Below are 72089 nucleotides of genomic sequence, written 5' to 3'. Positions count from 1 at the left end.
TTGGAACTTTGTTCCCCTTTTCATTTGTCAGACAAGGACACTGCAACAAAGAGGAAAGATGGTCTCCCAAGGTCACACCACCATGGAGTGCCAAGGCTGGCTTCGTACCCTCACTCACATCTCCTGCTCTGTGGTGTAGAAACCTTTCCCTCCCTTTAACCACTATTTACAGATGATGACAGACTGCTTATCATTATTCTTCTCTTAGACTCCTGGGGTCTAAGGCAGTGTGGGATAGATAAGAACAAAGGAGACAGAACAGAGTGCTTCCACTTGCTGTGGCAGCTAGAATCACTTCTCTAACATCCCTTCCATCTTCCCTCCTTTCCCCCACTCTTGCCCACGCTGTGGTCCCTTTCTCTGCCTCGTATTCAAATGCTTGCGCGATTTGTGACTCTTTTGTTCTGATGGGAGTTTTCAATTAGCTTAGCCCCTGGTGGCCCTCTCCAAGGTCCTGCCACTCTTGGTGCCTCATCAAATGGAATCCACGACTTGGGATACGATATGGCCTCAGCTGGATCCTATAAGAATTGCACTTTTAGTCAGCTTTTTTGCTGGGAGGGGGCAGGTGGCGGAGGCTGCTGTGGCCAAACAGACAAGCACAATTCGAGGAGGAAAAGTTTATTTGGGGTTCACAGTTTCAGAGGTCTCAGCCCTAGAAGGCCAAATCCACTGCCCAATGTGAGAGGTCACAGTGAGGCAGCACATCATGGCAGAAGAGTATGGTAGCGGGAAACAGCTCAGGACACGACGAGGAAGGAGAGAGAGAAAGAGAAAGAGAGAGAGAAAGGGAGAGGGAGGGAGCAAACTCCCCTGATGAAAACAAAATATATATCCCAAAGGCATGCCCCTAACGACCCACCTCCTCCGTCTACACCCTACCTGCCTACAGTGACCACCCAGCTAATCCCTATCAGGGGATTCATTCATGGATTGGGTTGAGGCTTTCATAACCCAATAATTTAACCTCTAAACTTTCTTTCATTGTCTCACATGTGAGCTTTTGGAGGACACCTCCTATCTAAACCAGAACACACCTCCATAAGGGAAAACTAAAATCCATATTTTCACATACATTCTGAGAAATTTTAAACTATAGGGAGAAGGTAAGAGGCATATTGGGGTCTTAAATCAGCCTAATTTGTTAGATAAATTATATAATTAACAAAGATCTTCTTAATGGGTCATTAGCAAAGTTACTTTTGAACATGTGACAATTACAATACATGTTTTTCTCATAAAACAGCCAACATGATGACTAGTAATTAACTTAGGAACTGACAGAGCATTATTCCTTCGGTTCCTTTTCCAAGCAGAACTGTGCCACAGCCACAAGAAAAGCCCAAGAGATCTGTTGATTTTCTCAGCGCATATTAATTTTAGGTATTTATTATTTATGCAAACAAAATCTATCTGGCCATCCAATCATAATAATGTCAATATCTCTATTTAAAAAGTACATTTTACTATGTATACCTATGGTATCTATCAGGAGTTTACAAGACACCTATATATTAAAAGGGTTACCATAGAGGAGGAAATTAACATATTCATCATCTCACATAATTACCCATTTTTGTCCCTATAGTAATATCAGCTATAATCCAGTCACTTAGTCATATTTTGAAATTTTCTTCCTCATAATATACGGTGAAATGGTTTCAAATATCTCATAGAGATAGAGATAATATATCTAGTTTTTTTTTTGCATAGAATAGGAAATCTGGATAATATATTCCTTTTAATAAATAAAAAGTAAAATAATGTTTGTTGAATATATAGAAGCTCCAGATATGAGAATATGTGTCTACTTCATTTCTTTCAACATTATGAAGTAGGTTTATCAATCCCGTTTTATAGATGAGAACTCCTAGATTTAGAACTAAGATTATTGGGATGGCATTTATCTGGTTTTCAATCCTATACAATTTATTCTACATTGTAGTGTACACACACACACACACACACACACACACATACACACACATATGCCCACATTTTGCACTAAAATTTTCTGATGTGAAAATTTCAGAGCACGACATTTCAGAGCCTAAAAAAATGATCCACTTAGATTGTGTTTGTTTAGGATCTCACATTCAGAAGTCAACAAACAAAAACGAATCCAATTTTAATGTGTGATCCTTTCCAAATATCTAAATGATTTGTGAGACACAACCCCTTCAAGCTTAATGGTTCTCATTATGTGGACTAGCTGTGGACCTCTCTGAAGAATGCTGAAACGAAATGGTTTTAAAAAAAAGGAGGGATGCATCCCCTTCTTCTCCTCAGGTTGCCTTGAAGCTTCTCCCTCTGTGCATCCTTCCCACCACATGCTGGATATGATTTCTCTTTCCCCTGAATTCGGTTTTTTTTCTGAGCAGTGCTGCTCCAAAATTCACATGCCTACAAGTCACTTGTAAAACATGTTAACATGCAGTAGGTCTGCGGTGGGACCTGAGATCCCGCATTCTATGAATCTCCTATGTAATGCTTACGGTCAATAAGCCATTTACTGAGTCTAGCAAGAACATAAGGGCACTGGCCACTCCTCCTCCTCTTCTTTATTCCTTCCTTCCCTTCTTCCTTTTTGATATTTTTAACTGTAGCTGGACACAATACTTTTATTTTATTTATGCACTTATATGTGGTACTGAGGATTGAACCCAGTTCTTCACATGTACTAGGTGAGTGCTCTACCATTGAGCTGCAACCCCGGGTTCACACTTCTTAACTAATGCTGAAATCGTTTGTGTCTTACTTTCCCAATGGGATAATAGTCATTTTCTCAATAATCTGATTGCAGTTTAAAAATTGGATTCTTAAGAAAATTTCTGACCAATCTAAATGGACATTCAGTGACTGTCTCCTGTACCTTTGTTTTAATTATTGGTACAGGATTTATTCTCTATTTGTCTCCCTATTCATATTTTAAAGTCAGAGGAGGGGCCTTTCACCTAGGACCAGTGTTTTAGTCATTTTGTTTCATCGCTGTGAACAAAACACCCAATAAGAACAACCTAGAGGAGGAAAAGTTTATTAAGCCTCCTGGTTTCAGAGGTCTCCGTTCACAGTCAATTCCACTGATTTGGGCCCAAGTTGAGGCAGCACATCGTGTGGGAAAGCCCAGTGGAGGAAGGTTGCTTAGTTCCTGGTGAGAACAGGAAGCAGAAACAAGGAGAAGGAGAGGAAGGGACCCAGGAAGAATACCTCTTCCAGGGCATGACCAGCAACGCACCTCCTATAGGCATAACCCACCTGCCATTCAAAGTAGGATGGACTGATTGGTCTCACAATTTAATTATTGCACCTGTGGATATTCCTGCAGAAACACAGGAATTTTAGGGGACAACTCACATCTAAACCATAACTTTAAGCATCAAAATATTACATGACACAAAGTAAGAAAATTGTTTTGTTTCTTCCTCCTCCTCCTCCTCCTCCTCCTCCTCCTTCTTCTTCTTTCTCTCTCTCTCTCTCTCTCTCTCTCTCTCTCTCTCTCTCTCTCTCTCTCTCTCTCTCTCTCTCTCTTATTTACAGGTTCTTTTTCCTTATAGTTAATGACAGAAGTTACCATAAGCATGACAGGATAACTGTGATGGCTAGTTTTTCACATTCCTTAAAATTTATCATCTTCTGTATCTTACAGTTTTTGTGAGAAGACAGGCTAAATGGAGGGCCACTAACAAGTTTAATCCTATTTTAAACCAAAGGTCTTTGTGTATAGGTACAAGTTTGTGTAAATATAAAATATGCATGGCATAAAAATGTAAAATGAATAATATGTACCTTTCTCACATGTTTTTCCTACATGTGCTTCTAGCCTATCTTGTCTTCGTTTATTTATTTATTTGAGATTCTTCATTAGAATCAGGTAAAGTACCATCTTTTTTCCTGGGTAGCAAAAACCCAGTATTGATTTTTCTTTATTGACCAATCATACATTGCAGTATAAATATTTATGATGGCTGCACGTAATAAAAAAAAATAAGTTAAATACCACAGAGGAAAATGAAATGTAAATGGGAAAGGACTCCTCATGGGTAATACATCACTTTATAATCTTATGTTCCTCTGAGAAGTACCTAACAGCTTTCTGGGATCAATGCTCAGATTACAAAGCCTCCATCATCACAAGCAGACATTTGCAATTTGGTCTCATGTCCTCCTGGGGCTCACCCGTGTCAGGTTTATTTGGTGATTTAGCAAGTGAAATACAATATATATGCAAAGCCTTTCTAAAGTAGCCAGGTATTTAAATGGAGCTCTTTGAATATCTTATAGCACTTCTGTAGATTCCCCAAATGTCAGAGTAAAAAGCAACCATGAAGATCACTATTTCAAGATGTTTGTTTGTTTGTTTGTTGTTTTTATTGTTAAAAGGAAAGGAAGTACAGAAAAGGAAATTGGTGGCCTGAGGTCACACAGCAGGTTGTTAGTTGATCAAGAAATTCATGTGGGTCCTTGTCTTTCAGTATGGTGGTTTTTCCTAAGCAAGACTCCTTTAATTCTGGAAAGCTAAAGATGATTTTGAAAAGGAAGCTGAGGGGTGCAAAAGGGCTAGAATAGGGATAGGTCTGCTTATAAAAGACATTTTTTCATTAAATACTTATGCAGAAAGGTTAAAAAGTCTAAAGAACGCAGTAAAGAGCAGCACATTCTCTCTGGGGATGGTTACTGATTTGGTTAGGCTACACAGAGACAAACACTATATCTGACATGCATTTCTATTTTATCTGCCTCAGAAGGATGGTGGCTGAAGCTGAAAGCTTTTGAGGTCAAAAAAGTCCTTAGACCTTAGTGAAAGAGACCTTAAGCAAATGTGCATCCTCCCCACCACCTTTTTCCCCATTTCTCAGTCTCCTTAAGGCAAATGCCTTCCATTCTTAGAGGCACAGACCATGTTTGATAATTCAAGATGGTGGAAGATGGGAAATTCTGATGATGATGGTTGACAGAGTTAGAAATCCTAATTGTACAATGTGAGTGTGTTGCATGAATACTATTAGTAAATAAAATTGTGTTGGAAAGCTAAAAATAAATAGTACCTTTGTTTTCTACACTGCTATTTAGGGAAAAGAGGAAGTAATCATAGAATTTAAATCTGTTTTCATTGTCCTTTTTATTTTCTTTCAGGCTCCTCACAATTACTGTAGCAGGAGGTACACAATACCTCCTTTCTCACTCATCAACCTCCCCAAACAGGCTTACTGAACACATTATCCAAACCGTGGAGGGGTATAAAAATGCATCTTGGTGAAAAACACCAGGATCATATATATAGCTCAATTGGATAGAAATTATCTTATTAAAAAATGACATGGTGTCCACAGAAAGAAATGTTTTCTAATGAAATTGTATATATGTGAACACATATATTTATGTTTATGTGTGTATATGTGTGAACACATATATTTATGTTTATGTGTGTATATGCACATGTATGTTTATTTTTTAAAGAAAAGGGCAGAAGAAAGTCACTGTACTCTCTTGCACTGAAAATGCAGATGGTCAAGGTAACTCGAGCATTCACACCAGGTCAGCAATGCTATGTAGTTTGAGATTTGACAGAACTCCCTCAATGGCTCTAAAACCAGAGTCCAGATGATGAGAGGGATGCCTGATGTTTGAATTGCCTTTGCAACTACATTTTTTTAGGGCTTTCAAATTGCTGCTCGCTAACATTTACAGTTCCTTGCAGTCATAATATACCTCCATGGGATTTGGGAGGAGATCAAAGAAGCAGGAAAGAAATTGCTATTCCCAAATTCTTACCAGTAAAAGATCGGTGCATGTTAAATAGCTTTTAATGTCCACAAACCCAGTTCTGTATAGACACAAGGCCATTTTCATTAGTAAAACCCACACTATCCTCATCAAAAATCTGTTCAGCTCCAAAAAGGAAAGAGACTCTGCTGTGAATCTTAATAGTTATAGACTTTAGCCTTCAAAGGAACATTCTTAACTTGGTAAATATCTTTCCCAATGGTTACGGAGTATAAGTGAGCCTTTTGTTTGGCAAACTTGCTCTGAATAACCCGTACCTTTACTTAAATAATTGGAGTAGATGCAAAAAAGTAGAATATCTCAAAGAAAGGATTCTTCATTTTTGAAATCGGTTTTGACAAGGTCATGTACAGCATACAATACCTCTCTTCTAAGATCCACATTGCACATATGTGAAAGTGGAAGACTATAAACAAAAAATGAACAAATTAAAGTGATTATCTATATGGAGAAGCAAGGGGACAGTTAAAGGTTACAAATAAAAACCTAGATTCCTCTGAATGAGCCCCATTTTGTAAATTTGACATTGGAGGCATGTAATTATGTTGCCTCATTCTGAAAAGTCAGTCAAAAAATACAAATGGCAGTATACGAAAATCAAAAGCAAAATGTGACAAACAGCTGTAATTGTGTATGAAGTCAGTGATTTAGTCACACATTGAAGACTTCTTTTTAATTGACTATAAAGCACAATGAAATGGGAATATAAACAAATTACAAAATGGACTGCAAAAACAAACAAAAAGTAAATAAATTGCTCACAACAATCCTAATTATAGTAATAAAACTGGTTAAATTTTGGTTCTGTTTTTCTAGTAAAAGACGCTATTATAGCTGGATAAATCAAATACATATTAAGGAGTCAAAATGTTTAAACAGATTCAACAATTCAAAATAAAAATGTTTAAAACTATAAATTGCCTAAATTTGTATCAGAAGTAGTATGCACTGTTGAAATATTTTCTCTTAATCAGAGACATATTCTGACCAGTACTAATCAATATCAGTGAGTACCCTCCAGATGGTACGGCTCTCAAAATGTTAGCTCTAGTAATAAACAAAGTGGGGGGCAACTTAATGTAATAATTAATTTTTTTTCCAGATATGGGACCAGAAGCCCTTATAACACATGAAATTGCATCTATCAATGAAAAAGCCTATACCAAAAGGAATCATTGTCTCCCACTGGATAAAAATGTGACACTTTAGGCCACAAAAAGACCAAGTACTGAAATGATTAAAATACATCCCATATTTTATAACCCATGAGCTCATAATGACGCCTTAAACAAAAATCCTAAACTCCCATTTTGTGCCTTTATGTGCCAACTTCCTCTCAATGGGAAGCCAGGGTCAGATTCAAACATGGTGTCATCTGTGCACTAAAACTGGACCTCATGTCCTCACATACTTCTGGAAGGAAAATCCTTGCTAATAGAATTATGACACCTATTTATCTAATGTAGGAATTGTAGTACAATGACAACACTTGGGCATTTCTAAAGAATTTACGGCTTCTCAACGCTTAGGCAAGATGTTAATAAGGAATTTTAAAATGGATGGATCAGACTGAAAACACTAGAATCTATTGATTAATCTTACCATCATAAATCTATATAATCAACATTAATTCCTCTCTGATGTCGTGCCTCAGAAACGTCAGAAAAACTATAACATATTCTTGCCAAAAAAATTAAGCTAGATTTTACCAATTTATAAAAAATATAAGAACAGAGGAAAAATATTAAGCAGTGATGCAATCTATAATCTCAAAATAAGGAAAATTCTACTGACAAATTTCCAAATTTCTTCAACAAATAAATTACACACAAGTTTAGGTGCATGTACAAATGAGCACACACAGAAAGAGGGATCAGAATCTGTACATTAAAACAAAGTGAAAGGGCATATCAGTCAGATTGATTGTTTTTAATCATTTTGATCCTGATTTTTAAAAACATTTGATACAATTTTGTTTGATAACAATCAAGGAAATTTAAATTCTGTCTATATGTTTGATAATATAAAGGGATTTTTATCTGAGAGCATATGAGCTTGGTATTCTGGTAATATATTTTTAAAATGTCTTTTAATTTAAATACTTATATTGAAATATATAGAATTGACTATGAGTATGTTTGAATGAACCCAACTACTACTGTAAATATAAAGCTCTAATTTAAAAAGAAAAAAGAAAAAGAAAGAAACATATAGGTTTTGAGTGGCAAAACATCTGGGGTTGGCTTCAAACTAATCCAATGGTGAGTATGTATCTTGCGGAGTGGAATGTAGGCTGAGCAGATGGGTGATTGGGACAAGATTAGCAAGACACTCAAACTATCTAAAATTGAATATTCAGTTTACTAATCTCTCTAGAACTGCATATGTTTGAATAGTACCATGATAATATTCAATATGATTTTTAAAATGCTAACCTGGGATGAACTTACACTAGAGTATTAATACATTTTTAAGACCAAATAACAGAAACCCAACTCAAAATAATTTAAGAGAAAAAGAAAGAAGGAAAAATAAAATGTACTTGTTTATATCACTGAAAATTTCACAGATGGAGCTGGTTTAAAAACTCTGAAGTTTTAAATGTCAGGGTGTTCTGCTTCTTCCTCCTTCTCCCCCCTCAACATTTCCATCTTTCCTGTTTCCGTTCTCCCCTCTCGCCTCCAAGGTCTACTTTCTTCTCTGTTTCCATCTCCTTTCTCCTCTCTATAGCCAAGATTGCTCCATGGGTAGAGTGAGATAAAGCCAGTGACACACAATCCCAGTTTACTCATCCTGGATACAAAGACTCTCTCCCAGTAAAGCTCTTCCTGCTTTCAAGTACAGAGTTAAATTAAGTTGCTGTTCTTCCCACCAATGGCTCCATCACCTCCAAAAAATTTCAAGTTTCTTTCTAGTTCATTTTATTTTCATTTCATCTCTTTTGTCCCAAATATCACTTCAAAATATTTATCATATGTTCTTTTCTATATTAATATCTCTGTAAACTATATACTGTGGTTCTACACACACACACACACACACACACACACATACATACACTGTCTATATTTCATCTGAAATTAATCATTTTGTCTTTAAAGTTTGCTTTAAAAATAACTCTACTGGAGTGTTTTTAGATACAACAAAATACACTGGTCTGAAGAAGAGAGTTAAATGAGTTTGACAAATGTATATTCCCATGTAATGCACACCCTAATCCAAACAGAACGTTTCCATCACCCGGGAAAGTTTCCTTCTATCCTTTACAGTAAGCCGTCCAATTAGATGCAACCACTGTTCTGATTTCTATTACCACAGACTAGTTTGCATGTTCAATGAACTTCATAAACAAGGAACCATACAGTACATGCTCTTTTGTGTCTGGCTTCTTTTACTCAATTGAGTATCTGTGAGATTCTTCCAAGTTTTTGCATGTATCAGTAATTTTGGAATCATTATTGCACTTTTGAGTAATACTCCAAAGCAAAAATAAAGCATGGTGTTCTAAGTAGGTTATGTGTATCTAATCCACTGTCTCTAACCGATTCACAGTGTTCTGAGATGTGCTGCTTCCTTTTCCTCATCTTTTCTTCTTCTCCTTCTCCTCCTTCCTTCCTTCCTGGGTTGGGGATTGAATAGAAAGCCTCTCTCAACAGGCAAATGCTCTGCACCTAAGCTATATCCCCTGATAAATCACTCCTTCTGTATTTTGTTCATCCAGTTGCTGGGTCACAAACATTTGGTTGTTATATATTCCCTGCTAGCACAAAATAATGCTGCAGTAAACATCACTGAGTGCACCCCGTTTGAGGTTCATGTGACAGTTCTCTGGAGCATATAAACTTTTTTTTTTTTTAATTTTCACTAGAACTATTCCTCTCTAGAATGCTCATAGGGGTTTGCATCCTCTTCAGCAGCCCTTGCAGGCACCATGTCCCCCTATTATGGCAACGTGTAACATAGTAATACAATAAGTTAAATAATAGCAACCAGTTTTTAAGATTAGGATCAAGGATCTTCAATAGAAATTTTAATGATGAAACAAGTATTCTGTATCTTCCTCGCATAAAATGTTAATGGCTACACATGATTATTGAACACTTGAAATGTGGCTACCATGATCGAGGGGTTGAATTTTCAATGTATTTAATTATATTTGGATTTAATGTAACTTACATAGTCACATGTGACTATATGGCTACCATACTGGCTGTGCCCATTTAGAGTCCACCATGATGATGAGATTAGGATTCATTTCTGAGGCAAGAGGGTGTCACTGAAAAGAGGTTCAAGAGAATGACATAAAATTTGTGTCTTAGATCATTCCAGCTGGAATAAAACAAGGAAGGATTTGGGTTAAACAGAATTTAGGAAGTATTACTTGAGATGGTGTCTCAGTGACTGCATCAAGTAGGTGGGGGCTTCACAATTCAAGAAGGTGGGAGCTTGGGTAGGAGCAGGAGAGCTTGAGAAAACAAAGAACAAAGAATTTAGTGAAAACACTGGTAGCACTTAGAGACTGACTTGAAATACAGGATCGGGGAAAAAAAAAAAAAATCAACCATAGATTTCAAGTTTCTACATTGGATAACAAGATGCATGGCTGTAGGTAAAGTTTCTAATTAGGAAGGTTCCAGCAAATTCGCATGGAAAACCACTCACCAGCAGGAGCGGTGACGGAAATTTAGTCAAGATCTTTTAAGTCATAGAAAGATTGTGTCTGGGGCCAATTTGTCTTGGGTCTGGAACCCCATCTGTTCCTGCTCCACTTTCACCAAAGCTCACGCCAAAGGTCACCTTGATCTTTCACATACCACCTTTTGCTCAGTCATCTGTTGACAGAGTTTAGTACGAGTGGAATGAAGCAACGCGGGGAAATCTGCAAATATCTGGGAGCTCTGAGGTTGACATAGAAGGAGAAGTCTGGGAACTGGTGCTCATCTATTGTTTAATGTTGCAGGCAATTAGTGAGCAGGAGCAGCTGCTATGGTTAAACTGCTAAAAATGCCAAAGCAAGTGAAGCGAAACATATGGGATAGGTTTTCATCTCCAAAATCCTGCTTTGAGGATAATATTGACATAATTTGCCTATCATATTTTCCCCCTTTGAAATGATTTGCATAACGTTTCCTAGAAACAGGCTCCATATGTGTTTTAGTAATTTGGTGGAAGAGGTGTAAACTCAAGCTCATTGAAGGAGAGCCAGCTACAAGAAGAGCCATGCATCTCCAACTGGAGGCAGGAAACATTTCTTTTCACGGGAAATGTGGATCCTCAAGAGAAAGTCAAACAAGGAGACAGGAGCTGGAAAATGCACAGCGAAGGGTAGAAGGGTTTACCTGCCAAGCACTGTATCTATCAGCACATTGTGTTGTCCTTAGTATATGTTCTAGATATTTATTAGCATATTTATAGATCTGAAAATTGAGATTCAAGAACAGGAGATAACACATCAAGCTCCACAGGCAGAAAGTGTCAGAAGCAGGATGCAAACCAGTTCTACTTGATGAAAACAAAATGGCTCTTCTCAGGCAAAAATTCTACCTCTGGATTTGAACGAATGTGGTAATTCTCAAAGTGTGGTCTCCATCCAGTCAAGTAGACCTTATCTTCCATGAAAATGGATCACCAGAATCACCACTACAGACTTACTGAATCAGAGATTCTGAGAGTGGCCTAGAGGTCTTCATTTAAATATCAATACAAGTGATTCTGATGCATGCCCATGTTTTATAATTGCTGGATAAGTAAGGTTTAAATAATCAGATATGAATCGGAATACACAGGAAAGCTATAGCTAAGAGTGTAGAGGATAAAAAGAAATTAACACGTTTTCTACAAAAATTAATTGCAGAACCTTTTGGGGGGGAGATAGAAGTTACTAAATGTGAGCAACTTGATTTAATGAAAAGAATGCTATATAGCTGATATTGAAACTTTGTTTCCAGACCCAGATCTGAACCTAATGTTCAGGTTGGCTTTGGACAAACCATTTAACTTCTGTGTGTTTCCTTTTAATCATCAATCATAATGATAATGGTGATAGGTGGTAATAGTTGGTGCATTTGCATAACCCCATAGAGTTAACAGAATCTGCAACATATCAGACATACATAGGACTGTAGATCATCCAAAAAGGGAAGTGTTTGCTTAGAAAATTTCAAATACATTTCCTAAATAAACACTCTAGGAAGCTATACATGTAAATAAGCTGCAAATATTAAACATTAGAGATGGTCATGTCCCTGTCTCTCAAACATAATTTGAGATCACCTGAGACCTAAACACAGAGTTAAAAAAAAAAAAAAAACAACTTCAGGTCTCACTCCAGAAAAATAGACTCTGCTCAAGTCCCACTTACTATGGACACACAGACACACCCTTCTGGTTATTCTACCATAATTCTAAAATTGAGAATGGTGACTCTAAATATTGAATGAATTCAAATGAAGAGAGATCACTGTGGCCGACAGTGATTTTCTAGCCATCCATTTGCAGTGGCTCCCTGTCATCTATGGGGAAAATCTAGTTTACTTAGCCTGGAATTCAAAGGCGTTTTTATGTTCTACTTCCTGAGAACATTTCCTGCTTCCTGTTCCATTAATCATGCCCATAAATCCTGGCCAAATTACACTCCCTGCTTTTCTCCAGCTACACTGATAGCTCTTTATTCTTTGTAGTTTTCAAGTGTTATTCCCAATGACTAATTTTGCCTACTGATGGCATAGTCTTCCTCCATAGCATGATGCAAGTGTCAGATCCTTCATGAAACCCTCCCTGAGCCCATCACCTGGTGAGCATCTCTTCTTCCTTTGATGTCATATTGCACTTTGTATTTTGTCTGCTAAGATGCTACTGATTGTATAAATAGAATGTCTGGTCTTGAGTAGCTTTAATCAGGTGGATGGTGTATAATCTTACAAAGTCTGAAGTAAGATGACTACAGAGTGAGATCATTTAATGGCTCCACAATGTCATTGAAGACTCCGATTCTTTCTACCTTCTCCATCTTCCATATTAGCTTTAATTCTCTTGGTAAATCCCAAACAGCCACCACATTCCCAAGGGTCACATGCTGACATAAACATATCCAGTGGATGGTGAGGGCTTTTGTTGATACAGCTTCCTTTTAAGAACAGGTAACCTCTCCAAGAATCTGTCCATCAGACCCCTTGCATATTTCCATTGGTCAAAATCATGTCACGTGCGAGTTGCTACACTATTCATTGGCAAGGGAAACACAACTTCTGTGACTGGCTTACTGAATTCTTGTGCAATGGGAGGGAGGAGCTCCTATATAAAATTGGAGAGTTCTTAGCAAGGACCTGTGGCAGTGACTAGTGAAGAGTGGGCAGCAAAGCTTCTGCCTCCTTTTCTCAAGCAAGGATGACCTTTCAGTTCATAAGATAATTGTCCATCACCATGTCTTCTTTCCGTCTTTGACATCAAGTCCCCCTGGAGACTGGTTTTCATTTTATGATGGACATGAGCTTCGAAGTCTGACACAACTTGGTTGAAATTAAAGCACCAAGCTTATCTTCGTGTGCCTGGGGCTGTCCTGATTTTAGCACACAAAGTCCACGTCCACAGAAACCTCTACATCCTGGGTGAACCAGTGCGGTTTGGTCACCCCAGCTGAAATCTCATCCCTGATATTGACTGACTGCATGACACTACTTCTTGAGTGTCCCCCATGTGCCAGGCACTACTTCAGAAGGCTCTTCTTGTTTTTCTGACCACTTTGATAGGAGTTCTTTCATTTCCCGCAATCGTGCTCATGCTGCCCTGAGGCTGCCCTGTGCGTGACCCTCTCTCTGCACCCCATCACTCGGGGGTGATGTCAGAGGAAGCCTGGCCGCCTGACGAATGGGGCTTGGGAAATCCCCAGGAGTTTTCAGACACTGTTTCTGGCCTAAAAAACAAAACACCCGCAAGACAGCCAAGGGTCCCAATCTGCTCAGGGAACATGCCGTCCTCTCCCGTTTGCAGGGCTATTTCTTGGACAAGCAGCAGCTCTGTTTGCTGGACTTTTGGCCCTGTGCATTCACTGTGAGGCAAGGCACATCTCGCACCAGCGAGCCAGTGAAATGAGGTCATTGTGGCTTTCGATGAATGCTATTTCTGTCTCCTAGGCGATGCTGGCTGGGATACGAAGAACAAGAGCTAGTGTATCTGACACGTTATAGCTCTCAACGTGGAGATAGATCACACAGGAGTGGGAAAGGCCCCCTCCTGTCCTTCTTCCGAATGATGAGTGAATCCTCCATGCACGTGTTATTTCCTGACAGGATTGGCTCCATGTTGGAAATTCCTTCTAATTGCCAGATCTTTTCCATTTGATTGCCAAAGTGATCCTTAAGTGTGATTTAGCTCAACTTCATTGAACATAATCTATGTGCCAATGACATATGTGCCTGTGTGTAGATACATGTGTGTATCTACACACACACACACATATACTCACTCGTACATCTTCTCTTTCTGGGGGACCCTTGGAAACAAATACGGTTATTTTTTCCACTTTAAAGAATAGCAAAATGTGACTCAAGTGGTGAAGGCCCTGGACACAGAAATAATGCGTGCAAAGTCAGGGAGGTTACTAAAGTTGCTTCTCTAAAATATGTCTTACCCTTTTTATGTTACTTCAAAATGGGAAATATAATAACCTAATTTCTGTTTAACACAGAGATGCCACTCTTTGCAGCCACATGCCTGAGCAGAAGACAGTGACAACTCTGCCTAAGTGACCAAGCCCGTGGTGGTTGATGATTGGGCTGAATGCTGTGCTTTGTTTTTGTTCTTGTGTGTCCTCACTCACTAATACTAAGTTTCCAGTACTCACTAGTGTTGTGGATGGATTGACCTCTTGGGTCTTCCATAACTAGTACTCATTAGACCTTTAGTTTTGAACCTCTTAATAAGCCAACTAGATAACCATACATCATCCAGTTACTGCATGAAGAAAGAATAAATGAGATCCACTCTTGGAACCTAAGGAGCTATATGTTATAGCTAAAATAAAAAAATTGGTTTAGTAGGCACTTTTATATCCCCATAGGAAGATGCTTGCAGTTAAGAATATTCAGTAAAAAGCAGGGTTTTTTTTTCTTTCTTGAATCCCAGTTCTAGGGCTAGTGCATAATATCTAACTCAGAAAACTTCTGCATCTATTCAGCCTTTCCAAGCTTTAGTTTTCTTATTAGCAAATTGGAAATGTATATAATACATAAGTAATTTTTACAACTATTTTTTTTGGTGGGGGATAGTGCGGATTGAACTCAAGTGCACTCAACCACTAAGCCACAACCCCAGCCCTATTTTGTATTTTATTTAGAGACAGGATCTCACTGAGTTGCTTAGTGCCTCACAGTTGCTGAGGCTGGCTTTGAACTCACAATCTTCCTGCCTCAGTCTCCTGAGCCTCTGGGATTACAAGCATGCACTTCCACTGTCCCTGGCTATAGTTTTGCAACTATTCTAAGATATAATGTATGAGAAACTCAACAAGATGGCTGGTTCCTAATGGAAGCGCTACGAATCATAACTATGCATTCCTGCTGGGAGTTACTATTTCTATTCTTACATCAGTGACTTAAAATCTTTCACTGTCTATCCCTAGGTATTGGACTATGATAGAAAGAGTTGTTTTCAACTTAGGGATCCTCAAATGTGTCTGCATGTTCACAGTACCATTTCCATGGAACCCTTTCACAAACTCTCTTGTCCAGAAAGATGTGGAGAACCTCAGTTGTGCCATCAATTACTGGGCACTCAGGACCTGCATTCAAGTTTCAAATTTCAAGTATGCCTAGGATTCAGGCTATGTCCTTTGCCATGTATCCTGTTTTCCCTCACTCTTATGTTCTCTTCTGTGCCTCAACTTCGCTGATTTTTTCCAAGACTAAGCAATTTATATCTTTTTAAAAATATTTCTGATTCTAGCCATGCCCAAAGGGTCTCCCTCACCTTCCACTGAAAGGAGCTAATTAAAGTACTTTGAAAGACAAAACGTTTCCCACCCTGGAAAGAAGTTTTGTGCTAGCTGTTAGGTTAATGCACATAGTTCTTCTTTCTACAATTAAGACAGAAAAGTGTGTATAAGCCAGGAGGCAACTAACTCAGCCACAATTAGAGCAGGTTGGGAAGTTAGAGAGGCCTCACTAAGTATATATTATTTGATCTGAACTTTGAAGGATGAGATAATCAGGTACTCAGCTCAAGGTTGCCCTCTCCCCAGTGCTATTTCAGGTCACCATGAGGCAGACCCAATTAGGTGAGTTTCCAGCATGCTCAGAGGAAACATTCGCTACCAGCAAAGAACATTAGAGCTAATAGAAGTTGCAAAAGCGCAGGGCTTCTGAAGGGTGAGGATGGGAGGTGTTCTGGACATTTGCTTCTGGTTGAAAATGGAGCTGCATGTTCATTAAAACAAAAACAAAACAGAGTGCCTCCAGGAAACCCCAGTAACTAAGGCCATGAGGACCAACAAAGCAGAGCCCTAATCCCTCACCAGACGGCCTGTCATGGAAAAGCCTCATTTAGAAATATTGACAAATTGATCTATGCATTTTTTTTAATTCTTAAAAGACTGGTGGTTGTGTTTATGTAATTGGAAGGAGGAGGCAAGAAGTGAAAGGAAAGCCATATTATTCTTTCAGAAAGTGTCCCTGGATAAGCAAAACACGGGCAGCCCCATGGCAGAGAGTGGAGGAGAGTATTGCTCATATAAGCACATATGGGGTGCGCACATAGGTTTATACACGGAGGAACACCAAAGTCAGCTCAAGGAGGATCACTGAGTAAAGCTGACGCTAAGGACGGACCATCGTGCTACTGTAGGTCTGGCACCATGTGGGCATGTCAGCCAAAGCTGTGGACATTGGAGCTTCCTGAGGTCTGGGTCCTCTGGTGCCCACCTGCTCCCTCACACTATAAACTTAAGGAATGTCTTTGACTCTCCATATCCCTCCTCGTCCTTACCCAATTAATCTCCTGGTGTTTTAAATAACCCTCCTAAATATGCCTTCATTCTGTGGAATTCGCCCTCTCTCTTTCTTGCTCTTTCCCTCTCCATCTTGCTGTAATATTTTGCTGGTTCATTCCTCAGATGGGGATCTTGTTACATTGCAGATTCTGGATCAGTGGGTGTGGGATGCAGCCTGGATTTCTGCCTTTCTAGTGGTCTTCAAATGATGTCTATTTTCCTTCTGGACAGAGGACAACACTTAGAACAGTGAGGCACTAGGGGTAGAGACAGGTCTAGAATCCCCTGCAACCCATGTTCTTTAAACCACTCTGAGAGACCTTTTGAGGTATTGAAGAATAAACCTTCAATATGATACACCAAGGGCCCAAATAAGAACCACTGGGTGGAAGCAATATAAAATCTTAGTAACAGAAACACAATTCTGACGTAAAACACTGATGGGCAGTAATACAAGTATCATGTGAAATCATGACAAGGTAAATATGCAAGCAAGAATGGGCAGTTATTTTTTCTAACATTTTGCCATAAACATCTCAACCATGAAGGGAAGTTGTAAAATCTATACTGCAAATACATGTGCCTACTTTCTAGATACGGCATTTACATCATATTATATTTGACAGGTCTTATAGCTATTCATTTATTCATCCCTCTGTTTACCAGGCAATACAGTGTTCTTTTGATCCATTCCAGAGTAAGTTGCAAACATCTGTATACTTCCATCTAAATACTTTAACCTGTCTATCACTGAGTAGATTCCATTATCTGTTTCTTTTCCAGCGGGCTTAAATTTACATGCAATGGGTTCACATGTCCTATGTGTGCCATTTGATAGCACTTGGCAAATATGTCACCCCATCCCCTATCAAGGTATAAAACACGAGTGTCACAACAGTAAATTCATTCAAGTCACTGCCAGTCAACTCCCATCCTTATTCTCCTAGAAACCATAACTGCTCTGAATTGTTTCTATCATTAAAAAAATTTTGCCTCTTCTGGATGACCATGCCAATGGAATTATAGTCTCCACTCATTTGAGTAAAATTTCTTTATGCTGCAGTTTTTAGGTTCACCTGTGTGGTTGGACGTGTTCATAACCTGTACCTTTCTCTTTTCTGCTGTTTTTTAAAACATTGAAATATAATTAATACACTGTCAACTTACCCATGTAAAATGTGCAATCCAGTGATTATTATTATAATTATATGGTTGTGCAACCATTACCATTACCTAATTCCAGAACATTTTCATCATTCCCTAAAGAAATACTGTATCTATTTGTAGTAACTTCCCATTCCTCCCCTCCCCCAGAATCTGGAAACCACTAATCAACTTTACGTCTCTATGGATTTGCCTATATTGAGCATTTCATATGGTATGCTAGAGTTTCAACTTATCACAGTTTATTTTTCTGTTCTCCTGTTGATGTGAAACTGGCTGTTTCCAGTTTTGAGCTGTTTTGAAGAAAGCCATTATGAATATTCATTTAAAAGGTATTTTGTAGACATATTTTCTTTTCTTTCTTTTTCTGATTTTCTTTTCATTTTTGGGGGGGGGGCACTCATTATCTAAAAGTAGGATTGCTGCTTACTAGCTGAGTTATATATTTAGTTTTATAAGAATCTGTCACACATTTTGCCAAACTGGTTGCACTGTTTTATACTCCTATCAAAAGTTAATGTCACGGGCTCTGGGAGAAGATGGCAAAAGGGTACTAAGCAGTGATTTCTGATCTCACAACATAGAAAGGAGACAGAAAAGGAAAAGTGGAAGCGAGAGAACTTTACTACAGTTTATATCTGGATTTGAAGAACCGTGGAGAACACTATCAACACATTTATTGTTTTTCTTCAGGTTGAATAATACGGGGCTTGGCTCTGAAGTGATTTATAGAAAATAGGGCTCTGTGGCTTCTCTCAAAGTGGTGCTGTTGGGGTCAGTAGAGGTCGCACATTGAGTTAAGCTATCAATATCTGGATATTTGCCCATCTGAGGGCGCTTAAAAAAAAGCTCACAGTATCCTGTGCATAAAAGAAGCAGCAATAACTGTAACAACAGGTGACTAGACATACAAACAAATGGAAAAGCAAGGGAATAGCCAACCCAAAGAGCTCGTACGTAATCCTTCCACAACTGACTCCATCAACATTACGGCACGGCAGATGTCAGAGAAAGAATTTTAAAAGTTCATAGTAAAAAAAAAAAAAAAAGATACCCCACAAACTGAAAGAACCAAATAGAAATCCTGGAAAGACTCAATAAGCCAAATTCAATATTCAATGGAAAGTATCACCAATAAGTTAGACCATCCTGAAAATGGACTTTTGGGCCGTGAAGACAAAGTATAAAGCTTTGAAAATAATGTTGACCATAAAGAAAAAAATGTAAAGGACCACAAGCAGAATATCCAAGAAATCTGGGACAACAGCAAGAGACCAACTCTAAGAATGGCTGGGGGAGATGAAGGATCTGAAATACAAACTAAAGTGATGCACGGTCTTTTCAATGAAATAATATTAGAAAAAAATGCATATCTGAGAAATGAGATGGAAATTCAAATATTAAGGTATATAGAACTCCAAATCAACAGGATCAAAGTAGATGGACTCCAAGACGCATTGTAATGAAAATGTGTAACATACAGAATAAAGATAGGACTTACAAAACCACAAGAGATGTCTCACTCCTCAGTCTATACCCAAAGGACTTAAAAACAGCATACTACAGGGACACAGCCACATCAATGTTTATAGCAGCATAATTCACAATAGCTAAACTGTGGAACCAAACTAGATGCCCTTCGGTAGATGAATGGATAAAAAAAATGATGCATATATACACAATGGAATATTACTCAGCAATAAAAGAGAATAAAATCATGGAATTTGCAGGTAAATGGATGGAATTAGAGAAGATAATGCTAAGCGAAGTCAGCCAATCCCAAAAAACCAAATGCTGAATATTTTCTCTGCTATAAAGAGGGTGATTCATAGTGGGGTAGGGAGGGGGAGCAAAGGAGGAATAGACAAACTCTAGATAGGGCAGAGGGGTGGGAGGGGAAGGGAGGGGGCATGGGGTAACTAATGATGGTGGAATGTGATGATCATTACTATCCAAAGTACATGTATGAAGACATGAATTAGTGTGAATATACTATATATACAACCAGAGATATGAAAAATTGTGCTCTATATATGTAATAAGAAATGTAATGCATTCTGCTGTCATATATAAATTAAAAAATTACATGGAAAAGCAGCTGGTCACATTTAGGAGTAAACCAATTGGATTTCAACAGATTTCTCAACCCAAACTCTAAAAGCAAGGATGTCTTGGGATAATATATAGCAAGTTCTGAAGGAAAATGGAAACCAAGTTTATGATAGCCAGAAAAATCAAGCTTCAGAATTGAAGAAGAAATAAAAACATTCCATGGTAAACAGAAGCGAAAATAATTCATAACCAGAAAGTCTGCACTACAAAACATACTCAATGAAATATTTCAATGAAGAGGAAACAGAAAATAAAAATAATAACCAGCATAAGAATGAATTACACAAGAAGAATAGTCAATTAAAGGAGAATTAACAACAATTTAATTATTAAAAATACACCAAAATTGCATAAACAAAAGAGCATTTTCCTATAGTAACACTGCTTGTGAATGGTCTAAAATCTTTAATCAAGAATCAGGTTGGCAGATTAGAGTTTTTTAAAAGACCCCAAAATATGCTGTGTGCAAAAAAATTCACATCACAAAGATCTTTGTATTGAGAAACCCAATAAAATTCCATCAAAAGACTTCTAGAACTGATAAATGAATTCAGTAAAGTAGCAGAATATTAGATCAACATACGTAAATCAATTGCATTCTTTTACTCCAGTAATGAATCTCCTGAAAAAGAAATTACAAAGACTATACCCTTCACAATAATCTCAAGAAACAAAGCAAAATCAACCAGCTAACAAACAAACAACAAACCTTACCTTGGGAATCAATCGAACAAAAGAGGTGAAAGATCTCTACAATGAAAACTGCAGAATACTAAAGGACATTGAAGAAGACCTTAGAAGATGAAAGACCTCCATATTCTTGGATAGGCAGAATTAATATTAACAAGATGCCCATACTGTCAAAAGCGCTATACAGATCCAATGCAATCACCATCAAAATGCCAATAACACTCCTCACAGAACTAGAAAAATTAGTGATAAAAATTCATTTGGAAAAATAAGTGACACAGATTAGCCAACACAATCCTTAGCAAGAAGAGTTTTGCTGGAGGCATCACAATTCCAGACCTCAAATTATACTATAAAAATAAAGTAACAAAAACAGCTTGGTACTGACACCAAAACAAACACGAAGACCAATGGAACAGGGTAAAAGACAGAGACAAACCCACATAAATAAAATTATCTGATTCTAGATAAAGGTGTGAAAAAAGTACCCTGGGAAAAACATAACCTTTTTAAACTTGCTTTTTATTTGTTATTTTTAGTTATACATGACATCAGAATGTATTTTGACATACCATACATACATGGAATATCATTTCCCATTTTTATTCTTGTATACAATGTGGAGTTAAACTGGTTTGCATTAATATATGAACACTGGAAGACATGTCTGATTCATTCCCATCCTCAATCTCTTCTGCCCACTCTCCCCTGTTCAATCAGGCAAACCTCCACTCCTCCCTCTCTCCCACCTCCTATTGTGAGTCCGCCTTCAAGTATCAGAGAGAACATTTGGCCTTTGGTTTTGGGGGATTGGCTTATTTTAATTAGCGTAATAACCTTCAGTTCCACGCATTTATGGACAAAGGACATAATTTCATTCTTCTTTATGGCTGAGTAATGTTCCATTGTGTATATGTACCACATTTTCTGTATCCTTTCAGAAAGATAGCCTTTTTAACAAATGGTGCTGGAGAAACTGAAAATCTACATATAGGTGACTAAAATTTGATGACTATATCTCATCCTGCACAAAAGTCAACCCCAAGTGGATCGCAGACCTAGGAATTAAAAAAGAAACTCTGCAATTGCTAAAAGAAAATGTAAGTGCAACACTTCAGCATGTTGGCACAGTAACTGACTTCCTTAGCAAGACTCCAAAAGCACAAGAAATAAAATAAGAAATCAAAACTAAGAAATTATACCCCATTTGAATCAAATTTATGATATGTCAAGATCATTGTAATGTTTTGAGCAACTAATTAAAAAATTAAAAGAGAAAAAAATCAATAAGTGAGATGTCATAAAATTAAAATTCTTCTTCCCAACAAAGGAAACTATTAAGAGCATGAAGAAACAGCCTATAGAATGGGAGTTGGGGGCTAATATCCAGAACATACAAAGAACTCAAAAAATTTAACACCAAAAAATCCAAATAACCCAATACATTAATGGGCAAAGAACTGAATAGACACTTCTCAAAAGAAGAAATACAAATTATCAACAAGTATATTTTAAAATATTCAACATCTCCAGCAAGGAGGGAAAAGCAAATCAAAACTACATTGAGATTTCATCTCACTCTAGTCAGAATAGCAATTATCAATAATAAAAATAATAATAAGTGTTGGTAAGAAGTTGGGAAAAAGCTACATTCATACATTGTTGGTGAGATGGCAAATTTGTATCAGCACTCTGGAAAGCAGTGTGAAGATGTCTCAAAACACTAAGGATAGAAACACAATACAACCCAGCAATTGCACTTCTTGGTGTATACCAAAAAGATTTAAAATCAGCATGTTACAGTGATGCAGCCATATCAAAATTTATAGTAGCTCAGTTTCAATAGATAAGCCATGGAACCAAGAGATGAATGGGTAAAGAAAATGTATATGTATATACACACACACACACATAAACACACACACACACACACACACACACACACACAATGGAGTACTACTCAGCCATAAAGAAGAATTATGGCATTCGACAGTAAATGGATGAAATTGGAGACAAGTGGAATAAGCCAGTCCCAAATAGTCAAAGGTTGAATGTTTTCTCTGATATGTGGAATCTGTTTTTTAGTCAGCTTTTATGTTTCTACAACCAAATGACCTGACAAGAACAATTTTAAGGAGGAAAAGTTAATTTGGGGGCTCATGGTTTCAGAGGTCTCAGTCCATAGATGTCCAACTCCATTCCTCACTGCATGAGGCAAGGCAGAAGACCATGGGAAAAGAGTGTGGTGGAGGCGGGTGGCTCAGGGCATTGCACCAAGAAGCAGAGAGAGCTCTGCTAATCAAGGTCAAAGCATGCACTCCAAAGGCACAGCCCAAGGGCCCGCCTCCTCCAGCCACACCGTAGCTGCTTATGGTCACCTTCCAGGTAATCCCTATCAGGGATTAACACACCAACCAGATTAAGGATCCCGTAACCCAGTCCTTTCACCCCCAACCTTCCTGTATTGTGTCACATGGGAGCTTTGGGGGGACACCTCACATCTAAGCCCTGATAAAAGCTAATCCAAAATAAGGGGTGTGGGGAGAAAGGAAGAGAGAAAGAAAAAATAAGAGAGAGGTAATTCCATCAAAATAGAGGAAAGGTCAGTAGAGTAGCGGATGGGGATGGAGGGGCAGGAAGGAGGGGCTGGTAAGGGAAGAAGAGTGGCATGAATCTGGCCGAGCTTCCTTATGTACATACACGAACATCACCACAGTGACTCTCCACATCCAGTGTATCCATGAGGTACTAATTTGAAAAAAACTATAAATAAATTGAAGAAAGTTCAGGAGAGTAGAGGGAGGGGATCAAGAGGAGTGAGGAGAGGGAAGAAGGAAGTGTTGGGATGGGATTAGAGTGGATTATACTCCATGCTTTTGTAATGATGTCAAAATGTATCCTCATGTTATATACAACTAGAGAGAATTAATAAAAAATTTAAAAAAAAGGAGTTAGTGTGGTGAGTCTTGGTTGCTCCAGATGATCCCCACCCTGGGCATTGACAATGTGGCTGATCTTTGCTGATCTTTGCTGCTCTTGAGGACCCAAGCATTACTTAAAAGGCACACGATAGCCAGATTTCCTGTAGAGTAAGACACTTGAACCAGGTGTCTCCCCACAGCACAGAGCTCCTGGGACCCCACCTGATCCTGTGCTTCCCTATATCAGTTTCTTTATTGCTGCCACGACACAGTGCCATCAGGGGGTGAAAGCACCACAGATGTATTATTTCGCCGTTCTCTAAATTAGAAATACGGCTTGTTTCTCAATTTCAGGTCTCATAGAGCTGATATCAAGGCACTGCTTGACCCGAGATTTTATCTGAACAGCTGTAAGAAAGAATGGATCTCCAAGCTTATTCAGATGGCGGGTAGAAGCTAGCTCTTTGAGAAGGGAGGACTGAAGACCCCATTTCCTCCTGACCATCAGCTATGGGACACTTTTAATTCCTAAAGACCCCTTTCTAGTCCTCTCCCAAGGCCCTCCCATCCCACAGTGAGCGACAGTGTGTTGGTTGACCCCCACGCTGGCGATCCCTCTGACTTGCCTTTTGCCACATCCAGTTCTTCTGTCTGAGAATGAGAAAGGTCTGTGCATCTAAGGGCTCATCTGATGAGAACTCACCTGGATGAACCAGAATAACTTCCCTCACTGAAAATCTGTTACCGTCACCACGATATGATGTAACACACCCACAGGCTCAGATTAGGACGTGTATTGGGGGGAAGCCGTCGTCATGCCCACCACAACCTTCTTAAGGAACAAAGACCCTCTCCTCTGCAAGACAAGAAGCTTGAAATTGTGGGTTCATTCTCCACACTACTCTCCACTTTTCCTCCTCCGTCAACATCAGTTGACCCTTATCCAATCGGTCTGGTATTTTTTATAACCTGATCATGAACCACTTACTATGAATATTTTGGTTTAACTTGATAAAAGTGTTAGCTCATGGAGCTGTGGCTGGTCTCAGGATTTATCCACTATTCAAAATTTATTGAGTGTTGAAGAACACAAACAAGTCAAGACACAATTAGGATCTTCAAGGGCCTCATTCTTTCAATCATCAGCTCAAAAACTAATTAATCACACACCTGTCAATACGAGAGAAAAGCCTTAGCAACCTCTTCTGTCCTCCTGTCATCTGCTTTAAAGCACCAAATTGTATTTTTTCTGTGGAATCATATATCAAGGAAGAAAAGATATATGAAAAACATTTACCATCTTCTGGGATATATTATGCACATCTCTTCACTAATTCTTCCATGAACTCTATTTTTTTTTTTTGTTTTGTTCATTTTGTGGGGGTGGGGTACCGGGGACTGAACTCAGGGGCACTTGACCACTGAGCCCATTTTGTCTTTTATTTAGAGACAGGGTCTCACAGAGTTGCTTAGTGCCTCACTTTTGCTGAGGCGGGCTTTGAACTTACAATTCCCCAGGCTCAGCCTCCCAAGCCACTAGGATTACAGGTGTGCACCAGTATGCCCAGTTTCTTCCACGAACTTTTAAAATATTGTCTCCTTTTTCAGATGAGGAAATTGAGGCTCATAGAGGGAAAATAAGTTATTTTTTTAAAGTATGTTAAAAAAAATAAAAATAAAAAATAAAGTATGTGATGCTTGTGAGAATTCATATCCAGTTCCCTTTTCATTTCATTTTGCAGCCTTTATTAAAATCAACTGTCTTCAAGACTCCAGCTGTTAGGATGAAGATTTAGGGATCCTGGCCTTATGTCCACCATTGACATGTAATGTCAGCATGGGGTGAGGTCCATGGCAGTCCTCAAGACGTTTTGGTTAAGTGGATGACTGCAGAAGTCGTGGGTGAAGGAACAAATGGATGTCTTCAGGTGCAGACATTTTTATTAAAAAAAGTCAGAGGTAGCCAGGTTGGAATAAAATCGAGAAAAGCCAGGTCTTAAGATATTGGCTGAAACTTCTGGGCAAGCATCTCCAGGAAGATGTGGTTCTTGGTGAAAAGCATCCCCTGCCACTGTCTTTCCCCTTTTCCACTGCCAGGAGCAGGGTGTTCCCATGTGGGAGACGGACCCAGGCTTCAGCATTTGGAGAGATTGCAATCTCTTGTCAGGGGCAATAGCAGGGGACCGTGCTTCCTGTTGCACAACTGTGAAGACCATGCCAGGACAAACAGAGCCTCCCCTGTAAGGATGGCATCACAGAACAAAATCTGACTCCACAGCCAAGATGATATTTCTCACTCTTTCTTACCAAGGACTGGACTGTATTAGTAAGATGCATTAAGCTTTCCATGGACTCTTATATTTAAGCTTCGTATCTGCTCTGTGAGCAGGGATTATCCATCCACCTTACAGATTGAACAACTGACACTCTAACAGTTCATGTAATTCAGGGTCACAGGAAGGACAAATGGCTGTCCTGGGTTTAGAAAGCAGCATGCCTAGCTGTCTATCCTCTGTCAAGAAAATGCCACAAGTCATAAGAGTTATTTGATTTGGGCTGGTATTTTAGATCAAGTACGATGTTCTACCATTCTTATTTGAGCTTATTTTCACTTCTAGATAAATTATATCTTGATGGCTGCCTCATGCAATTAATTTGCTATGTTCTTTATCATTATTTTAGTTCAAATATATATATTGGAATCCTAATAAGACTTCTCTAAACTTGCATTAACTTCTATTAATGAGAACTCTGCATTTCAAGTTAAAAAAATGCAGACCATAGTATGAATACATACTTCACCTGTGTGACCTTGGGTAAGTAATTGCAGTGATCTAAGAATCAGTCTGATGAACCACTGTGAGGGGCAAATTATCCTTGTTCAGCCAAGTTAAAGAAGTTTACAGAATAGAATTAGAAATAGCACTGTGTAAACTTTGAAGTATGGTGAAGATGCAGCATCTGGTGAGTTATTCTTGTGATTTTGCTGTTCAGTGTGCTGTCTGTGCAGGTGTGTGCTCACGGAGGGGTGTTCTCTCGATCTCCCACATATCCTCTGAACTCGATACGGTAAGTTTGCTTTCTAGATTTGTAGATTTCTTCTTCTCCTCTTTTGTCCCTCCATTTTCCCCTCTCCTACTTTTTCCCCCTCCTTGTTTTCATCTCTTAAAAAAATGCACTTGAAATTTTGCCATGAACTTGGCACCGTGCCACATTATATGAAGTCAAATGAAGCGGAGTCCCTGCCATGAGGAAGCCATTGGCTGAGCCCAGGTAGACAGATACATGACAGGATCAAGAAAGAAGTGGATTAACTAAAGCCATGACGAGGCTTCTGCAGAGACAAGCTGGAACCCGGATTTTCATATTCCCAAGGCGCTACTCTTCCTACAATTTTACAAGCTTCCTCTGGAGGAAAAAAAAAATGCCGCTTATAAGCACAAACCAGTGTTTCCAAAGCCAGACTCTGGCTTAAAGGAGAAAGAGGGCAATGAGGTTTACTGAACAGTTAAACACTGCAACTCTCTGCTTTATTTTCCCTGAATATCTGCGCATGCAGAACATTACACTTTGTTTTCATGTCCCTCGGTTACCCTCCTTCTATAGATAAGGACAAAGTTGCAAAAGGGCAAAGCATCTTATTCAGGTCATAGAACAAGAACACGGTGGAGCTGTTATCAGGCTAAACCAGTTGATCAAACATGCCAAGGCGGAAGCATTTTAAAATCAATACAGAGAGCATTAGTGACAGCCCCAGTCTAGATTTTATAAACCAGGAGGGTCTGTCCTTCCCGGTCTTAGGGCTTCTAGTCCTCTAGGTCAGCTTTAAAACATCCATGGGTTGCGTGTGGATGTGGCTGTTTTCGCTAATGTTCTCCTTCTTCAGAGCTTTTATGTTGGTGTCTATCAGGGGACACCATCACAGAGACCTGCCGATGCCCTTTGAAATTGTCCCAAAGCTCTCTCTTCAAGTTGAACAGAAACCCACTTCAGCCCAAAGGAGCAGCCTATGGAAAATTCCTGACACTGTATGTTCTCGTAATTTTTGGAACACTGTAAATATTTGAGTCAGTAGATCTTAATCCATAAACACAGCTGTACTTAAAAAACCCGGATGGGGAGTTATTATAATTTAAACAATTGGGTAACAAAACAAATCACTGTTAATCATTTTCGTTTTCTAAGGACAATGGACTAAGACTTCTCATAAAACTGACATGATGAGCTTCATAATTGCATCCACAAATAAACTTACAAATGCTAAGATAAACCATTCTCAACTTTTTAAGAACATTGTAAAAAGAAAGGGAGGTGGGGGCAGGCCAGGGAAAAGAAGAAAAACAAAACAATTTTGAGCCAGACCAAGACTCTCATAACTGTAACGCACATGGGGCCTCCAAAGATAAACACGAAGGGAGAAAACCCTTTCTGGCTTTGTTTGTTCTCTGGCTAAATTACGTTATGGATTACCATTATTCAGGGATGATGCCTGTTTCAATCAGAGCTACCTTCAGCTCCCCTGATAGACTTCCCCTTTGCATCCATCTGCAGAAAGTGCTCACAAGAGCTGACTCATCCCTGGGGGTTTTGTCCAGCTCTTTTGTATCCAAGCACAATGCTAGGCCCAAGGACATTCATGAGAAGCATTGGAAGAAACACCTCCCCACAAGGTGATCACAGACTAAAGCCAGAGAAATAACATACTAGACAAACAATTTCACGAATTATTTTTTAAACCAATGAATATGCAATGCTTTGACTGAGAAAGCAAAGAGAAATGGCGTCCAAAGACGTAGAAGGACATGTCTGGCTGGAATGTTGAAGAGTGATGTTTGGAGATGAGGTTGGAGATGAAGAACAGACATTTCAGCTGAGGGTGCAAACAAGCAGACATTGGAAGGATTCTAGGCAAAAGGAACTGTTTTGTCAAAAGAGCAACACCAGAAAACAAAGGCAAATGGATGGCTCAAGTACAGGCCAATGGAGGAGACCAGGGTATCCAAGATTGGCAGAGCAAAGCATGAGCATTTCTCACTTGGGCACTTATCATCCCTTCTATTAATGGACTGGGAAGCATAGCACTTTCATTAAAGCTTGACCAGAAATGAGACATTAAAGCTTTATCTGGCTAAGTATAGCAATAGATTGAGATAAGAATCAACAAAACATGGAGAGACCCAGGGAGAGGCGATTAAGACTTGGCTGATGAAAACAATAAATAGATGGAAAGGGGAAAAAAGTGTTGGTGACCATTTAATGATAGATTGGACACAGGGAGAGCCAGAGATTATGGACCAAATCAAGACAAACGACTTTGATCGGAAGAGACTTTAGGGTTGGAAGAGAGAGTGTTTGAATTCAATACCCATCACTATTGGGGTTCCAGGTGATTCTTTGCCTACATATAAAGACAAGAACTCTATCTTATATACCCTGATCTCATCCATTGGCCTGCATTTGAGACAGCCTAAGAGATTTTTATGAAGGCCCCTTACTTTCCTTCCATTTGCCTACATTTCCCCCAGGACTGCACACTGCAATTCATGACGACAGGGGTTCACAATGGACCAAGAGTCTACTTTATTGTCACGTGCTGGTTTTCCTATGACCACCTTAGGAAGAGAAGAGAACACACGCATAAAGACTTCCTGTCCTTATTTTACAGAAGGAAAAACAGAGGTTAACACAAAATAATCCTTAGGAAGAAGAGTGAACCGGAAGACATCACAATACCAGACCTTAAACTATACTAAAAAGCTATAGTAACAAAAATAGCATGGTATTGGCACCAAAATAGACAGGTGGACCATGGTACAGAATAGAAGACACAGAGACAGACCCACATAAATACAGTTATCTCATACTAGACAGAGGTGCCAAAAACATATATTGGAGAAAAGATAGCCTCTTCAACAAATGATGCTGGGAAAACTGGAAATCATATGCAGCAAAATGACAATAAACCCCTATCTCTCACCCTGCACAAAACTCAACTCAAAGTGAATCAAGAACCTAGGAATTAGACCAGGGACTCTGTGACTAATAGAGGAGAAAGTAAGCCCTAATCTTCATCACGTTGGATTAGTCCCCGAGTTCCTTAACAACACTCCTAAAGCACAAGAAATAAAAGCAAGAATTAATAAATGGGATGGACTCAAACTAAAAATCCTCAGCTTCTTTTCCTGTTCAATGGAGCATTATGTAAGGATAGCTTTGGCTATTCTGGGTCTCTCATTTTTCCAAATGAATTTCATGACTGCTTTTTCTATTCACATAAGGAATGACAATAGGATTTAATTGGAATCACATTGAATCTGAATAGCACTTTGGGTAGTACGGCCATTTTGACAATATTAATTTTGCCTATCCAAGAGCATGGGAGATATTTCCATTTTCTAAGGGCTTCTTCAATTTCTTTCTTTAATGTTGTGTAGTTTTCATTGTAGAGGTCTTTTACCCACTTTTTAAAGTTGATTCCCAAGTACTTTTTTTTTTGAAGCTATTGTGAATGGGGTAGTTTTCCTAATTTTTCTTTCAGAGGATTCATCACTAATTGATAGAAATGCATTTGATTTATGGGCATCGATTTCATATCCTGCTACATTGTTGAATTCATTACTTAATTCTAGAAGTTTTATGGTGGTGTTTTTTGGATCCTCCAAGTAATAGACTCATGTTGTCAGCAAATGATGATAGTTTGAGTTCTTCTTTTCCTATTTGTATTCCTTGAATTTCTTCAGTATGTCTAATTGCTCTGGCTAGAGTTTCGAGGACTATCCCATGTTAAACCTCTAGCACAAGCTTTGAGGAATGGGTAAAATGTAGTGATCCTGTAGATGCTTGGAGTTTCTGCTGCCTCATGCAGCACATTCATCTTTGCATTTATAAGAAGTTTCTTTGTGCAAGCCTCTAACAGCACTCGATCCCAAAACACAATTGTATTGCTAGATTAGAGGCTGTCCTCCTTTATCTATCCCATAAGCCCTGTGCAGTCTATCCCTTCCCTGCCTGTCCTGTCTCAACTCTCATCTTCCCGCGAGTCCTCCAATGTTCTCTTCCATTGACAATGTTGGACCTTCTGGGTTATTTTCCCCTCTATCAAAAAAAAAAAAAAAAAGAAAAAAAGCCTTTTTGTTGTTGTTGTTTCTTCTTTCCAGGTGGCTGAAATCTCCTCATTATTCATCTCCCAGATTAAATGTAACTTCACACAAATGCCAGAAACACCCATCTTGACTTCTCCAACCAGGTTAGGTCCCTAAGTGAAATGTTTTTGTGTGTTTTTCTTTCACAGTGCTTGGGACACTGATTTTTAAAAATCGTTTATTCCTCCATTACTTCCCCTTTTTTCTCTAACCTTAGCATGGACAGCAAGACATAAGCCTCATTTCTTCCTTCCTCCCTCCCTCCTCCTGTGGAGGCACAGGAGTTTCACAGAGTACTTTCTATCTGTATGACAGATTCAATATGTTGTACAAAATTTGATCAAGACCAAAAGACTGAGGAAGGTTTTATAGTTGATGGCAAGACAGGGAATCAGTCAAATTTCCAAGAGAAGATTCTCAAGTCTGATGGAGAAACTCACGAGTTCGAGGGTCGGAAGCCCAATCCATGAGGCTCTTCATAACTGCAGCTCTCCATAAAACTTACAGTCCCTAGGAGGCCCTGTGCAGATTCTTGTTGCCTTCCATTCTGGTAAGTTCTGAAACCAAATCCTAGTTCTGTCTCTGTTTTTCTTTCTACCTTCTCCCTTCGGGCCTCTTTCCTTGTGACCTAGAAAATGTGCTCTCACTACCCATCAGACCAGGTGTCCACAGCAAAAACAGGGTAGACCTTGAGGCCTGGACCTTAGCCACAAAAGGGGGGCTCAGAGTCCAGAGGAATGCTCCTGTGAGCCAGGCTGAATGCAGGGCGAGACAGCCCAGAATTTACAGCAGGAAGACAGGTAGGCTGCCGTCAGAATGTCACAACCTGCCCCACAGAATGCTTCAGGGACCAAGCCAGGGGCCGGGCTGCCCACCCACACTCCCTATCCAATTCAGGAAGCCCCAGCTCTCAGCTCCTCTCTGTGTTTGGCAGGTTCGTTTCCTCCCATCGTCCTGGCTGCGCCTCACCTGAGGAAGAGAGCTCTTCAGAAGCCATAAGCCATTTCATCCCTCGACTATGAAACTAATCCGTGTCACTCAAGCCCGAACCCCTGGTTCCATCGCAGAGATGAAAGGGGACTCTGGTCCAGGCCTGCCCTCGGGCGCTGCTGTCCTGCAGCTCTGTGCTCCACGGATTCTCCATCTGTGGAAATCTCACAGACGCCTTTACCCTTTTTTCTGGGTAATGGACTCAGAACTCTCTTCCCTTTTGGCCACGGGGCTGCGGTCTGGAGAACTACAGCGAAAACTCCAGAAACCTCCGGGTCGGTTCCAAGACATCCTATTAAATTCATGCATTGTTAATGGGGTGAATTCAAGTGAATAAAAATAAATCCATTTCTTGTCAAGTTGAGTTTGGGGGTTTGGGGGAAGAAGAAAAGTCACTCAGTAGATTTTCAGTCTTTCTGTAGGACTCTGAGTTCATTCTCTTCCAGTCTGTCATTCTGTCAGATACAGGTATATGGGAGACACACAAAAAATTACTGTTCAACAAAAGAAGTCTAAAGTTCATACAAAAACATGGAGGGGGAAATGACACAGGTGACATGGTCCTAGGTTGAGAGTCCAAACAGAACTTGGCCATTCCCTACCTCTCTTGTATTCTCTATCAATCATTTCATTTATGTAATGAGAGTTCCACTAGCCGATAACCTAAATTCATTCAGCAGTTCTACACCCTATTTCTATTTGTCCTGGCACTTACCAACTGACTAATCTTGGGCCAATTGCTTAACTTCTCTATGTCTCATTTTCTTCATATACAAAATAGGTATATTAAGAAGGAAAAATTATTTAAACTATGTGAGGTAATGGGGTGGTGGGTACGGGTGCTGATGGTGTTGTCAATGTGAGGTGACGGTAGTGAAGAAAACATAAATTAAGTGCTTAGAAGTTATGAAAATAATGGAGGATCCTTTGAGTAAATGAGCATCGAGAAGATGAAGAACTCCCTCATCAGTTATATAAACTGCAACCAATTTGGAATCCCTTTACCATTCTCCAAAAGTAATAGGGAAAGTAAAATAACTCAGTCAGCAAATTTACTCAATCTTGACTGTTGGAAATTAAGGGCAGTCTTAAGAAAAATCAACAGCAAGAATAAAGGCATGAAAAGACGAAACAGTACACCACATTGTGTAAAAGGTGAAACATTCAACACAAATCAGGTGGAAGAGGAATAGAGACCGAAGAAGGGGTAGAGGCCGACCATGGGTGGTCTTACAAGTCAGGCTAAGGAACAGCTACTCTTGACAGCAAGCAGGAGCCTTTGAAGTCCGGGGTCGTTGTATTCCTCACTTTCAGAACACCACTTCATCCACAGTGTGAAAAATGGAGAACTGGAAAGAACACCACCAACATCACATCTGGTTCAGACGAGAAAGGACACATCCCCAACTGGGAAGAGATCAGACTCAAGAGACATTTTGGAGCTGCAACTATCAGATTTTGGAAAAAAAAGGATGTAATTTGGAGGGTGAAAAAAAAGTTAAAAAAAATAAAGGTAACAAATTGTCTCCATTTCTACTTTAGGTATCTGCTGGAATTAATGGAAAGAGTTTTGAGGAGTATTGTAATGCGGGATATATGGCAGCAAACCTGGAGGAGCTCCTGATGACCAAAGTGGATCAACTTGTGCACAGGGCCCAAGGACAAATGATTAGATAGAAACATTCATATATAGGAGTGAACGACAGTCCTTTCTTATAGTAGAATTCACATTAATGCAAGTAGACAAAAAAGAAGAAAATGAAAAATCAGCTGTGAGAAAGGGCACAGAAACGATAGTTGTAAATGAGATTTGCAAATGGATATTAAAATTGGCAAGGAAAAGTTTGAGGAGAAATAGGTTGTGTACAGTTTCAAGTTATTCCCCCAAGATAGTTGCTAACTACAGGAAAGGTGGGGATGAGATGGCAATGTTGTAGTGGAGAAATTCAGCAAGAACCACACCAAAGGATCAAAGGGAACCTCATCAGTATTAAAACTTGTAAACACTATTAACACAGTGATGTGATGCACCAGCAAGGATATAATACAATTTCTTCCTGTAATTGTCTTGACCAAACTGCACAACCTTAGTCTAATCATGTGAAAGTGCTAGACAATGCCCAATGTTCTTCAAAAGTGTCAAGGTCATTAAAGACAAAAGAATGTTATAGGCTATAGAAAAGTACAGAGAAAAGACATCCGGACATAATATAGAATCCTGAATAGGACCTTGGAGCAGAGAAAAAAAAAACATGAATGGAAAAACAGGTGATATTCCAGGAAGGTCCTGAGTTCAGTTAATGGTGCTTAGCAATGCTGACTCCATGGTTGTGATCACAGCATGAGTTGTGAACATCTATCTGAGATGCTCATACTGGGGGAGTTGGGGTAAATGATATATGGAAACTCTAATCAATCTTTGGAACTTCTCACTAAGAGTACTAAAAATGGTTCAAAATAAAAAGATTATAAAAGTATCAGACAGAAATATGGCTGCTTATTCTTACTTATTTTTGGAGACAAATGCTTTGGTTCCAATGTGTACTTTTCTGCCCTCTTGCTATGTGACCGCTAGCATATCACTTACTTTCTCTGGAAGGTAAAAGTCTGGACCTTCTTCCAGACTCTTCAGAGGTATGGTAATATTTTGCCTCTGCAAATGTAGGAGACTGGCTCAAGTAGTTATTGGAGGGAACTTCCAGCACTTAGGAGTCTATATTATACTGTCCTGTTTGAGATACTATTGGATTTGAGCCTGTACTATTTTACCTGCTAGCTGTGGCCTTGGAAAACTTAGTGAAACACTCTAATTTCTCCCCACCTTTAGAAGGAAGTTAATAATAGGCTAGTTAATAATAGGAAGTTAATTCATAGGTTTTTCCATAAGGATCCAATGAGATAACAAATAGAAAATACTTGGTCCAGTACCTTGTATGTGGGGAATGCCTGAAATAGCAGTTATTAATATTTTCCAAATTTTATGCTCCTAAAGCAAATTAAAAAAAAAAAAGCAGTATTGAATCATGCTTAGGCACAGAGATTCTGAAATGGTGATTTTGTCAAACTCTGTTTAAAGACGGCTGCTTGTCTGTAGTCAGTCGTAGTTGACCAAGTGAGGTTTCGGGGTGGAGTTATGTGCTAATCAGATTGGCTGGAGGAGCTGCTCGTATTTTCTTCTCCTGGGCCCTTTGCCGTCATCGCCCGCATCCCTCCCTGGCACGCCCTGACATTATACATTTTGGGTAGAAAACAACCTCAGACAAGGTACTGTGTCCAAACGTGGTTAAGGAGTTAAATTTAGAACAGACGGACAGCCTGACTTCATTTGGCTTCTGAGCTCCACGTCTCAGGTCCAAACCACAGTGGTTCTCTGTGCATTCCTGAAATCAAGGGGTGGAGAAGGAAGAGTGTTTGAGAAACTCCCACCTGGCATGTCTGTTCTCCTCCGTCTGCAAGCCGTGATCCCCAGGGTCAGCAGGAACGGGAGGGAGTTCCTTGTTCTTTCTGTTGTGCTAGACCTAGGGTCCACAGAGCACCCCAGGGATGGGCAAATGTTTGAACAGTTAAGTTTCTGCACCCAATGATGAGGCCCAGGTTAATGGGGGGGCTGGAGAAAGCCTGCCCTCATCATCTCACACTAGGGCCGGACGTGGCCTCTGCATGTCCATGGCCACTGCCCCAGTCCGCTCTCTGCGTCTCTTCAGAGATGAACACAGAAGCCTGCCTGCAGGCCTCCTAGGGTTCCATTTCTCTTCCTTCCCCCAGAATTCCATTTATGCCAAAACATGGTTTCGGGATAGCCCCCAGGACACTTCATTACTTTAGGTTGGACCTTCAAAATCATTCCGAAATCAAGGCACAATCTAAATGAAACAAGCCTCAACATACCAATTTAAATACAATCAGCTCATCCCCCGAGGCCCTGCTCAGTAAAAATATGGACATCATCACTGTTTTTCACTTCATAACACAAATCAGATCACGACCCTCCTCTGGTCCACCCTACCTTCAGAATTCAGACCTACCATGATAACTTGCCGCCGTGTAGAACCCTCCATGATTCTTCAATGCGTTTTTCTTGCGGAGCCCTGATGTCACTCCATACGCCCTTCCCCAGGGCTTCAACCACAGGGCTTTTTGCTTCCCAAGCATAACTTGCTACTGTCTTGTTTTTCACTTTTGAACGTACTGAGCCCTCCTCCTGGAATGCCCTTCCCCTGTTCATGACTAGACTCATAACTCTGGGGTCCCAATCTACACAAAATCCATTGGCAGATTATTTGGGGGGAGGGTTTCTCAGCAATCATCCTACATGTGTTATTCCCAAGTGACTTCCTGTAGGGGACACTAATAATACCTAATTAGCATTTTATCAGGCCCTGGTCATCATGCCAATCCCTCCCATGTGTTCACTCAGGCAATATTCATAAAAATCCTGGATGAAACAAAGTCATATTATTCCCAGGTCATAGCTAGAGTATCTGAGGGGTTGGGTTGAGTAACCAGAAAACAAACCAACAACAACCAAAAGGAAAAAAAAATACCAGAAGGTTCATATCTAGATGGAAGAAGCCTGGGATTTAAACTCAGCCTGAGACACTTTGTAAGCTCTGTCCCAATGTACCGTAGTGACTTGAATCCATGCCATACCCACCTCTTCTCCCTCCATTTACAGCTGAGATAACTGAATCTAAGAGAAGGAAAAATGGTTTTCAAGGACTTCAGGGGTCTTAGAGAGAGGAAGAGTGAAACCCACATTCCCCTACTTCCCAATCTGTGGACTTCCCGCTAGATAGTTTCTGGAATGGAAGGAAACCAGCTCATGAACATTTTCTTGTTTACATCATTATTATTTATGTACCTCCACACAGGCATTTAAAATACAATCTGAATTCTTCCTCTCACAAAGGTAAAACTGGTGCTGTAAGAGGACAGAAAAGGTCCGGGTTGACAAGTAACTGATGGCAGAACCCAAGGGACTGGAAAGCTGGTCTCTGGACAGGGCCAGAACCCTTTCGAACACAGCCCAGAGCTTTCTAAGACCCTCGGACCCTCAGTCCTTACAGAGTGAGTAAGGAGATCCAGAGCCCTGAAGTCTGGCGCTCATCTCTTCTCTGATCCACGACCTGAGTGGTAAAGTAAGCTTCCAGCAGGCACCACCTCTGAAGTACACGTGGATGGAGGTAAGAAGTGTGTGTGTGTGTGTGTGTGAGAGAGAGAGAGACAGAGAGAGAAGGCACAGAATCAGGAAGCTGGGGGCACCTCTGTCACATCTCATGGATTCCCAGTGAAGCCTGACAGCGCAAGTCTCTGTGGCATGCTCCACTGGGTTTGTCACAAACCCCTCTATTGTCAACCTGGAGAGTTCTGACAGTTGTCTTGCTCTTCTTCAGGACACAGCTCATTTCCATTACAGCTCCATACAGACACTGTTCAGATCCGTGAGACAGGGTTTAAGGGCACAAGTCTTATTTCTTTCTCACCTTTCTCTTCCTTCCTCTTTCTCCTCCTCTCCTCTTTTCCTCTCCCCTCCCCATCTCTTCCCTTTGTTTTTGTTTTTTTTTTTCCTTTTTATCTAAAGGATGGAAAGTTATCTCAGGACATAACGTTATGCATTGCAGTTAGCAATTGAAGACGTGGTTCCCTGAAGCTTTCATGTGTTTATTATTATTTTTTTTAATGTGAAATAGTAGCTAGAATTCACTCAACTAGAATTTATTGAGTCTCCACTATTTCCCAGGCTCAGCACATATTGCTGTGCACATGAAAATGAAAAATTTTGTCTCACTGTGAACCTTTAAAATTAACAGTGGAACATTCTCTGCACTATATCCATTGCTTTATTATTGTTAATTTTTTCTATATTTATGCTATTATTATTGCCCATTCAAAGGCACAATAAATAGGTGAATAATATATGTGTCCTCAAGGAGCTTCTGATTTAGAAGAAAAAGAACAAGGCAGATCCCCATCCTTAAAAACCTAAAACCATTGCTTCTTCCCCAAATGACATTGGTTAGATTGTGGAGATATCTGGACTATTTAACCTAATATTGGAATATATTTTTCTTCTTCTGGTATAAATTGAAGGTAATAAAGCAACCATGCTCTGTTTAATCCCTGAGAGGGCTGTGAGGATGAACAATGAGACCACCAGGGTCTCAAGATGGCAAGAAGCTGGTGGTCAGAGGCCTGGCGTGTAGACCTTTTTTTGAGTGATATTGACTTGAAGCCCCTGGACTGTAGCTCTCCCAGCTTTAATGATAGCTTCACCACAAGCTCCATCTCCAGAGCCATCCCCAGGGGCCCAGTGCTGTGCTGAATGAAGCACATGCATTGCATGGATACTAACTTATTTACTAATATTTTCTCCACTTAGTGGATGGAGATCTGAAGTCTGGGATGAAATTGAATGGATAATTCTCACCAAATTATTTACCTAGAGCAGAGATTCAAATATGAAAATATGCAGATTGGCTTATATGAACTCTCAAATTTGAGTTTTAAATTTTTTTTAGTTGTCAAGTCATCTTTTCTTTCATTTATTTATGTATTTATTTATTTGTTTATTTATTTATTTATATGTGATGCTGAGGATCAAACCCAGGGCCTCACACATGCCAGGCAAGCACTCTACCACGGAGCCACAACTCCAGCCCAAATATGAGTTTTTAACATAAATAAAATCTCATTCTCATTAATTTTTGTGACACAAAATTCCTTTTTGAGTGATAAAACTTAGATAAAAAAGTCAACATGTTTATTGTTTTTATAAAAATGTATACACATGATTTTCTTTTTAATATTTTCCATAGTTTTAAACATAAAAAATGTATATTTTTATTTGTTTATTTATCCTTATCATATTGGGATATAGTCAAAGATGTATAGAGTACTATTCTTTCACCCCTTCCAGAATGATCAGTCTGGTGTTTGTATTTTTAACATTTAATCTTCCATGCAAACACAAGCCACCACTTAAGAACTCCTAAAAGTGACAACCTGTCAGTGAAAGAAGTTTACAGTCTTTGGGTGACCTGGGCATTAGCCAGGAAAGTAAGAGGTAAATCATTAATGAAAAACAAGAGATGACCTACAAAACTGAACCTAATTTGTCTGCGCTAGGGGAGGTGAAGACTCCCTCTTACTCTTTCCAGCAGGAAATGTCAGATGACCATTTCCCAGCGGAATGGCCTGCCTGGAGGACAGTCTAAGAGCATTGTGTCTAGGGAGGTATTATGTCAGGTTTTTTTCAGAAGTGCTCACTCACACTTGCTTCCTTGAATTAAAACACACAAAGCTCCATAGGACTTCCTAGGGCCATAATGATAGCCCTGGAAAAGAATCCCAGCTGCCTACCTGTATGTTTTTAAAAAATATTTTTTTAAAAAAAATTGTAGATGGACACAATACCTTTATTTTATTTTTATGCGGTGCTGAGGATTGAATCCAATGCCTTCTACATGTGAGGAGAGCACTCTACCACAAACCCAGCCCTGCCTCCCTGGATTTTAAGTCATGCCACTACTGTAGCATGATTTATTAAAAAAAAAAAAAATACAAGCAAACAATTTTCTTCTTCAAATAATTTTCCTGGCATCTTCCTGTCCTTCCATTCTTTATTTTTTCAGCATTACTAAAGTGATGTTCGTGTATATTAGAATCACTAAGTGTTAGAACCAAAGAGAAAATATCTGAGGAGCAGGTTGTCTGCATCTCTGACTTTCTTAAGGTGTTAATGTGAGGCTATGTTAGTGTTTTTATGCCTGCTAATTGGTTTGCAGGTAGGGGCTAGGAGCTCACATAATTTGGGGGAATAAGTTATAAATACATGGCATCACCAAGCCTGAGGACTTGTCTTCAGTTGCAATCAACTTCCCACCATGGTGGCAAACAGCTCTCAAAGAGTTAATGGGCTCTCCTCCTAATGGGGCAATCAGAGACTTGTTTGATCCCAGTTCTAATCACTTCCTAAGTCTCCAGCCCATGGCATAGAGGGAGATGAATGTCTAGGGGCCTGAAGTTTTCTGTGGAGGGCAAGTGAGTCGCAGACAAACTTCCTCTGAAAGGTTCATGAGGGAGCCAATTAGCCAGGGAGGAGGTGCGGCTCTGCGTGCCCTAATTACCCGGGGATGAGAGGGGTCAGATTGGAAGCCTGACCCCCACAAGTAACCACACAAAATGCCTCAATAGAGTTTTTGAGGCGGGAAAACTTAAAAGCTGGCCTCACGCCTGCCTTAGCAGCCCTTTCTCAAGAACCCAACAAAGGTTGGAGCCACAGACAATGGCCTGGGTCCTCCCATGGACCACCTCAGGGACAAAGGGGGAAGGCGATTGCCAAGATCCAAGAAGCCGAAGCTGCTGTTCTGAGGGAGGGTGGGGAAAACGGGGCGTTTTCTAAAACCTGATTTTTTTTCCTTGGTTAAAAAAAAAAAAAAAAGAGCTTTTGATCTCCAGAAATGTGGTGAGATGAGGAACCCCAGCAATGAAAATACAAAGATTCTCAACTTGCCTTATTTTTTATGTATTTATTTTTTATTGCTCTGAGGCAGTTGGATCTGTGATTTCAGAACTGTTTTTTAAAAAAATCATAATGCTGTAAAAGTTTGGACTTCTGAAAATGCGCATCTCCTGTTGCTGGGTTCTGCTTCCTTTTGGTGGGCAAGTTGGTAGCACATTTGGTGGGAGAATAGAAAAGGGTGATCAAAATACAGCAACCAACTCAGAAGCACCCTGGATCTCTAGGGTGAGAGGAAGATTTAGGGCTCATCTAACCAAACTTTCTCATGATGAAGAACTTAAAGTCTGGGGTCAGAAATATGCACATATTTGGACCAATGTTAAAAAGCAAGCTGGATGCTGACAGGCAAAATGTTTTTGTGTCTCATACACACACACTCTCACCATGCACACACAGAGGGGCTGGGTTTATAGTTATTTTTGGTTGACTTAGTTCGGTGGCGTTCTTATTGGAGAATCTCACTGAGTCAAAATCCAGGCTTGGAAAATCAGGGTAACCTGTTTTTGGATCATGTTGGAAAGTTCTGATAAAGAGAGTAGGATAAGTGAATATCTTTGGGGGATTACCAAATCAGAAACTTGGGCATAAAGGGGACAGAGACAGAAGTGTCGGTTTGAAATTCCTGAGGTCACTATGATGTATCTCCAAGCAGAAGATGAGATAAGAACTGAGGTATCGGAGTATATCAGAAAGAGATCTAGAGTAGGTAAACTTTTGCCTCCATTCTCTGGTTAACAAAAGTCCCTTTCTCCAGGCCTCAGTTTCCTTATCTGTAAAATGGGACCAAGGTTACTAAATGATATCTAAGGGCCTTCCTACCCTATCTCATTTAACTTTGAGGAATTGTAGTTCTCCTCAACGTTGGCAATTCAGGGAGGTAAGATTGGGTAACTCTAGGTAACTCTGTATCCTCCACTTGTTCCCTCATATTCCAAGTGGGGAGCTGTTCTTATCCGCATGAATCTGAGCACTATGTCCAACCCTCGACCACTCCTCTCTGCCTCCATAGTTTACTTCTGTCACGATAGGCAGGCATCTGGAGGTAAGGGAAGGCAAATAAGCTTTTTAAAACACCTAAGATCCCAGAGTTAGAAGCTAGAAGAGAGTGTATCTGAAGGTAAGTCAAAAGGAGCAGTGGGGAAGGGTGTGCATGAATACTGCCCACACTCATGCTGACCATGGTTCAAGAAGCCCGTGAAGGAGGCCTACAGTGTCCCTTTAAGGACCACAGATTCAAAGCATCTGTCAGCCTACGACTCAGGCAGCAATGGAATTCTCCTAGCACTGCTCTAACACTTCCCTTATTTAAAGGAAGCAGCATGCAGCAGTAACGATAATGTTGATAATTTTCATATCACATTTTTAATGGCCAAAGACTTTGTTCACTCCAGGTAAAAAAAAAAAAAAAAAAAAAACTTTGTCCCCCGCCCCTTTTTTATATAAGAAGAAGTGGTTGTTCCACCAGGTTAAGGAACATCGTCATCACTTAATAAATAGTGGCAGAGCCAGTGATACTGAAAGGGTTTCGATGGCAGATCTCAGAAGACCTGTGGCAGCTGCTGGTGCCCTGGTACTTATTTATCTGTGGTTGGGTTAGTTATCTGTACACTTGCAGTCCCATTTAATTTCCTCACTTGGAAAACACAGTCAATTATGGCTTCTCAGAGGACTCGTTGGGAAGAGATAGGTAAAGACCTGGCCTCTGCCTGGCCAACGCTGCTATTGGATAAACACGAACTCCTCCTTCCAGTCTGCCTCTCACTCCCTGAACTCAAATATTAAGTTGATTGGCTCTATATTTTTGACCCCATAATTCTAAAATCAAAGTGCTTTCCTAATGCAGAATCCACACCCCAAAGCCTCATGGCCCCTAGCCTCTGCCTGTAGACTCTAGACTCAGACAATGCACACTCTTTCCAGTCATTGAAAGGGATATGGCTTTGGAGTAATAAGAGGAAAATATATCATGAGTAATATTAACAAGAAACCTCCATAAAAGTTGGCCCATGGCTTCCAAAATTCTTGTGGTTTATCATTCAGATGGAAACTTGGTCTCCCTATGGTAGATGGCAGCCTTTTCAGGCCATCTTCTACAAGTCACTAAGGATTATAGATGGAAAAAATGATGAGATACCATCTCAGCCGAGGATAGAGACACTTAAAGAAATTTACCCGAAGAACATCAAGAAACAATGTAATGTCAGCAGGATGTCGAAGGCCTCATAATTCCTATTTGTGAGTTGGGAATATGGAACTGAGAGAGAGGCTTCCAAGTGTCTATTAATTCAGAACATTCTGAACTGAGTGGCAAGGCTGCTGCGAGGGTTGCCACCATTCAGCTGTGAATCCTTTATCTCCTCTGACTTTTGAGAGAGCACATGCTGCCCTGGAAGAGTGAGTAACAGATTAGAATCTTTGGTTAACATCATTGGTCCTTTTTCTAACACCTCTGATTTTTTTTTCCTGGTAATTGACAATTTGGCTTTGGGTTGTGAAATGCTTGATGCCTGTCTCCTTTCGAACTCAGGGTTTTGCTTGTACTCTATAAAATTAGCGTCTAGAACTTCTGATCTGAAAGAAAACTAAGAAACTGATAATCTCCACCCCCAGGTTTGCACATGAGGTTGAAGACAAAAAGGGGTGCATGCATAAATATTATCAGAAACCAGATTTCTGATTTCAAGCCTGACATTTTTTTTCTACGTGCTATTCTGCTCTTTGCAAAACTAAATAATTTAGTTTAGCATTTGAGAGCTACCACAAGGTTATAGAACAGCTGTTCTCACCCTCACAGCTCATGAACTCAGTTCATTGGAGTCCTAACTCATTCTCTCATGAGCATCTTGTTATGCCTTAGTCACATGAAAGGGAGCAGAAATAGACTCTGTTAATGAATAAAACTTTTACAGAGGGATCTAGTTGACAAGACTCATGGTATGTTTTATTTACCAACATGCTCCAATCATATCCCAGTTGGTGACTAGCAATAGCGTTGGAGGGGAAAAGCTGATTTTCCTACATAACCATCGCTATAGTTCTGGCTCAGGTTAGTAAATGTCTAGACTCATTCTAGAACACTGTGCCTCTGTCCCTCAACATTTACCCAATCATTCATTCACGTCATCAGTCCAGATCCTCCACTGCTCTTCTCCTTGGCTCCCTGAAAAATGCAACCCTGCAAAGGGACAGTAGTCAGATGATAAAACATGTGAGTGGCTAATCATGGATCAACAAGGGACCCACTGATGCTTCATGGGAACAGAATTTGGCTTGTAAGAAATAAACCTTCACTGTACATGTATTCAAAATGGTGAAGGGGGTCACGTTGTGACGTAGAGGAGTCAAGTGAGTGTAGGCACTAAGAAAAGACTGTCTGGACAGTACTCCAGAGGTGTGGGAGTAGGGTTGTCAGTGTGTTAGGAGCTGAGTATGAAGTGACAGAGAAGAGGCTGTAAATCTTCCCCATTCCGGCTTTGAACCTCTGGGTTATTTAGCAAAGCTATTCTAACATCAACAGAGAACAGGGAGCTTTTTAGAAATACAGAAATATAGGTCCTACCCAAGAACCAGAGAGTCAAAGTTTAAAATTTAACAAAGTCTGAGGAGGATACACTTATGTGTTCAAGAGTTGGAGAAGCAGACAGGTGCAGTGGCACACACCTGTAATCTCAGCAGCTCGGGAGGCTGAGGCAGGAGGATGGAGAGTTCAAAGCCAGTCTCAGCCAAAGCAAGGTGCTAAGCAACTCAGTTAGACCCTGTCTATAAATAAAATACAAAATAGGACTGGGATGTGGCTCAGTGGTTGAGTGCCTGAATTCAATCCCCAGTACCCGGGTGGCGGGGGGGGGGGGATGCTGGAGAAGGACTGACCTAGGCTCTCTCAACCTTGATTTGGCTATTTATTTATTTTAAAAAATGATAATAAAATCCTACCTGAAAGATGTGCTTCAAAAATAGATCAGTTTAGGAGCAGTTTAAATGGAGTCTATTTATTAATATTAACAAATTATAGGTACTAGTATTAGCTTCTCAATAGATAATCCAGCATTGAGTTGAAAGTGGTATTAAATTACTTCTACAGACTCTTTATTACTCGAAAACCAGATGATTCTATAGTTTTCTATTTCACATATTTTGACATGTTAGGGTCAAATCATTACCCCAACTCCCACATCAAGAATATAAAATATTTGGAAAAACTCATGTTCTGAAGGATCTGTTAGGCAGATGTTCTTCCTCTCCTTTCCACATCCATGTTGTAAAAAGACTGCATGGAGCATGCCTGACAGCAGGCATGTCACTTCACTCATCCATAAATATGGTGTGGTGGGGAGAGGAAGCGTGTTGGAGCTGCGTTCCATCAATTTTACCTAGTCTGGGAACCAGAGCTCCTCCTTTCTTGCTGCTACTGAGAGATCCTCTACTGTCTACAATCCGTCATTCTCCAGTTGAAATGTGCATTTGTCATGCCTGATGCTGAGCACTGCATTCAGCACCACGTCAGAGGGAGAGATTTAAGAACACAGTTGGTCTCAAGGAGTCCCTGGAACATAAGGCTGATGGCATCCTTCCCCAGTTTAAAGCCCTTTATTTCTAGAATAAAGCTCCAACACCTTAACGGGACCTACACATCCTTATGTGATCCTTGCCTATGTGTCTAGCCTTAGTAATGTCCCCTTTGGTTTTGCAGTATAAAAATGACCCCGAAATGTAGTTCCTTAGATCTAGAGATGTTCGTTACCTGTTTGTGAGGATTAGGGATTCAGGAGCAGCTCAGCTGGGAAGTTCTGGTTCTGGTTCCCCAGGATGATGCACTCAGGATGTCACCGGAAGCTGCAGGCATCCAAAGGCTTGACTGGGGCTGGAGGATCTGTCATCCATGAAGCTGGCTTGGGCCACTGGAACGTGAAGGCTCACTGTTGGCAGGAGGCCTCAGTTCTCTCTTGACACTTCCCCTAGGACTACTTGAGCATCCTCGTGTCATGGCAGCTGGGGTCCTCCATCATGAGTGATCCAAACAGAGCAGGGTGCAAATCCTAAGGTCTTTTTCTGACATAGCCCTGGAAGTCACATGCTCTCATTTCTTAGTGATTATACAGGTTCACTCCATTTAAGGAAAGGGAAAACTATTCCAGGGTAAGTAAGTACTAGGAGGCTAGAGCTATTGCTGATCATTGTGGATAGTGCTGCCACACCTCTCTGTGCTTTCAGTATTTAATTCATCCACTGATGTTGAGTTCTCAGAGACACCACAGTCCCTGCAGACATCAGCACACCCAGCTCTTCTAGGTTATTCTGTTCTTGTCCTTCATTCCTTACCTTAGATGCAGTTTTTTTTCTGAAGAGTCTTTCCTGAGCTCCTTCCCAGGTAATTCAGAGGCCCCCTCTACTGTAAGCACTTGATATCCTCCCCATCCTAGCACTTTTAACAATAGTCTTCAATTTTCTGTTTTGCACAGTTCTTCCCCTTAGACTTCAATAGCATTAGGATAGCATTTTAATCCCTGAGATTTGCCCATTAGAACTCAGATTACCGGGGGGAAGAGAGAAACTGTAGCACAGGGGATGGGGGGAAATTGTTTTAGGCAAATTTTAATATCACTTCTTCACTGGAGTCTGATACCATCCCAATAAACAAACTTCAATTTCAGGAACCTCTGGCATATCCTTGAACTTTCCCTCCAAGTGTTTTCTTAATTGTGGCCATCGTCCACAACTAAAGCAAGAGGTTTTATCTAAAGAGATAGGAATAGAAGGGAAAGAGTTGGAAAATGAGAGCAGGAAAGAGGGATAGCTGAATGGAAGGGTTGATACACAGTTGATATATTTTGCACACAAAAGATTCAGATATAATAGTGACTTCTCAAGGTTCTCTTGAAGTCGGAGGCTCTGAACTTTTCAATGTGATACGAAGAGCCTTCTGATTATAGTTGGTGCATCTAGACCTTCTTAAGACGATGATCTGAGAAGGTATGTCCTGCATCTTTCTGTCACCTGGTCTCCTGATACCTGACTGTCTGGGCCTTCTCTAGAGGGAAGGGCCAGATGCTGCATGGCCTGTATTACCCCCACTGTGGTGAGGGCATGAGTAGGCTGCAGCCCTCAGCTGAGCACCAACAGTCCACTGATGATCTTCTTCTAAAGTGGTCTCAAGAAACAAATTGGAAATGTCAGAGTTAATTTCTTTGGAGATCATTGTAGCCAATGTGATGCGACAGCAGGGAAAGACTCTACAGGTAAATAAATTGCTGCCCTTCCTTCTCTCCTCACCTAGGATACCTGGCCTGACACACAAGGACTGAGATAGCCCTTGGCTGGACATTCTCATGAAGTGGTAGTTAGGTCAGTGGCTCAAGTCCTTGTGACTGCTTCCCCTTCACCTAACTTTCCTTCCCTCAATCCTTGGGATGGAAATCCCAAGAGAGCATCAGCATGTAAGCCTTGCCTCAATCTTTGCTTTTGTCTTTTAAGTGACCCAACCAGTGTAGGTCAGTCCATGGAGAACATCCAAAGAAAAAGGAGGAATTTGCAATCATTAAGGAGAGAGTGAAGGGGATGACCCTGGAAGAGAGGCAGAGTGGGCCCTGAGAAGGGACGCTATCCACTGAAATGAGAGTTAGCCACAAAAGTCTTTGTAGATGATCCTTTGGCATGGCAAACAACGAAAGGGAGAGAGCCAAACCCCATTCTGTCTATGGAGGCTTTGCGATCAACCATAGGAATGTTCAGGGCTCCTCAAGATCAATGTCATCAGTAAGTCTTCATTGAGAAATGGAGATGTCCACCCTTGTTTTGTGGAAAACTCAGTGTATGAGCTCAGGATATGTCACCTCCCTGTCCTGCCCTTTCATTTTCTCCTTTAGAAAAAAGGCATGATTGGGCTAAGTGGGCAGGAAGATGCCTTCTAGCCTCAATGTTCTTTCCTGATATATTTTATGGTCTCCCCAAATGTCCAAGATTTACATCTGCACAGCCAGACTTCAGATGTGTTTCAACCCATAACAAGGAGGCAGTGAGTAATTTCTCCTTCAGAGCATAATGGCCTCTCAGTAGGGTCAAATGCACAGCACTGCTTTCCGTCACCGTGTGCCATTCAGGAACACCCAAGGAAATAAAACTATGAAAGGTCCTATGTAGGAAAACTAATTTTACTCCCATTTAAAATGTAACAGCAACACGCTTCAGAGGCAGGGCACTGGGAATCCCAGCCAGCGCCTGACAAATTCAAACCAACCCTCTATTCCATCACAACCAAACCAAACACACGCATGAAGTCATCCTGCAGCCTCCCCCACGCACCCTCCTCCTCCTCCTCCTCCTCCTCCAACTCCTCCTCCTCCTTCTTTTTCTCTCTCTCTTCCTCTCTCTCATCCTCTCTTCTTCTTCCCTCCTCCCTTCCTTCTCTCCTCTCCTCTCTCTCTCAGAGCAAAAATTATGAATTAATTAATGAATTTAATTAAAAGGGTGGACATTTAGTATTGGCTCTTAAAAAAATTCAAATGAAAACCTAGTATTGGTTTCCATGATTAGTGGAACATCCCATCCCTGAAAATGTAATCAGATTTCCAGCCCCTCAAACACTTACTGAAATTCCAAACACCTCTGGATCCAGAGTAAATGGAATGAACATCATTCCATTCTTTTTTCTTTTTTTTTTTGGGGGGGGGATACTTAGGATTGAACTCAGAGGCACTCGACCACTAAACCACATCCCAGCCTTATTTTGTGTTTTATTCAGAGACAGGGTCTCACTGAGTTGCTTAGCACCTCGCTTTGGCAGAGGCTGGCTTTGAACTATTAGTCCTCCTGCCTCAGCCTTTCAAGCCACTGAGATTACAGGCATGCACCTCTGCACCTGGCTAGAATTCATTTTTCTGGCTTTGCACCTTTGAGTATTTAAGGATGTTACAACAGATGACAGAAAAAAGAATGGAAAATCTATGGACAAGATTCCAGTTTTATGGTTTTCTCACTGAGTGGCTTTAGGCATATTCATTTTACCCTCTGGCCTCAATTTCTCTCTTAAGGAAACAGGAAACCTCTTACAACAGGAAACCTCTTAGTATACTAACTTTGTTGACAGTGATGCTCCTTGTGGACTGCAGGCCTCCATGGCGAGGAAAGCCGTCTTAGTTATGCTAAACTTTCTAGTTAACACAGGTGGGATCATGTGATGGAGGAGTAGAGTACTGCTCCCAGACTTTGGTTTTCAGGGAATTGTAACCACTGATTTGTTTTCTCTTTTCTAAGGGAGTAAAAAGAACTCCAGGTGAGACCAGTGAAAATGAGCCAGGTAAGTTGGATCCACAGTTCTTTCACGTTTCCAGGAGGAAAAAGAAAACCAGAAAATGCAAACACTACAAAGCTGCTTGGGAACTTCTCTCTTGCAAGACTCAAAGACAGTGTAGGGTAAAGATAGAGTGACTCACTCCTTCGAGGATGAAGGAATGTTAGATAGCAGACAGATAATGCAGGGAAGGTGAGAGCTAGAAAATCCTTCTTCATAGCAGCCACTCAGGATGTCCAGCTTCACCTCATTCTATTCTCAATAAGTGCTACATCATCCCCATCAGCTGGGAGCAGAAAAATCCCACTCATTCCTACAGTACATTCTCTTGGATGTGTTTCTCCATACAGTACCTGACTTGAAGAAACAAGGTTTGACTTGAACAACCACTCTTATTCTCAGGGTAAGGCTCCAGACAGGTTACTGCACTAATACTATTCTGCCTGGATCTACATTGTGCAAAACTGATGCTGGATCCTTCAGAGCTCGGGTTGAGTAAGACATGACTCTACACTCGTGGAAGAAATAGAGAAAATAAAAAGTACAAATGGCAAAAGGCAAACTGTAATGAAATGAGCACATAGTGCAGAGAAGCAGAATGTATGGGCACATTGGGAAAGCTCTTATGGAAGACTTCCTGGTGAAGCTAGTGTGGATCCCAAAAGCACAAAAGTATTAGCCAGAGAAAAAGTGGGAAGCACCAATGAGTGATGAATGGATAGAAGTAAGGTGAAGGTTCAGTCTGGTTGAAATAGTCTCATTGCTTGGGATAGGGTGTAAATGAGTCCAATGACTGATGAGACTAGACATAATTGTCAAATCACAAAGAATTTTTTGTATGAATTTTTTCCAGGCCAATGAGACCATTGAAATGGTTTCCATGTTGGGGAGAAGGGAGGTGTTATGATCAAAACTTCATGTTACAAAGAACATACATGGGTAAAGAATAGACTGGGTGGGACCAAACTCAATAGAAAGGGTGGTTAGAAGGCTGGCAGTAATGTGGATTAGAGATGATTGGCTTGGACTGGGATAGATGCAGTGCAAATGGATTGATGGGATCATAAGTAGGGAGAACCTACAAGAACTAAACCCTGGGCGGACGTAGGGTTTCCAAGGAAAAGTATTCTGTGCCCTGGATAACTAGATGAATAATAGACTTTATACTGACAGGTTCCCAGGAAAAACTAGAGGCGGAAAACGGGATGCAAGAAGAGATAATGCCTGTTGAATTCAGCTATGTTGAATTTGAAAGGTCTGTGGGATAGCACAGTAGCGATGCCAGTTAAGTAGTTAGATGTGTCTCAAATTATAATTCAAAACAATTCAAAAAACAGCCAAAAGAAAATATTTGGGGAATCATTAAATTGTAGCTATTCTTAGATCTCAGCTTTAATCAGATGAAGATAGTCATGTTTATCTAATTCACAAAATAGAAATGTGAACTCCAGGAGAGAGTGAACGTGAGCATACTTGATAAGGTGCATGTTGCCATGAAACTGCAAAGTGTTTCTTATTAACCCCAGAGACCAGAGAAATCATGATTTGATCAAATTCATTGCATTGAAAGAAGGATTCCCATAGATGACCTTGGCTAAAGAATCTCTTTGGAACTTAGTTGGGGTGAGCAAACAAAGTCTCACAAAAGGAACTGTGTAAAGGGGAGGGGAGGAAATAAAAATGAAGACAAATACCAAAAGCCACACGTAGGGAGATATGGAGCAATTAGTATCTGAAAGCGATTTTCTGCTCCTTTACAAATAAATATGTATTTTATTTGCTTTGTCAAACAGACCCTAATGAATTGAAAGGACACTGCTGCCTTATTTGCAGCCCAAATAGATTCCTCTCACTCTTCGCCACCAAAAGCAAGCTTCAGTCATCCAGGTCGGCTACACGTGGACTGGTATTTTCCTTCGCAGTTGCTAGGTGCAGGATTCCCCTGGAATTCGCTTAGGGAGAATAACCATAATTCCAACACCACTACTACCCTCAGATGGAGTGAGACTGCTCAATAAACACCTTTCCTCTGCATACTCATAACATTCTGATGAGAAGGAGAGGGTGACTCAGCCATAGACTAAGAGGTGAATGAGTATCACCAGCCCCACTCAATTATGGGGCCAGAGGGAAAGGCAGAGTCTGCTAAAGTCAAAACAGATTTTTGAAACCGTTTTTCTTCCAGCCTCTGCAAAACCTGCTCATTCAATTCCTTTTCTGTTGATGACTTTGGCTTCTAAGACAGGGCCTTTCTCTGGCGGCCCAGAGCTCTGACAATTCCCCAAATGTCAGGGGCTTGGACAGCTCCTTGGGGTTAGGTGTCCAAAAGGACAAAGCTCCCAAGCCTCAGAATCTTTGCTGAGCTCGGGAGTTTCCAAAGCTGCCGTCTCCTTCAGAGACACTGAGCTGCAAATGTGCGCTTCTGGAACTCCTGAACCTTCGCCTCCTGGGTGTCCCCCCAGCTTGGGCCCCTTCCTTGCTGCCTTGCAGTGATTAATTACAATCAGCCAGCCGAGCTTCATGGGACCCCACTTCCTTTGCTACAATGGACTTAACTTGGCTGTTTGGAACAAAAGATCCATCTCAGACCCCTAGTGCCCTTCACTAGCCCACCACAAAAGGGGGATTTATGGCAGGAAAAAGCATTCTCATCCCTTCCTCTCATCAATTCAGGGTGGATGAGGACAGACGTGTTAGGCTGAAAGCATGATGGACAGGGCCATTTGGTCTAGGTCATAGCTGTAATCCTGGCTCTGACCTTTACTATCTGTGTGATCCTGGTCAGGTGACTTCTCTTTGAGCCTTAGCAACCCTCACAGGGTTATCAGGAGGGATCCGTGCTCTTTGTCAGGACAGACAGGAGGGATCCGCGCTCTTTCTCAGGACAGACAGAAGGCAACGTGCTCCACAAAGTATCCATGCCTTCCTCTTCTCCAAAGCTGTGTACAGCATGATGTGATGTCGACGATGGTCTATTTATATAGGGCTGTAAACATACTGGAAGGGGAGGATTCCCCAGCTGAGCTGAGTAACTCATCTCTATATTGTTTTGCTCCAGCCGTTGCCTCTGCTTGGAATGGTCCTCTTTCCCAACATGCAGCTTGACCTCTTTCACCTGCAGCATCAATGCCACAGAGAGGCGGCCGTCTTCTGGGCTCCAAAGGCATCTTCTGCTTCCCAACTCTCACTCCTCACCACCACAGTCCATCACTCTCTCCTTCTCTTCCCTCCCTGGAACAGGGTAAATGCTCAGTGGAATTTTTGTTTGTTTTTTATATGAATAAACTTGGCTCATCTAAAAGAATAGAACACTTTTTTTCCCCTATAATCACAAAAATAGCCATCTTGAGTAACCCTCTGGCGTTTACAAAGCACATCCACATACATTTCCTCATGTGAGTCCACCATCACCATTTAGTAAATACAGGTATTAAGCTTCTTGCTTCAAGAAATTTGGTGGGTACATAAGAGAATGGGAGCAGAAACCTTCCTCAAGGACTCCTCAGGAGCACTACGAACTGGCAAATGATTGTAGTAAACACAGGTGTATCTACTGGGCACTGGGCACTATGCTATGTGCACGGGACAAAAATAAGTAAGACTATGTCTCTGTCCATAGGAAACTCACAGGTGAGTGAAAAAAATTATTAAACATAAAATTCATTCACATATTAAACTCCCCTCTTCTGAGGACCTATAGTGAGGGTTGTAGGCATCTGGATACATGTTCATGATGACTCTTTACACTATCATGGAAGAATTAAGCCCTTGGTACAACTCACAGTGTGTCATAAGGATCCTGTTTGTATAATATGTGAATTTTATGTAACGAACATGTATTTACTTGGAGTCAGATAAAATAGGTGAAAGGGGAAAAAAACGACAATTTAGAAAACATTATTTACTTTTGTCTGTTTATAGACGCCCCTCCCCATTTGTTTACCATTTGTAGCCTATAAGCGTAATAAATGGATAGAGGGCTTTAGAAGAGGGAGAATATACATCTGTCTGGAGAATTATTGCAAACCACATTTTCTTTGTAGTTTTTGCTGGTAACTTTGAAAAGAAGTTCCTCAGACATCTGTAAAGCCACAGTTCCAAAGGGCACAGTTCCAAAGGGCACGAGCAGGCACTTCCAGGACAGGGCAGAAAAGAAAAGGGGAGGAAAACACAGCAGTCAGACGGGGTTGTTTAGCTTTTGTTTTGTTTTCTGTCTGTTTTGTTTTGTTTGCTTACAGAACATCTCAGAATCTTCAAAAAAAGCACACGATTCCTGAGATCGTGAGTGAGACGAGGGAGGGAAAGAACATGTAGGATTTCTCAAATGCATTATCAGGAAACCAAGAATTGAAACTAGTGCTGCTAAGAAATACATTGATGAATTTAGCCCTTTCAGACTGTAAATATCTCTTTATGCTAATCAATGGAACACTGGCAATTGCTCAGGTGAGATGGGACACAATGGAATAAAAGGGGCATGTAAGGAGAGACCTTTTGCAGCATGACAGTTAGGCAGATCATCTCCACCTGCCTCCTCTCCAGACAGCCGGCAGCATATCCCACTTGATCTACCAAAGAAAGCAGCACCTTCTCTCTTTGCAACCAGGAAATCTTGCTCAGAGACAGGGACTGGATTTGAGAACCATCTTCTCAGTTCTCATTGGAGATATTGTGGCACTGTCTTCTTAGATATAAGATCACTTTAAGGAACAGTAGACCTCCCTCCTCAGTTTTAAACCACAGGGAGCTACCTATGGGACCGCAAATATCATGAAGCTCCAGAAAATGAGGATAATAATTATTTTTCAGGTTGGGTATGGAGATTTTTATGGGTTATTTCATGAGAAGAATCAATCATGCTAGACACATTGTAGGCACCAGGTAACAGAGATCATTATTAGCTGCACTTCTCCAAGAAGTTGAGTCTCCTTTAGCGTTTTTTTTTTTTTTTTTTTTTTTTTTTTTTTTTTGCAAGATGGAGCACTATCTTCTAACCCAACAGAGCCATGCAATTTAAAGGCCCCCACTGAGAATGAAAGTCCTGCATTCATCTTCAGTAATTAATACATGCCCTCGGGGAAGCTTGGGGTTGGAGATGGGAGGGTGGGGGACTGTTTTTCCTTTTTGATTGAGTGCCTTTTTTGTCTCAAGCTATTCATAATGTCACGGGGGAGTTAATGAAGACGTGTTGTGCACCCACTGCAAACGCAATAGAAGAGAAAATGCAACCAGTTCTACCACTGTCTGAGTAGATGAGATCCTCAGTTACACCGTAAGTCAGGGGAAGAAATGAGAGTTATGACAGGAGATGGATGGAACAGGAGGCTGGTCACAGAACCAGAATGAAAGAAAAGAGACCTCCTTCCACCCTTCCTGGTTTTTCCTGCTCTTTCTTCTTTCTTCAACACTCTCCGCCTCACCACAGAAAGTCAGTACAAGGTCTCTGTATGCACTCGAACACCAGATCATAAAATCAGCGAGATTCAGTCTGAGTAGTGTGTATAAAGCAAGGATCTCTGCATTTTTTTAACTCCTGCCCAACAAATTTGCTAGAGATAATCTAAAAAATAGCCAATAACCATTTCACTGGTAGCTCTTCCTGCTCCAGGAATGGATCTCAAATAACAGATGTGAAGTTGTTCAACCTAGTGGCTGTTCCCAATTCTTGAGTGATCTGATGGGGGGAAATCTCCCTGTACTGGGATAAAGCAGATTATCTAATATCTGAAGCCCCCGAATTTCCAAGTACCTCTTGTGTATATGATATATCCAAGAAATGGCTGGATGTGTTCTCCCCCAAAGGCTGGGCAAGGCACTCCTTCTTTCATAAGACAGCAATTTGGAGGGACCCAAGGGGGTTCTTGAGAAGGTCAAGAGAGTCTGCAAAACTGGACTCTCTAGGGAAGAGTTTCCTGCACGAATCTTAGCAATTATGACTGTCTTTCCTTTAAAGGAAAAAAAAAGTTTAAAACAAAGTGATTCTACAGTGTGGTTATAAAGTGAGTTTTTCTTTAGAGGAACAAAGTGATCCCCATTTTTAGTTTCCACTGCTCTTCTAGAAAGGACCTGGTATACTTCAGAATAGAGCAGATTGAGTCGTTAAAATGATAGCTCTGTTTCTAGCTCAAAACTGTCTCCAAACAGAGCACTGGTTACATCAGACAAGGAAGTTCTCCCCAGAGGAAGAAAGGGTGTGGGGTTGCAAAGGAGAGCTTTTGGGCATAGTTCAAGAGTCAAAAAACTGAGCTCAAAATCCAAGCCTCTCTCATGGGATTGAGTTTACCTCTCTGAGCTTTACTTCCCTCATTCATGAAGTGGTGATGATGATTATAATAACAAATAACCCCTCCCTGGCGGAACCATATTATTTTAAGGGATTAACATCATTAATTTACAGCATTCATGTTGACATACAACATCCAATGTCTGAATGTGCCAATTCTGCCTGCCAACAAAAGGAAAGGATGTCACCCGGATGTTGCTGATTTCTGCAGGCAACGGTCCATTGAACCCTCTCCCTTGCCCTGGGTTTGTCTAGCCAGTTGGAAGCAAGTCCCATGAAAATTAACTCACAACTTGAGATCTCTGAGACAGAAGTCAAAGCCGGGTCCAACTAGATCAGAGCTCTTTATTCTCTCCACCTGACAGTGCTGCCCTGAGCTAGGAATGTACATCCCCATTTATTCACCCCTTCAGTCCTTCAAAACGTATTTATTAAACAAGATATTGTATTGTGTAGCCGGGGTATCTTAAATATGAAGGCACTTTAAAAAATAAAGTCCTGCATGAAAGTCAGGTAGCCAATTAAAATAATTTCTCCCAGCCATTTAGGGTAGATTGATGGAATAGCAGCATTGAAATAGAGAGTGCTCGGTAGAGAATGGGGGACCACAGAGAAAGTAGAAACTATAGGTCATAAAAGGTAACATGGTACCTGAGCCAGGTAAAGAAGGTCAGTATCAACACTGATAAACCACGTTGACGTGGACCCATAATATGATATCATGAGAAAAACTATTTACCTCCCCCAAACATCTTCAAGTCTAATGATGGCAATAACATGAGAAAAAATAAAAAAATAAGGACATTCTACAAAGCATCCAACTATAATTCATCAAAATTGTAAAGGGTTTCAAAAAGTTTGTGAAACTGTCACAGTCAAATGAGCATAAAGAGACATGATAATTAGATTATCTAATGTGCCACCCTAGAGGGGATCCTGGAAATGGAAAAGGACATTAAGGCAATCTGAATAAGGAATGGACTTTGGCTAATAATAATGTTATCATCGGTATTGGCCATCAATTGCAGCAAATGGACTCTATACTTAATTGCCATAATAAATGTAAGATGTTAATAATAGTGGAAACTGGGTGCTGGGTATAGAGGAAGGCTCTATATTGGGTTTCAAATTCCCCTATAAACACAAAATGGTTCTAAACCATTAAACTCACTTTCAAAGTGGGGAGGGGTACTTTTGCCATTCAAAGGAAAACTGGAAGCCAAAAAAAAAAAAAAAAAGATTTGACGCAAGAATAAGACACTCTTGTCTCTTTAAGCAGTATTATGCTTTGTTCCCTCTGGAAATGGATATAATTTACTTAATTTTAGTTTCTGCTCTGCCTTGGTCCAGAAGGTGCATCAGGTTCCTTACCAAAAGATATCAAAATTAAAACTTGAGAAACTGTGGCAGGGCAGGAGTTGACAGAGAGCAGTCCAGCCTAGGTTGGATGGACAAGTTCGGAAGTCAGGTGGACTTGAGTTCATGTTCTGTTCCTTGGTGAAGATATTCAACCTTTCTGTTGCCCTGTTTCCTCATCTGTGATGCATATTTGATGAGCTTTTAGGGTGCTATATACAGTATCATATGCATCTTAACACAGTGCTTCACCATGCACCCTAGAGTTTCAGTGGCCTGAAATCCCAGGTTTATTTCAGGGCTCCACCACGGGATCCAAACTGAAGAATGTATTGGTTAGGCCAAAGTATCTAGAATATTTGGAATCTTGCTGAAATGTCTTCATAAAGTAGCAATTTTTTTCTACAAATAAAACATTCTTCATCCGATCAGGTGTGGTGGTACACGCCTGTCATCCCAGCTACCGGGGAAGCTGAGGCAGGAGGATCTTGAGCGTAAGGCCAGTCTAGGCAACTGAGTGAAATTCCACCTCAGAAAAGAGAACAAAAATTCTTCATCAATTTTAATGTAAATTTCTCCATTTTATAGATTTCAAAACTTAGATCAAAAGGGTGTCATTTGCCCATGATCACACACAGCATTGGACGCAGAAACAGGCCTTGGTTGTAAACATCTCAGCTGCTCTGGAGCCTTTTCCTCCCAAGTATCAAGTTACATTTTTGCCTTGCAAATGCACTTCCTGTACAAGTTAAGAAATAACCTAACCGAGGTATGAGAAATGTGCAATTTAATATTCCAATGTTAGGGATTAAAGATTTCTTCAAGCATCTGCTTGTTGATTGGCTGAGAAGTCTACATCAGTTTTCGTGGATCCAAATTAATCAAAAAAGATTCCTTCATGACATCTACTTGCAATAAATTTGAAGTCATAAAGAAACATGCCCTTGGTTTGTTTTGTGTCTGCTTTATTCTAGCAATGATTAACATGAGAGTTGAGACAATAGACTTTGGAGCCAGACAGATAGAGATTCAATCCTGGCTCCTTCAGTTTACCAGCTAGATGATCTTGCCTGAGTCAGAGAAATCGCATTTGAGCTTCCCTGCTTTCATCTTTGAAAGAAAGGTGATTATAATCCAAAATTCACAATGTTTATGGCAATGTAAAATTAAATCATATAGATGAATTATATAATGAAGAGCTTGGTACACAGTAAACACTCAATGAACTTAAGATGTTGTTGTTGTTATTGCTTTTGTTATTACTGTGTTCTCTTCCTGGGAAACTAATATTTTGTGGTTCCTGGAGAATTATTGCAATGAGACAATATTGAGTCCTTTTTACAGGGTGTCAGGAGACCTGGTTCTGTTTATATCAGACTTGCAACATATTAGTCGTGGGATTGGGTCAGCATGCTCTTTCTCTGGCCCATGTATCAGATAGAGCATTTCTGTTGCATGGGACAAAAACTTGGTCTCATATAATCTTAACAAAAATATGGAAGTTACAGGTTTAGGTCACTGAAACTTCTGCATGTGATCCCTCCTCTAGGCTCAGGTTGATTAAGGACTCAAAACTGTGGGGAAAAAAAAAGTCTGTTTATTTCCATTGTTCACATCTGTTCATCTTCCACACTGGTTTCATCCCCAATATCCACATTGTGACAGTAGAGTGGAGACTCTAGTTCTGTAGCTAGATGCCCTCAGGTTGGATTTCAGGGAAAAGAAAGCACTTTGCTTTCTTAAGCAGGTTCAACAAGAGCCATAGGCTGGACTGTCACTGGTGGACATGGGGTAATATGCCCATCTCTGACCTAATCCCTGGGGACAGGAGAATGGAGGACAGGGCTTATCCTGAGCATCTAGATACATGTCATTGCAGGAGTCTGAGTAAGACCGTCCTGTTTAAATAAAGCAATGAACCCTGCATTCAACTCCTATTACAACAAATTACAACCCAATTAGGCATCTGAAACAATCCAGTTCTATGATTTCTACAGGTAGGTCAGAAGTCTAGGCATGGCATGGCTGTGTTCCTTGCTCCAGGGTGGCACAAAGCTGAAATCCAGCGTCAGCCAGGTTGGGATCTTACCTGAGGCTCAGAGTCCTCTTCCAAGATTGTGAACTTGTTGGCAGAATTAAGTTCCTTGTAAGTTCTGGAAGAGATTCTCAGGTTCTGGGCACATGATTGCCTCTCCCAGAATGTGGCAGATCCTTTTATTCTCAAGGCCAGAGAATAATTCATTATTTTTAAGAGGGCTCATCTGATTAAGCCAGGCCCACCTAGGGTATTCTTTCGTAAAATTAACTCAAACTTGACTTAGTAGTAGCCTATTCTATTAGATTCTACTGGTTCTATTTATGGTCAAGGGGAGAGGATTATATAGGGAATGTCTACTGGGCAGCAGGGATCTTAGGAGCCATTCTAGAATTCTATCACCACAGACTCTAAATGTAAATAGGAGTCTGGTTAAAAGGAGAACATTGAATGTTGGACAGCCATAACATCAAAATCCCCAACTACCCCTCAAAACACAAAAGTGCTTGGATTGGCCCAGATTATCTCTAACATCCCTTCCAATTCAAATCATGCTTAATTTTGTGAAATCAAATATAGAAACTAAGTATTTCCAGGGCAGTTGGGGAAATCAGCAGTAACTGTGTATAAAAGTCACTCAACATAGAGGGCAAATTCTTCAGAAATATCACCCTCAGAAAGTTTTGCAATCCTCCCCCCTTTGGGGGGGCATCTTTTGCCCACTTAATTGATATTTTCTGACTTGCTGTTGACAGTCCTATTTTTACAGGACTGGAAGGACACAGTCTAGTCCAGGACCTAAGGGAATCAAAGGAACCTTCCTGAAATATGGCCCTGGCTCAGCAAGTGAGAAGCCTTCCCCCAGGTCTGGGAGCTTGAGCTATGGTTCATCTCTGGCCTCATGTTGTTGGCAGTGGAAGAGGAGGATGTGGTCAGGATCACAGAGGCATTACTCAGAGCCAATTTTGTTCAGAGACAAGAAAGCAGGCAGAGACCTATTCCTGCAAGGTTCCATTCCTGTGTGCAAGAGCTTCCCAGGGGGCCACCTTCAGGACCTTGGCCTCAGCCAAGGAGCTGTTTGGCCAGTAGGAATTGAGCACACTCATGTGGGCTTTCCCATGTGGGCAAGTGCAAGAGAAGATACACAAGAGCAAATAACCTCCTTTTGGGGGACAAAACTCATAATCGTGTTTCAGATTCTCTGGGAGAAAATTTAATAAATGATTCAGCATGGATCAAAGCACCCATAGGAATTCTCCATGTCTGAATAGATGCGTTCACATATGGAGGATCAGAGAAGGCCCCTGTCCTAGGACTCCTGATCTACTGCCTGAAGTTCAGAACTGCATTTAGACAGCTCCAGTAATATGAAAAATCTCATCATAGAGAAAAAAAAAACAACAACAAGGTACAACACCTAAAGTAAATGAAGGCAGAGGGATTCAGGAAAGGTTTCCTGGAGAAGAAGTGTATGAGTTGAGTTTTAAGGAACAAATGGATGCTAACCATGTGAAGAATGAAGGTCAAATGTGGTGTTCGGAATTGAACCAACTGTGCAGAAAAGGTTCTGATATACAGAACAGTCAAGAACATGCAGAGGGAAATCCAAGCATAGGTACAGCTTGAGGCTTGAACTTGGTTATGTGGAGAGGAGCAGAGAGGTGGCCCTATGCAGGGATGAGTATGGGGAGGTCCCCATGACAAGGTCACAGGCAGTCTTATGTGTCCTGTGGTCAACAGAAAGTGCCTGTAAAGTTCTGAGAGGTGGAGAGCTCGGTGAGACTAGTCTGCTGTGAATTCCTCTGTCTCAGGTGTAGACAGACCAAGGCCCCAACACTGGAGGTGCAGAGGCCCACTTCCAGCTGTGGCAACCATTCCATTGAGAGATGGTGAGAGTCTGAGCTCCAGCATTAAGGCTGGAAAGAAAGGAAGGAAGGATGAGAAATACTTTGGATGGGATATCTGCAATATTGATGATAGATTAGCTGTGCTACCTAATGGAGAGACTAACATCAAGAACAATGCCCATGTGGTCTTCAATTTTTCCCTTTTTCTTTTTCTCCTTCCTTCCCTCCTTCCCTTTCTTTCTTTAAGCATCAGGTTGAAGTTCAACCAACATTTATTATTGATCATGTATTGTGGGCCAGTGTTGTTCAGAACACCAAAGGATCACATTTTACTTCCTAGCATTTTACAATTTTGCCAGACAATGGATAAGAATGAAATCTTGAAGAGACCTTCATCCTGTTGAAGGTCCACTAATAGAAGAGACAGGAGTAGTTAGCATTTGCTTCAGAGAATTGATGCCCTTTGCTTGAGCCCTGTACCACCGAATTTAGGATTTTTAAAACTCAAAATGCATACTTGGAGTTATTCTAAAAAACTATAATGAGATACCAGTGACAGCTATATAATGGCCATACCTTGTATCACCCCCCTATAGTTAAGTTTAGAGATTTCAAAACAAATGTCTTCAGCCTCAGCTGGACCTCATGATCATCTGAGAAATCTTAAAAGGGTATGAATGCTGACCCCCAGCCCCTGGAAACTCCAGTAGAATTAAGTTGGGGGTACAGATTGTGTTTAGGCAAGGCCAAGAATCACAAGGTCCATCCCCAGTACAAGCTGCAGAAGTTCTTCTCTGCTGAACTCTGTCCCTGATGGTCCTCCCCTCCCCTGCCCGGCAGAGTCTGACTCACATGAAGGGAAGAACATCTCTCCAGCATGGCTCTCTCCCACTCCTGCAGCCTCCCCGTCGCTGGTGGTCCCCTGTTCTTGGCACACATGGCTCTGCTACCTAATTGCCTGCTTATTTGTCAATTGCTTGTCCTCCACAGATGTTCCCATGTGGGGATTTGGAGGCAGCATCTGTATACAAACAGCTATTGCATCACTCTTCTGCTTTTGATCTAGGACTGATGCAGCCCGGCCAGGCCACGCAGCATCTTCCAACACTGACCTGAGGATGAGCCTTCTGATCCCCATCTTTCATTCCCAACCTTTTGTCTCTATCTTCTTTCGTGGTCTCAGAAGCTTTTCATATGTCCTCTTGGATTTTCTCCCTCTGCTTTTGTGTTATCATTATTTTTGTTGCCATTGCTTTTGATCTTTCTCTAAGAATAACAGCACATGATGGGAGTCTCCATTCTCAGTTCCTGAAACAAATGTGTAACTAGGACCCAGAGAGGATCAGGATACAGTCATTCAGGGACAAGGCTGAGCTCAGTTCTCTCTCTGATCTCCGTTATTCTCCACCTAATGGACACTCTGGAAAGATCCAGGCCTCCTATGGTGGTTCTGAAAGTGAGCTCTGTAGACTTTGATGAGTGACTTCCCTTCAGTTAGCAAGAGACTGAACTTTGGTGTCTTTTAGCATCACTGTGAAGTTCTAAAATAATGTGCATAACTTCACACAGAAAGGGTTGTTTGAAAAGGCAAGTGAATGTGCTGGAAAATCAGTGATGATATCTACCATGATTATCAAGTGTATTAATTTGATATTCTCAGCCTCACATTCCTATTATAGCTACTCATTTTCAGAGTTACTTTGGTCAAGTTACTTCAACTCTTGGAGCCTCCATTTCCTCCTTTTAAAAACGGGAAGAAAACTAATAACAATCTTTCACGGCTATACTAACATTGAGTGTTTATGACACAACTTCACACATAGTGAACAATGGGGATACTGATAAATATTAGGGATGATGGTGAGAAAGAAGGAAAACATTTTTTAAAGGAACCAGACAACATTTTCTATCATGTAAAAAGCTCTGCATGAAGAGTCAGGGCTCCTGATTTTTAATCTTAGCTCTGAAGCTAATTAGCTGTGTGATCACTGATAAATTTCTTTCCATCTTAATGCTTTAGAGGTCTCATTTGAAAGACCAGATAGTCTTTGAGTCTTCTTCCATGCTGTGATGTATATCACAGCAATGTTTTCCTCTTATCCCTTAATCCCTCACCAGTCAAGGACATGACATGCCAGGATCCTTCTGGCTTCCTCAAATCTCCTCCTTTGATATCTCTTTCCCTGTTTTCCTAGACTTTGTGGCATGGCTTCCTTCCCATTGCCTTAGAATCTGTGCAAAGGAAAGTAGTCTGACCATTTTCTAAGACCCCCTTCTTTAGATGTGGGCAGAAGGACCCAGGAACCCAGCCTAGGAGATAAACCACCATGGGCTTTTTGAGATAAGCCACAATCTCCATCTGAGAAGGCAGCTGCTGTCAAGTGGAAACACTGACATTGGCCTTAGCTCCAGCCATGCAAATAGTATTACTGCAAAGACATATATTTAGCATCTATGACATCAGCTTGATTTACCTTGATTAACGGAGCAATTTGCTGTACATTTTTCCAAATGCTGTAATCAATTAGAACTCAAAATAGATTAGAAAAACCTCTATGGTGTGGCCACAGTCCAAAAAGGCTAATCCATCATGAAATATATGTACATGTTCTACCCAGCCATGCAGAGGATAAAGATTTGTGTCTTGGGTGGACTCGCAGTGGGTCCAGTTTGCACAGTTAAGGAGCAGGCACTTTTGATACTAGCCATTGTGAGGACTAGTTGATGGGGGTGGGGCCGCTCTGTGAACACCGTTTCCATTTGATCTGCTTCTCCACATGTCGATGTGTAATCCTTTCCCTGCTCCTGTCCATCTCCACGGTGATGTCTATCAAAGACCCAACTGGTTCATAATAACAGCATAGACACAAGTCCCTTTGTTTGGCATTGGCCACCTTTTAAAATGTGTCCTCATGGTGCTCTCTCAATGCACTCTTCTTTGTTCCTATGCACGGTCCATATTTTATCATTTTTGTACAACTTAAAATCCCCTCTCCTAAAATTTGCAATGAACTAACAAACTATGTTTGTTCCTTCAGTCCTCTCAGTTTGTAATAGCAAAAAAGAAGTAGTATTACTATCCTGAGTTGATCACGACACACTATATACATGAGTCAAATTATTATGCATCATGCCATGAATTTGTATAATTAAATGGTAATTTAAAAATAAAATATCTGTTTAAAATTTTAAGAAGCAAAGATCAGGCATATGCTAAATGCTTTCCACATACCATTGCCCTTTATTCTTTCAACCACCCCATTAGTTCTAAGAATTAATATACTCATTCTAAGATATACACGGGCTACATTAAGATTAAACCTAGCCTATTTGACCCCAAAGCCCTTGGTGCTCTCTCTTCTACTTCTCAATCTTACCCATTGCTGGAACTCTCATTGGGCTCTTCTGTCTGAGAGGAAATCTACCTGCTAGACCAACTTGCAGATGTTAGAGGATGGCTGTGTAGCACGTTCAAAGACAAAGTTAATACCTGCCCAATTTGCACATTCTACAATGACTGACTGTGTTGCTGTCCTAAGTAGAACACCTTCCTGGGTACAATATATGGTATAGTGTAACAGGGTATTAAGGACTGGTTATAACAAAGTGCTGGTTGAAAATGGAACTCAAACGTTCAGAGTTTCAGATCTTCTGTTAACCATATGTATAATTTTGTGATTTTCTGAATCTTTTCAATTAACAAAAATAGATTACACACTGTGTGTGGCTGTTGGTAGGATGGATTGAGTTGACAAGAGGCTACAAAGGTGCTTTATCTAGTGCTGTTTATCCTACCTGGTGCCTGATCTAAGGAACTTCTTATCCAGTAACTCTTAATTTAAATTCTGTATAAAGCTACTCTATCAGCTACAAATTAGCAAATAATTTTTAAGTGAGAACGAGAGAAGAAATGTAAATCATTGAGATCTCTGCCTAGTTCTTCGTGACTTCCCCAGGACCTCAAAAAATGCTTGGGCCATGACTGGTTCCTCAAAACATACACCAAATGAATGAATACTGTTGTCATTTAGAAGCACCAAGAGGAAGTCAGAGACCTGGGCTCTGGGCCCAGCTCTGTGCCTAACAGACACTAATAAGTAAATTCAGACACTAGCGACCTCAGTTTCTTTATCTTTAAAAAGAGAATGTTAAACCCCTGACTTCATAAGGTTGCTATGTGGAACAAATAAAACTGTCTACATGGAAGTGCCTTGTAAACTATAAAGAGATGTATATGTACAAGGAGATGAACAGAACTGACTTGTATTCTCAGAGGCATGCACAGGCTTGCAAGTGCTATGTTCTGAGACTCTCAGAGGATTCCCTTCCAAAAGCCTTCAATTCAAAGTCCAGTGGTTTATTCCATTTTTACAAATTACCATTCATCTTCTTGACTTGACACTTAGGGAAAGAACCACAAAATCTTACAATCCACTGGTTAGTTTATTCTTGCCAAAAAGGACATTAAAGACTGATGACTACCATCCTCTTCCCCCAGTATACACTACTGTAGTGCAAGGAGTTGAGCCCCCAGAGGGAAGGGTCTACACCTTTTCCTTTACCAGCAACTAGCACAGTGTTTACTGACTATGTGCATTAACTTTTGCTCAGTAAGTGGAGGAATTAATGCACACTTGAATAATTTATTCGATATCCTCAGTGCCTAGCAGAGTGTCTGATCCACTGTGTTTATTTGTTTACGTGTTTGTTTATGAAAGGAAAGAATGAATAAATGCTCATCCAGCAGTGATCGTACACAGACCTCTTGCCCTATATAATGCCCTATATATCGCAAGTCGGTATTCAGCCTGGCTTGCTTTGTTATTCATTGATTTCTATCTGTGCATTTTGTCTATCTGTAATTCCAACTCTGTGGAAGCAACAAGGGACCCCATCACTGGGTCTCTTGGAACACGTAACTGGAGGTTGATCACACAATTAAAACAAATTTAGTAAATATGTTTTGATTGTATGTACCTGCACAAATTCAAGAGGCTATTTGGAGTGTGACTTTCCAGGAGGAGATTGGGTAGGAATTACTTTGTGTGGTCTGATAATGTATTTATTTATGGAACTAAATGTTTATCTAAGCCTCCAGAAGATCTCTGGCTTCGTTTTGGTGTCTGTGTGCATTTGTGTTATTTTCCATGGTCGCAACAGCCCCATCCTTCTGGGGTCCAGCTGGGCTACAAAGTAATAAACAGACATAAAACTTGGCTCATCCCATGACAAGAAGTGGGAGCAACCCAGAGCCTTTAAGAAATTCTTCTCTGAGTAGTGAATGCCCCAGCTTCTAGCTAGTTCAAGTAGGGTTCAAGTAAGCACTCTAATTTTATGAAAGCCATCTAGGAGAAGCACAGTGAAGCCTCTCCACACACTCAATTGCTGAGCATCTGAGATAGAGTTATCTTTTCTTCCTGTCTGTTCTTTGACAGCAATCAACAGCATCGAGTTACTTGGAAAACTTTTATAACCAATCCAGGGCATGAGAAAGTCTTCCCTTTGGTTTCCTTAATATATCCCTTTGCCATTTAAGAATTCAACAGAGGCTGATGCAAAGCAATGATCATACTTTATTTAGAATGGCAAAGCCAAGTGAGTTCAAAACCACTGTCTAAAATATCTTACTGGAGGCCCCCAAAGAGACCAAATCACTTTCCAAGGTTCATCACAGCTCATTGCTTATGACATTTGCTTGCACAGAGAATCCCATGCAGTCCAGAAAAATCACTGTAAGACACTTCACTTGCAACTGGTAGACCAGTCATTTGCCAACCTGTTCAGTTCATCAACACAGAATAAATAAACCTGTGCCAAGACATAGATTGAGAGGTAAAGGCTATGGCCTTCTGGAGGCTTCTGTCTTGGCAAGAAGTGCATAAGTGTCCACTTCCATCATTCCAGATGGAGAGAACTCCCCCACACAGCAGAGGGACATAGTGTTCTAGCAGCTCAGTGAAGAGGGTGGCCACTCCTGGAAGGAGATGAGAGGAAGGAGGTGAAATTGGGAAGGTCTTCATGGGGCAGGTGACAGATGACACTTGAGCTAGGTGGGATGGGTGTGCACAATACTCTTCAGTTTTAGAGGGGGATGCACAGAGCTTCAGGAGGTGCATGGTCTCCAGCAGCTCACCCACCCTCCTGCTCGCTGGAGCCCCATGCCCCAAGCAACTACCCTCTCTGGGTCATTCTCAAAAAACTAATCACAACCACACTGACTGGTTCCAGTACCATTTGAAATGCTTCATACTGTCGAGCTGCTCACCACAAAGGCATAGGTACCGCCCCATTTATGTGGAGGTGGCAACTAGAGTTCTGATAGAAGTTCTTGTCACTCTTCTAATGTCATGGGACTGGTCAGTGGATCACCTGGGCTCCAATCTATTTCTCGCTTATGCCTTAGACTTTCCTCTTAACCCCTACACTATGTCCTTGGTCAGATGGTTTAACAGCTCCTTCGGGGAAGAGGGTCAAGAAAGGGGCTGTTGGTGGGAACACCTAGGGAGAAAGTCTTTAGATCAGATTCCCCAAGGGCCATGCAGATACTTGCAGGGGATAGAACTCTCATGTTGCAGGGGACAGAACTCTCAGCTGCTCTCACCTGAGCCTGCGATCCCAGGGAAGGCAGAAATGTAGGTATCAAGTGCTTCCTTGTCCCAGGTCACACTCTACTCTTTTCACTCACTCTCAGGTTATCCACACCAGAAGCTGATGGCCAAGGATTATTTTCTTCATTTTGTGGATAAAAAAAAAAAAATCTAGGTCTTGTGTAGTTGCAGGATTTCCCAGAGCAAGTCTCTACCAAGGCCAGCATTTACAAGTAAAATATGTAGCCCCCCCCAAAAAAATCCATCTTCCTTTTACCCCTGTCTTCCTGAGCCTGCCAAATGCCTTAGGGTATATAGCATAATGATCACAGTGGAAAAGGAAAATAAAAAGAATAGAGGAAAGAAGAAGGGGGAGGAGGCAGAGGAGAGAGAGCAGGTGGAATGTGTCTGCAAGTTACTTATTCACCTTAAATGAGCCCTGCATCCAAGGACGCTCACTAAGATAGGACACAGAAAAAGGATTTGCTGATATTTTCTGACCTGGATTTTGAAAAAGGGAACCATGAACACCAATGGGGCTTCTGGTGTTTTGTAACCCAAGCTTGGACACAGGAGGCAAGTCCACATGACTATCTTAGTGTAGCAGTGGTATTGGTTACTACACAGCAACTCGCCAAAACCTCCTCGGTATGACCACACGGCCCTCTTACCCTGAAAGCCCCCCTCTTTGTTTATTGAGCTAAATGGTGGATTAAAGGTTCAGTTTTTTTTTTTTTTTTCCTAGCAGCCTAGAAGGGTTATTAGATAATCATTGCCCCCACCTCAAGTCATGATCTCATTGCATGTGTTGTACGCCTTCTGAGCTCTGGCTTCTTGGGAATGACGTTCATATCTGCAAGGTCTGTTAGATCTTTCTTCTTCACTGATAGCAAACAGCTCAGAAAGAAAACAAGACAAAAGCCTTGAGACTCTATTTCCCAGCCTCCTTCCTTCCTTTTCCTCTCCTCCCGAGCCCCTCCCCTAGAGAATACCAGAGAAATAAAAATAAAGTCGTAATTAAGAAAAGGACTAAGAATAAATTCCATGCATTTAACCAGAGTTCCATCTCTGAACCCAGGAGGATTGGCGCATAGCTGTGGCTGTGCGGGAGGAAGCGTGCAGGGAACTCATGCTGTGCTTTCAACACAAATACAGCTCATAAGGAATAGTTTATCACTTAAACCATCTCTTTAATTCTGCAGAGTAAAGGCAAGACCTCAAAAAAGGCTCAGATACCACCACCACGGCCACTGGGGGTCTCCCATTTCTCCAGTCCCTCTGGCTCAAATAGCTCAGAGCAATTCACAAACATTTATTGACGGAACCCCATGACCCCTCCCCCAAGTGAATACTTTAATATCCCATTCTGCAGAGGGCAAAATGTAACATGGAGAAGTTCAAGGTTCTTGGCTGCCTGCCACCCAGAGAAAACCGAGTCGTGGCTGGATTTTGAAAGAAAAGAATCACCAGGTGCACGGTGGATTATTAGAGAAATGTGCTGGGAAGAGCACGGGGCTCTAGGTTGGAAGGCCTGACCCCTGACCCTTCTTCTGTCCCTCACTCTCTGGAGCACTGGGGCCAATGCACCTCGTCTCTTCAGACCTCCATCTCCCCAACTGTAGAATGGAAGCTTGAAGGAGGAGACCTTAAAGCCCCTTCTACCTCTGAGAATGGTAAGCTCTATGTCCTCCAAGCCAGAGGGGCAGGAGAGACAGCACTCCTTCCTGGCAGAAGGAGCCCCAGAGCCTCTGACACCAGCCCTCCTCTCAAGGCCTGATTCCACCGCTCCTCCTCCAGGTTGGGTGCTCTGAGTTGTGGCTGCCCATAGGAATTTTGTAGTGTTTAGAATTCCTGGTTGTTTATTTTTCTACATGGAAAAGGCTCCATACATATAGACCAAATTAGCATATTCTATATAGTGGAACCATAATTAATTCCTTTGCCCTTATCTGACTTGCAAGACTATAAGGACCTTGAGGGCAGAATTGGAAAACTACTTGTTAAACCCCAAAATCGAAGATATCTATGATAAGGCTCTTAAACATAGATATTGATATCTAAGATATAGATCTTAAATATCTATGAATAGCTAGCTGCCTTTTCTATGTCTGTCTAGATTTTAAAATCCTGATGATACACAGCCAGGGAGGTGGGTCTTGATGTGTAGGTCCAATTCAATGCACTGTAATTCAACCTGGCAATTAATTATTGATCATCTATTCTTTGCCAAAAACAATAGTCGTCTCCAGAATTACAAAGATACCCAAGATTTCATTCTTTTCCTGAAGGGTATTCTGTTCCTTGGGAGAATCAGGCAAGAGAAAAGACAATGGTAATACACGGTACACACTTCAAATGCAGGATAAAAAAAAAGTGTGGACGAGAAATCAAGAATAAAAAGACCCATTATGACTCAGGTTTTTGATGAACTTGCTTTACCTTTCTCACCCTAAAGTAAGAAAATTACAGCATGAAAATTTCAGCTCTGAGGAAATTTCAGAGCACAAAATTGAAATATCCCAAGGTCATCATATGTGTAGGGCAGGCTGAGGGTTAGCTGCATTAGTGAAAAACTTAGATACAATTTTAAGGGAAGTGCAATTGGCCTGAATGTGGTTTCCAAACTCACCAAAGTGTAGATGGCTTTAATGGTTATTGCAACCATATCATGGCAGCATCTATAGGAACATTCCCACTCCTTTCTGGCATGGTTTCCTTAGATGTGAAAAGGAGGTGGTTAGATGAGATAATCGCAACGATGCCTTCCAGCTCTGGTGTTCTGTAGCCATGGAACACAGACAGTGTCTTCTCTGTTGCCTCCCACAGCATTTACTGCTGGGTGGGGCACTAGGATAGAGGGAGGGTGAGAAGGAGGAGGAACTGAGGGATGTAGGGTTGGTTTTTCCCCCTCCAGAGACTGGGTTTTGGAGAAAGGTGACATTCAGAGGCAATCAGAAAGGAAAAGAAGTAGCAAGAGAAGACTTGTCATTGTAAATACTTGTTCAAGACGTATTACAGGTGTTTTGTAGTAGCATTAGTTTGTAATCATGAGGCTTGGGTCCGGGTTCAAGTTCCACCTTGTTTGTTTGTTTGTTTGTTTGTTTGTTTTTTTAGACAGGGTCTGCCTAAGGTGCCCATGTGGGCCTTGACTTTGCTGTCCTCCTGCCTCAGCCTGCTGTTTAGCCAGGATTCAGTATGCACCACCACACCGGGCACTAAGTTCTGGTATTTTCAATGAAGAGCTTATAGACTCTTAGGAATTCACTTACTCCCTTGAGACTAAATTTCTCTGTAAAATGGATTAAATATCTGTGAGCCTCTTAATTCAGGTGAATTGAATAAAATAACAGAAAAGGCCATTTGGAAGTTGGTGATGGGTGGTGTTATATTTGCCTTCACCAAGTGATGGCATTATCCATGTTTGTGACAAGTAGAAGTGAAAGAATTTGGGGTCAGGAGCCATCACATCCCCTGGAACATTCTGATTTAGCCTCACATCAGCTGGAAGTCTCCTCTGCATTCCGTGTCTCTCCCAGAGCAGTAAGGAGAAGCCTTGGAGAGCTGGAGGGCTCTTGCAAGTCCATGGATCTATACACTCAGAGAAAAGGCTGCTAATAATCCCCAGCTCACCCCGGAGCAGAGACACACAGAGTGCTGTGCTGTGGCCATAGAGGGGCCTCAGACAGCAAATTTATAGAGTTGGTCTGCATTTTTAAGCCAGATAACTAAGCCTACAAAGTTTTCCCTGAATATATATATATATATATATATATATATATATATATATATATTTAAATATATATATATATATTTAAATCTTTACATGTGTATGATTCTCACAAGCTGAAATTTATGTAGACATTTAAGTCTGTTGATGTAGAAGGTGAATTTTAAATTCACATTGTAGATGGCAGAGCAAACCAAAGGAAGGATGTTAGCACCATCTACAGGTTATTTGCAGGCAGTGCACACACTGAGAGGAGAAGGTGGGCAAGGCAAACGTGCCCTTTAAGCCTCAGAGAGGGGCTGCAGAGACACTGGCACCCATTTAAGGGAACCTCAGAAAGGAGCTGTGTGAGTTGGCATGGGTCAACACAGTCACACAGTCCTGCAGAGACATGAGGTCAAGGACAATTCCATCAGAAACCAAGCACATTCTGCTTTTGAACTCTATGCTCCTAAGTAAGTTGCTTAAACTCTGTAACTCTCAGTTTCTTGTCCTGTAAAATGGCAATAACAAACTCTGCTTTAACGGGTTGGTGATGAAGATTGCATTAAGAAAACAGTCAAATATGGGAAATAACCACCATTGGTCTCTGCTCTCTTGATACCATCTGCTTCTTACCATCTTTGGGTCTCTCCCTTAGATTCCAACACAAGTAGCTTCAACATCTTCATTTTCCAACTGAAAGTCTGAGGTTAAACATGGGTCAATGACAAGGCCAACATCACACGGTCTGTAAATGGTAGAAATGGTTAGAACATGGTTGATACATTCCAAAGTTCTCACTTACTCTGCTGTACCAGACTGCATGTCTTCCCACATCATGATTTTCTCCAAATGAATATGTAGGTGCTATCGTGCCCCTAGATTTGTATATATTATTTTCTTCCACCTTGATAGATAGGTATGCACACTTATCCTTGTGCAGATAAGAACCTGAGGCCCTGAGAGACTAAGTAACCTACCAAAACCTGGAAATATATGAGAGATCTGGGAGTTGGGCTCTGGATTTTTGATTGACAGACTCTTGCTTTCCTCTGTCCTCTGCTGACTCATCCCCCTTCATCTCTATTTGTGAAATACGTTATTGTTTATATTTACATCTCTACAGTTACATGTTCAAATAAAGATACGTGCATTTATCAAGGTTCATGGAATCGGGATCTATTTCTCTGTTTATAGAAGATGAAGGTTTAGCTTTGGCAGGCAAAATTGAGCCCCTTTGACTTGGAAAAGAGCAATGTGTCTCATGAGGGCCAGAGAACAAGCTGGATAGATGCAGAGAAGCTCTGCTCTCAGCCCACTGAGGGGCTTCTGCTCCACAGTTAGGTTTACCAACAGAGAATCACTGGGAAAGGAGGAGAAAGACACGCAAGGCCCTGCTGTGCCTGCAGAGGCTCAGAGACACAGAGGACCCAACGGTGGTTGACTCAAAGTCCATGAAGCAATTTGACACTGGCCAGGTTTCTTGGCCCCAAGTCCCTCTAAAACTACCTGTTCACATCAAACCCTTCTGACCCAGGGAGAGTAAATTACCCACACTGTAAAGAGCCTCTCCACCTGTCCGCTGCTTCCCTCTAGTGGTCATTTTACTGTCACGCAAGAAGACACTTTGGACAGAAGCTCAGTCACATTTGTTGGAATACAATTTGAGAAATAGTG

This window comes from Urocitellus parryii, chromosome 4, assembly GCF_045843805.1.
Source record: "Urocitellus parryii isolate mUroPar1 chromosome 4, mUroPar1.hap1, whole genome shotgun sequence".
In the NCBI taxonomy this organism is placed as follows: Eukaryota; Metazoa; Chordata; class Mammalia; order Rodentia; family Sciuridae; genus Urocitellus; species Urocitellus parryii.
This window is presented reverse-complemented; position numbering follows the sequence as displayed.